Source organism: Patella vulgata, chromosome 3 (assembly GCF_932274485.2).
Source record: "Patella vulgata chromosome 3, xgPatVulg1.2, whole genome shotgun sequence".
NCBI classification, from domain to species: domain Eukaryota; kingdom Metazoa; phylum Mollusca; class Gastropoda; family Patellidae; genus Patella; species Patella vulgata.
In genome coordinates, this window is record NC_065881.2 from 73,098,868 (window position 1) to 73,161,877 (window position 63,010).

At 35.7% G+C, this 63,010-nt stretch overlaps 2 protein-coding genes across 8 annotated transcripts; one reads left to right on the forward strand and one right to left on the reverse strand.

The window, feature by feature from the left end:
- Positions 1-738: 738 nt before the first annotated feature.
- Positions 739-30,305, reverse strand: LOC126814657 (solute carrier family 49 member 4). The gene is made up of 14 exons (XM_050539961.2): positions 30,217-30,305; positions 19,200-19,438; positions 17,143-17,350; positions 16,192-16,282; positions 15,623-15,789; positions 15,187-15,241; positions 13,230-13,297; positions 11,439-11,489; positions 8,212-8,341; positions 6,605-6,713; positions 5,797-5,864; positions 3,557-3,675; positions 1,792-1,974; positions 739-904 (listed from the first exon to the last, which is right to left on the reverse strand). The coding sequence occupies exons 2-14, from the start codon at positions 19,353-19,355 to the stop codon at positions 753-755; spliced, it is 1,557 nt and encodes a 518-aa protein (XP_050395918.2). The 5' UTR covers positions 19,356-19,438; positions 30,217-30,305; the 3' UTR covers positions 739-752.
- A 45-nt stretch (positions 30,306-30,350) lies between these two features.
- On the forward strand, positions 30,351-60,558 carry LOC126814656 (solute carrier family 49 member 4). 7 transcript variants are annotated; one of them, XM_050539956.2, is made up of 14 exons: positions 30,351-30,483; positions 33,617-33,844; positions 36,377-36,584; positions 37,085-37,175; positions 37,961-38,124; positions 49,633-49,687; positions 50,584-50,636; positions 51,713-51,763; positions 52,668-52,797; positions 53,674-53,782; positions 54,338-54,405; positions 55,188-55,306; positions 56,427-56,609; positions 57,959-60,558. In XM_050539956.2, exons 2-14 carry the CDS (start codon positions 33,656-33,658, stop codon positions 58,108-58,110), a joined length of 1,572 nt encoding a protein of 523 aa, XP_050395913.2. In that variant the 5' UTR covers positions 30,351-30,483; positions 33,617-33,655; the 3' UTR covers positions 58,111-60,558. The 7 variants fall into 7 exon arrangements, with proteins under 7 accessions (XP_050395913.2, XP_050395912.2, XP_055955279.1 ...); XM_050539955.2 differs by lacking the exon at positions 37,961-38,124 and adding an exon at positions 40,532-40,695; XM_056099304.1 differs by lacking the exons at positions 37,961-38,124; positions 57,959-60,558 and adding exons at positions 40,532-40,695; positions 57,911-57,939.
- The last annotated feature ends 2,452 nt before the right edge of the window (positions 60,559-63,010 follow it).

Below are 63,010 nucleotides of genomic sequence, written 5' to 3' on the forward strand. Positions count from 1 at the left end.
GCTTTAACAATCACCAATCAACTGTCGTCAATAATCACAACTCACTGAGCAGAATGGGTTCGATAATCAACATCAGATTTAAAGAAAGGCAGGTAATCGTTTATTATTTCAATTTCTTTCAACAACATATAGATTTATTTTAATTTCTTTCAATTCATTTCAACAACATATAGGAAAAGGTACGAATCAATTTGAGGTACAAGTCACGTGTGTATTCTAATTCTCGTTCGGCAGCCATTTTTATAAATTTAGCGCAGCCTTTGGATTTAGGAGAAAGAACTCAATTTGAGGTACAAATCTTGTGCATATTCTAATTCTGGTTCTGCATATTCAATTTCTTTCAACTGATTTCAACAACATAGGAAAAGGTACGAATCAATTTGAGGTACGAAGTGAGGTACAGTTGTAAGAAGCCCGATTACCTGTTTGATTAACTAACGTCCGCTTCAAACGAAGTGACATCACAGAACAAGCCAAATTACCATACAGTTGTCCTTTTTTTTTTTAGTAAGAAGCCCAACAGTCATGCTGTTATTGTTAGAAGCCCAATTATAGTTGTGTATTTTATGATAAGAAGCCCAATTATAGTTGTGTATTTTATGATAAGAAGCCCAATTATAGTTGTATTTTTCATGATTAAAAGCCCAACTATATATAGTTGTGCTATTTTATGGCAAGAAGCCAGCTGTAGTTCTGTTCTTCATAGATATAGAAGCTAACTATAACTGTGAAACAAGCTATTGTTTTAGTGTTTATTGTATTGGATCCGGTACAATATATGTACTATCCACAACCGTTTGATTCTCATCTATTTCTAGTCTGTGATATGTCTCTTTTAACATTGCAAATAAAGGAAAACATGCAACTGTTACCCCTAGTAACGTCCAACTCATCCATCTGGTACCTATAACATAAACAAATTTCAAATATTAAAGGAATGGATAGATCAACAGATAATAGATGAATAGATCCGTGAATATGAGATAAATGACTTAACATTTTTCAATATAAGATAAATGACTTAACATCCTTGAATATAAGATAAATGACTGAATAGCTTCCAGGAATGACATAAATGAATGACCAGATTCTGGAATATAAGATAAGTGAATAAACAGATCCATGATGGCAACATAAGAACCCATGGTTTATCCACAACTAGGGAACAGATAGATGTGACTGAACAATCTGATATATCTAGGAGCAAGCAATCTAGTGACAGGCCAACATCGAGAATAAAATATCAAACTACCAGTCAAGTGGATGGATAAAGCGACAGACTAGCATTGAGAATAGGAGATGGAACTAACAGTCAAGTGAATGGATAAAGCAACAGACTAACATTGAGAATAGGAGATGGAACTAACAGTCAAGTGAATGGATAAAGCAACAGACTAGCATTGAGAATAGGAGATCGAACTAACAGATATATAGAAAAATAATTCCACTGGTAGAAACACAGATGGATAAAATTAAAAAATTAAAGAGCATTAAAGCCGCCAATCATCATTTGCATTTTCAGATGATATTGAAGAGCCATATCAATATATTTAACCCCAACACTTGCAGGTGGCACTGGCTTGTTAGGTAAAGGATGCCAAATGATGCGAAAACTTCGGTTTATCATATCTTTGTTAACACTTAAATTAACACTCAGTGGAACTGAACAATTTCCTTTAGAGATTTAATTTGTACAATATTGTAGGCTTACTTTGAAATGTATTCAAAATTCCTCAAATGACTATCCAAGACTTTAATCAATGAAAGGTGAAATACTGTACAAAATCCTACCTATATCTGGTACCATTAAAATAAATAGGAATATTAATCCACTTAGATTATTTAAGATGGTCACAACACCATTTGTTGTTCCCTCACCAATAGGATAGGCTAATTCACACGCTAATTCATATAATAATGGTATTGCAGCATTTAACATCATAATACTAATAATTACAGTGACATACATTACAACTGAAATATAAAAATTTACAAATATATAGATATCGGAAATTTCATATGTAATCATTGTAATTCAACAATATCTCACATTGTAACCATAACAATTCAATTACACCCTACTCTGCACATTGTAACCATAGTAATTCAACATGTCACATTGCACATGTAACCATAGTAATTCAATAACCAGTTAAATTGTACATGTAACCTATTAATTCATTAACAGGTCACCTTGTACGTGTAGGCATAGTAATTTAGTAACCATAGGCGTACGGGCTTGATGACAGTTTACAGACAGCGGCGCGGTCTTCCTCGAGAGGCGAAGAATCAGAGCTTACCTTGTGTGGATCCCCGCTCCCCCAAAGAAAATTTTGGAATATTTGATGGCTGCAAACACGTTTTCCTGCTATTTCAGCCCGTGAGCAAAGCAACTTCAAAGTGGTCTAATATAGGCTAATTAAGATGGCTGACTCGAATTCCAATCAAAAGATCAATTGTTTACAGTCCACGGAGACGGGACCATTGGGAGAAAATTTTAAAAATTTAACTACCGCAAACGCGTTTTCCGGCTATTCCAGTCTGTGAAAACGGCAACTTAATTTGGTCCAATATAGCATGCCTGGCTGACCCGAATTCCAAACAACCAATCAATCATCGTCACGGGGTATGGGGCCTCACCCTCCCGGAGAAATTTTTGAAAATTTAACCACCGCAAATGCGTTTTCTGCTATTCTAGCACATGTAAGCAACGCCAAAAGTATCCAATGGTTTTGTAACCGAAATCCCATTCTGAATTCCAACCGTCCAATCAGACTGTTGCAGCTGCATTCACATATAATAATCGATGCCCGAAAAATGTCGCACAGAGTAGAGTGGCTCCAGACAAAATGTTTTAATCCATAGTCAACTCAGTACAAATGCATTGTATTCAATTAAAATAAAAGTAAAATTAGTGTTTTATTAGGGCTCGATGACAGTTAGGGGAGCAAAACTAGAAATGCCTGAAAAAATTTCAGGTTTACAGACAGCGGCGCTGCCCTTGTATGGACCCCCCAAGAAAATTTTGGAATATTTGACGGCCGCAAACGCGTTTTACTGCTATTCCAGCCCATAAAATTAGTGTTTTATTAGATTTCGGGCACTTTATTTTGGCAAGTAGATGAAATAAATTTTTTTTTCACTTTACCCGTCTGCCCCAAAAGTCAGCTTGCCCGAAAGTTAGGGGGGCAGTGGCCCCCCTGGCTCGCACGGCTATGTTAGTAACAGGTCACCTTGTACATGTAACCATAGTAATCCAATTACAGGTCACCTTGTACATGTAACCATAGTAATTCAATAACAGGTCACATTGCAAATGTAACCATAGTAATTCAATAACAAGCTGTCTGGCACATGTAACCATGTAATTTAATAACGAGAGAGAGAAAGAGAAAGAGAGGCGGGGTTTAATGTCAGGTATTCTTTAGTAGTGGGAGAAAACTGGGGGAACAATTGAAATTCCACCAGTTCAGAATGGTGACCCTACTCCTTGTTAGTACAAGCTTAGGACCAAAACCATGTCACTTGACTAAATGATAAGACTTTACAGTTTTACCTGTAGATGTAGGTAGAATTTTATCAGCAGCTAAAGCAAACCAAGCTATAAATGCAGCTCCGATGGCATATAATATAAATACAAATAACTTTAATCTTTTCGAAAATATATCAGCAAATCTACAAAAAAAAAGAGAAAAAAAGAATTAAAGACTCATTGCATCATTTTAGTGACATAGGAATCCCTAGCAAACTACGATATTGTGAAAGATGGATAAGAGAGAGAGAGAAATGGGGTTTAACGTCCACTCAACAAAAACTAGGTCATTTCAGGACTAACATATGGTTCAATTTCATTTCAATAATTGAAATAATGGTCTTAGCAGTGGGAGGAAACCGGAGGACTCGGAGAAAGCCCACGAGGCTGGACAGGCGACCCTTCTTCTTGTCACGTACAACTGGGGATTCGAAACCACACCAGTTGACTCAATGACAGACCTTATGATACAACGCGCACGTGCTAACCATTCAGCTATCCAACCCCCCCTTGTGAAAGATGAATCTCTAATAAATGTAATGTGGTTTAACATCCTACTTTTCTGCACCTACTGGGATAATGAAGACAGGAATCTCTAGTAAGAATATCGATCCAAAATGGTTAAATTCCATTCAGTATTTACATAGATATGTTGAATTGAAATTTCATCAATCTATGCTGCTCGCTATGTAATAAGCCTGCCACCATTTTATTGTCTGAGAATAATTATTGATGCACCTATTTTAAATCCCAACAGATTATCTAGCATTTGTATTTATATTTTGCTTTCTTAATTAAATTTTAAGTACATGGATTAAGAAGTAAGAAATATAATATTTTAGTGAATGACTTATCGTTATATTAATGAGTTATACTTTTAAAATATGGGATTAGATTATTAGTTTAAACTTCAGGGCCTATTTTAACGTGCCTACAGACACGGACGTGCCTCGAAATGAAAAATCCATGCTTGGAGAATCTAAAATTCATGCTTTGAAAAGATGGTATAATGGTATGTTATGTATCCTTGTGAATCTGAAAAGATCGCATGAGGAAATTTAGCAAGTGTGTCATTAACAATCATTGTGATCATCAATCAATGCGTTTGGTTTCGATTCAATTTCGTGGATTGTATGTAAATGTCGAAAAATAAAGCAGTTGTTGACGCAAGTAGTCAGCTGCATGTTACAGTAAAGGTTCGTCTGCTTTTGGGCATTTCTTTGGACTGCCAATGATACCGATACGCAGCTATAAATACAAATGTCAATAGTATGCAAATTTTAATTTAGGCCTCAATTTTTGACCGTTTTAGATGTTGAGGATCAAAAGATCTTGGTTGAATTCGATTTTGGTGCATCTGCTTGGATTATGGCCTTACATACACAGAGCGTAACAAAGTTTGTGAGCTTTATATTGTGATGAATCATACCGATAATCAGCATTCCGCGACCTTCTGTTCTGGAGTTAAGCCCCCTGGAAAATCTTGTGGAAGCGACAGGGACTTGCGTTTTAACCGTGTTTTATTTTTTCACATTTGATGTGAAGCATTGGGGTCATGAGACGACAAACCCCATCGAGTTACCAAACTTTGCCAAAAATCTTGTGAACGCGATATAGGCTACAGTTTCATATTTGATGTGTAGCATTGGGACAATGAGAGGTTGAGCCCTATCGATTTTCCCTGTTCCCTATCCATATCTTACAGAATCTCGGCGTATCGTGTATGCCAACTGCTTGTTTTGTTTTAAAAGTGTAAGCGTGGTGATAATTCAGGAAGTTTTTATTTCACTTCTGGTGAGCCTTTGTTTTGGTCACAACTAATTTGGTCACGATTTCAGAAGGTTTATTCCAACACATTAGAGCTAATAATGGTGATGGAAGAAGCTAAATTGAGCTACCAAGTTCTGTGTGGAAAATCATGAGTCATGTTTGGGAAACCCAGTCAAAAAACTTTCATCTCCGGAAACCATGCTTCGTCAATAAAACCTTAAAATAGGCCCTGTTAAACTTTTAATGCATTTAAAATTTTTAAAAAAGTAAAGAGAGAGAGAGAGAAATGGGTTTAACATCCACTCGACAAAAACTAGGTCATTTCGGGACTAACACATGGTTGAAACCGAGAAAGAAAAATAAAAAAAACTAATGTGGTTAATATTTTAATTTGATAGAACGCATTATACCTAAATGCATTTTAAAAATAATGTAATTTTTGTTTTACAGAATTAGAATTGGATACCGAGGTTTTATAGGGTGCCAAGACTTACCTAGCTATTACAAGTGATGCTACACACGCTGCACAGGTTGCATAAAATCCTATCCAACCAGATTCATCCTAAAATATGATTTTCAAAAATATCAATTTGAAATCTGGCAGGAAGTAATTAATGTAATCTGAAGGGAGAGAGAGAGAAATGGGGTTTAATGTCCACTCGACACAAAATAGGTCAATTCGGGACTAATATATGGTTCAATTTTATTTCATTAATTCGTTTGTGCGTAGGAGGAAACCGGAGGACCAAGAGAAAAGCCACAAGGTTGGACATGCCACCCTATTTCGTGTCACATACAAGCGGGGAATCGAAACCCCACCACTTGACTCAATGACAGACCTTATGATCCAAAGTGCATGCATTAACCATTCAGTGCAATCTGAAGGAGGTCTACATATCTGTACATTGAAATTCATGATATCCTCTCTCCTAATGGTTAAATATATATATATATTTTTTCCAACAGTTCTGTCATGATTATTTATTATATGTTCATGTGTGCAATACTAGGGAGATTTTATCCAAGACAGCATTGTTTTCCAACAGAGGACTTCAATTTTTAGTCCCATCAAAATAACTAGGCTGCAGTTAACTTGTTAGCCCTGTAGACGTTGTGGACTTCATATTTTAGTCCACTGGCTGAAGAACTAGGCAGCAGCTAAACCTGCCAGCACTACTCATGAAAAGTGGGAACCGAGTTTAATAAAAACCTGAGATTCTACTGGGTCTATGTTAGGGAATTGAACCAGGGATATTCTAGTTGATGTCGATGATCGAAAGAAATTTATAAAGCTTTAATTACCTGTGATATACCTAGAGGTGAAAGGTTAACATTTAATACACTGGCCCAACAATTACATACACCTGTAGATATACCATATGCTATAGCTACGTACCAAAACTGACCACATCTATAAAATATATAAAATTTGAAATCTAGAAAGCAGCCATCCTAGATTCATCTAGTAAGCTACTAATTTCACTCTTATTCAAGCTCAAGGGAAGGGGAGGAATGGGGGTGGGGGGGAGAAAGAGAGAGAGAGAGAGAAATGAAATGAAATGAAATGGAGTTTAACGTCCCACTGTTCTGCTCCTAACCTGGGCTAATGAAGACGGGCATACGCCATACAGTGTGCTATGAGGGAAATTTTGCCCGGACAGCGGCACTACGGCCTACTCTTATATCGAATTCCCACTGCCAAGGGATCTTTTACGTGCACGCCAATGTGTACACAGGACCTCGGTTTTTCGTCCCATCCGAACGACTAGACAGCTTTCCTTGTCCTGCATCAATGACAAGGGAGAACCACGCTGGAAAATCTAGATGAACTTTCTCGGCCAATGCAGGGATTGAACACCCGACCTACAGGCTAGCGAGCTAGCGTCTTACCCACTTAGCCACGTGATCCCCCAAAGAGAGAGAGAGAGAGAGAGGTTTAACTTCCACTCAATATGAACAGTAGGTAATTTCGCTGGTTCAATTTTTATTTTAATTAATTAGCTTGAGTATAGAGGTTTTAGCCATGGGAGGAATCTGCAGGATAAACACATAAGGTAGGACAGACAACCCTATTCCTTGTCTTGTACAAGCAGGGAATCAAAACCACACTACTTGACTCAATGACAGACCTTATGATCTAAAGCGCATGCATTAGCCCATTCGGCCTCCCAACCACACAGAAGAAAGTGTGACTGTCACAGAAAGTGAAATTATATGAAATTGGCTTAAACCTCCTACATTTCTGCTCCATATCCAAGCTAATGAAGGCTGGCATATACCATGCAGTGGCCTATAAGGGAATTTTTCCCAGGCAGCAGTGCTATGGTTTACTTTTATTTCGAAATCCAACAGCCAAGGGTTATTTTACGTGTACTGGCTCTCTGTTTATCGTACCTTCTGAATGGCTAGATGTGGTTACGTGCCAAGATTTCTATCATGTACCACAGACAAGGGGAAACCACCCTTGAAAAAACCTGAAGAACCATCTCGGCGGTGGTAAGGAAGCCACCAACTTAATAATTAAGCCACAGCGGCTCCATAGACGCTAGCTCGCTAGCCTGGAGGTCAGGTGTTCGATCCCTGCATTGGCCGAGAAAGTTCATCCAGATTTTCCGGCGTGGTTCCCTATTGTCAGTGATGCAGGATGGAAGGCCTGACAAGGACAGCTGACTAGTCGTTCGGATGGGACAAAAAACTGAGGTCCCGTGTATACATTGGCGTGCACGTAAAAGATCCCTTGACAGAGTAGGCCGTAGTGGTGCTGTCCGTGCAAGTTTCCCTCATAGCACACTGTATGGTGTATGTCAGTCTTCATTAGCCCAGTTCGGAGCAGAACAGTAGGACGTTAAACCCCATTTCATTTCATTTCCATTAAAATTACATGAAATTAGAAATCAATAAATTCTTACTTGAATAAATCTTTGAGTCCTTTCCAGAAATCTTGTCTTTTGATAGTTGCTGAAGCACAGGGAGGAAGTGGTGGTTTCTTTGGAAAATATATCAACATCATCAGGAACACCAAAAGTGCAGCAGCACATTCTGAAGTAAAATCATAAAAAAGAAGAACCAGTCATCATTATCCTACACCCTTAAATTTGTTTCCATGGAAGCATAAAAATTATTAAATTCAAGAAATTTCTGACGAGCAAAATATGTGTACATACTATAATATGTGTACTCAGTTTAAACAGTTTATAAGATATATTCTAGAAACATAACCCCGATTTAAGGACAGATGTATGGTGGCCCATGGTTATCATAGAGAAATGTGTAAAAAATCAACCACAAATATTAAACTGTAAACATAAATTTGAATGAAAATAAAAATTCGCTAAAAATAACAAAAAAGAAATCGAAAATAACAAATAAATTAAATTAAATGAAATAAACAAATAATTTAAATTAAATTAGATTTAAATTAAAATCATTTTTGATAAAAACAAAGTAAAATAAATGTAAATCAAAAACTGAAATGAAAATAAAAATTAAATTAAAATTATTTTTTTTGAAAACTTAAATGAAAAAAAAAATTTTAAAGTTTTTTTTGTTTTTTTTTAAATCGAAAAGTGAAATGAAAACTAAAATGAACATGCCGAAACCAGAGTTATTTCCCCTTTCTTCGCAGTCACGTCAGTCAAAAACTTTTGGCATCATGAAATATGAATAGAATTGGAATGGATCGAAAAAATGAAATCTGGGCGCGCCTCAAAAAGAAGATGTCCAACAAAAGGACATTGCTTCCTCAAACGGCAAGGTACCACCAAGGGAAATACCAAGCGGGATCTCTCACCCGTATTCCAGCACCCGGATTCGAGATCAAGTTAGCACACATATTCCTAGCGCCAAGAAAAACCTAGATATAATTATCACGAAAACAATTGTTAGATATATATTAGAAAGTAAAATTTTAAAACATATTAATGCAAAGTATATATGTATTAGATCCCCTGACCCCACCCCACACCCTAAAATAAGCTATGTTGGCGTATCGAGTTATACTACCGCAAAGTTCCTAGCACCCGGTGGTATAACTCAAAAATCCACCATAGGAAGCTTATGAAATTTTGTATTCTTGTAGTTTATTCATACCTTGATTCCGCGAAACAAAAAACATTTTGCCACCAAAGCTGACTTGGTTCTCTTTAATGCAGCGCGGGTGTACCCTTTGTTTCTTGTACCCACGAACCTCGCCTCGAATCCGGGTGCTAGGAACTTTGCGGTGATATAACTCGATACGCCAACATAGAAAGTTAATGAAATTTGGGATGTTCGTTCATACCTTATCCATCTGTCGATTTGGTGAAATAAAGATTTCGAAGCCACCAAAGTTAGTTTAGACGTTATTGCGTGCATAGTGAGTCTACCCCAACCCGATTCCCCCATATGTTTAGTATGTTTACGGTAATATATCTCGAAATGCCAACATAGGACTATGTGTGCTAACTTGATCTTGATCGGTATTTCCCTTGGTGGTACCTTGCTGTTTGAGGAAGCAATGCCCTTTTTTGCGGTCCTTTTGTTGGACATCTTCTTTTTGAGGCGCACCCAGATTTCATTTTTTCGATTCATTCCAGTTCTATTCATATTTCATGATGCCAAAAGTTTTTGACTGACGTGACCGCGAAGAAAAGGGAAATAACTCTGGTTTCAACGCGTTCGATTACAGTTCCGATTGAATGATAACGATGGGCTGATGATAACGATGGGCCACGTAGAGATATGTGTATTTTAGTTTTCATTTCACTTTTCAATTTAAAAAAAAAGAAAAAAAAAACTTTTAAATTTTATTTTTCATTTAAGTTTTCAAACTTACTTTTTTTTAAAAAATATTTTTAATTTAATTTTTTTTTTTCATTTCAGTTTTTGATTTACATTTATTTTACTTTGTTTTTATCAAAAATGATTTTAATTTAAATCTAATTTAATTTAAATTATTTTTCTATTTCATTTAATTCAATTCGATTTCTTTTTTGTTATTTATTAGCAAATTTTTTTTTTCATTCAAATTTAGTTTTACAGTTTTTAATATTTGTGGTGGATTTTTTACACATTTATTATGATAACCATGGGCCACCATACAGATGCTCACTATTTCAGTATCTCTTCATTAGGCATAGGATAATTTATATATCACCAAAATGTTTGCCTTTGTTTTGGAGCTCAGATGCAAAACAAAATGTAAAAGAAAATCTTATTGTTGATTATGCATTTTCCACCCACGATGTGCATCTATTTTATCTGAACCCACTGGGCTAATAAAGACAGCCCTATTCCATTCAGTGTGCTATGGGGGGAATTTTGCCCAGACAGCAGTACTACATTCTATTCTTATATCGAATTCCAACTTTCAATGCATTTATTTACATGTACATCAACATGTAGGCCTACACAGGACCTCAGTTTTTTTTGTTCCATCCAAGTGACTAGATAGTGTCCTTGCCAGGCCCTCTTTCCTGCACTGTGGACAAGGGGAAACCATGCTAGAAAATCCAGAGAAACTTTCTTGATCAAGACCGGAATCAAACCCTGGATCTCTTGGATAGAGAACCAGCGCCTTTTGTAACTGAGCAACTGCATCTCCAGCTCCCACCAAATCAAAGAGGTCCAGTCATTTTAAATGACATATGACTCAATTTTTTGGAACCATAAATGGGTCTAAAAGCACATATTAATGTAATATGAGAGTATATTCAGTGATTTATATTAAAAAAACATTTTTAAAAATTATAATTTCTAATCAATTACGTTCTGTGAAATATGCGAACAGTCCAAACTGAATGACAATCGTTTACGCCTATATTAGCCTATTCTTCACGTTTATTTTATTGTTATTTTATCATTTGTAAATCAGTCATTACTATTTACTGCCGCATTGTAATTTAGGGTATGTTTTTCTTTGTTAATTGGTTTTGCGCCCGAAACGATATGGTACACGAGTCATGTGCCATATTTTAAAACGTTCATTGTGTCTTAAATATTGGATATTGGGATCCCACATTTTCACGGCAACATGTAACAACATCAATATGGATTGAAATGGACCAATATCAAATTCTAATTTGTGTTTTTAATTTCTAATATTATGGAAATATTGAGTTAGAGACTTAGCTTCTTTAAATAATACATATCAACCTACCGACATACATGAGAAACATAATATGTTTTCTTTCTGCAGTTATCCTTCTAGCTATAAATAAAAATACTCATAATATAATTCACACAGATACTTTGTTCACATGAATTATAATAGTACATGTAAACGAAGGGGGACTGCACCACACACAAAAAAATATACAAGACAAATCTAAGGACAAGACACAATATACAACCATCATAAAGAACAAACATATACATCAGATCAATTGAATGGATCTCGGGGCTAGCTGTAATGTCCACTGCGTTGTACAGTCCTGGGCCTGTGGTGATACAGACTTCACTCAAAAGTAAGAGTATATATTGGCCAGGATCCTAGTACGATGTCATCGCAGCCATCTTGGAAATGTGATGTCATATCAGAAATCGAAGTTTGTCAATAAATGCACAATTGTCTAAGGAATAAGCATGTCAACTTTCATGTCAATCAAAATATAACTGGCAAGGCCTTAGACTTTTTTAAAGAACAACAGGAGGAGATGAGGAATACTTGTTGCACAGTTCCTGGTCCACAAATATAATTGCCTCTAACAGCATTTTGAAGGGTGGCTTTCCAGTTTACAAGGTCGGGAACAACAACTAGATATAAAATTGATGGACAACTGAAGGACTTGTATACAAATATTGGTACCTTGTAACAGAGTACTATAATATCACTACTAATAAAACTCAACAAACCAACAGTGAGGCTCATGTCCTCCGCCATATTCCCAAAATAGACGACACATATTAATTAATTGCACATTTATCGAGCAATCAAACTGATTATCTATACTTAGTCTAAGCAGAAAATGTTCAAGACCGAACTCAGTCAAAGTTTTGAAGTACCTACTAGTGAAACTCTACACTAAGTTATCTCAAGGCATCGACCAATGACCAATCCAACTAATGAATATCTACATCAAGTTTAATCATTCTACCGTGTTATGTTCCAAAGTCTTGACCAATCAAATTAGTTATTGCTACTTAGCCTGAGCAGAAAATTCTCATCGTCGAATATAGTCAAGGTATTGATATAATACTCAAAGAGTTTTATTGCTCTCACCCAATTAGAACCAAAGTTATTGTGTTCCAAAGTCTCAACCAATCGAATTGCTTATCTCCGCTTAGCCTTAGTGGAAAATGAGCATGATCGAGTACTTTCAAGGCATTCGCCTAATAGACACTTACACTAAGCTTGAACATTCAACGTCAATTAGAAGGCGAGTTATTGTATTTAAAAATTTCAACCAATCAGATTTAAGTCTCTAGGTAGCATAAGCAGAAAATGTGAACCATCGATCTTAGTCAAGGTACTGATGTAATGAAACTATACACCAAGTCTCACCACTCACACACAATTAGAATCAAAGTTGTCGAGCTCCAAAATCTCAATCAATCAAATTGTTTACCACTCTGCTTACCCTGAGCATAGAATGCCCATTATCAAAATTAATCAAGATATTGATGTAATGAAACTGTACACCAAGTTTCATCACTTTCACTTAATTAGAACCAAAGTTATCGTGTCCCAAAGCATCAACCATTCAAACTGCTTACCTCTGCTTGGATTAAGCAGAAAATGCTGATCTTTGAACGGCTTCAAGGCATGCACCTTATAAGCACCTATATCTAAGTTTGAACATTCTATCTTAATCAGAAGGAGAGTTATTGTGTCCCAAACAGTGTAACAGGCAGGCAGACAGATGGACGGACCCATTTTAAGAGTCTCCTGCTTTCTTCGAAAGGCAGGGAACAATTAGCTTTTCAACAAATATTAATTACTAGTACTAACAGGAATTGGTTGAAGAATTTATATCATTTGATAGCCACTGTTCAGGATGAAAAACTTTATCCGAAATACTGAAAAAGATAATAATTTAATTCTGAAAATGTTTAAATGGCCATAAAGGTTATCATTGCACGATGGGATTCTCTCTTAGCTAACTATGAGTTATGGCATTAGAAAGTGATTAAGGGCAAAAGCCCATGAAATAACTGGAAGGGAGGGTGGGATAGAGAGAGAGAGGGAGAGAGCATTAAGTGTTCACTCAAGCCAAACAGGGTCATTTTGGGACTAATGTATGGCAAAATTTTATTTCAATAATTTGCATCCACATTTGGGTCTTCAGCAGTGGCAGGAGGCGCGCAGCACCTGGACAAAAACGCATGTGGTGTGGCAGGTGGATCATCTAAACGTATATGTTATTGAAATACATCAATATGTATATTAAAAAAGTGGAAAAGTTTTAAATTGATCAATAAAGGTGAGGCGCACCACACCTATTAGTAAGTGCAGGAGGACCGCACGATACATAAAATTCACAAGACAAAACCACAATATACACAGATATTGAAAACAATAAACGTATATATATATATATATATATATATCAAATCATGTGAATGGATCCAGGGGGCTATCAGTAAGCATCCCTTGCGCTACAGGGGTCAATCAAATCAAAATAAGCAACAACCAACAAACAATATATCTACCAATTATGTTTATAATCCATTGATTATCGTTTAAAATCTAGATAATTAAACATTCCAGGATAATGTACAGAATTTTTCTATTTTTCTCAGGTTCTCTTATCTCGTGACAATTAATTCTTATTATCAACAGTTGGTAAACTGATTGTTATAAATGGTTCCGTGAAAACATGATACATGACACCAGAAATTAAATTCGAAGACAAACCATGAGAGAATTTTTATCAATTTGATTAGGGAAAATCCAATTTTAATTAACTTCTCAGGAGCCCTTAAGGGGAGGCACTGCTCGACAAATATGAATTTTAAAATAACTGGTTTCTAATAATGCTATCAACTTGAAATTTTCAGGAATTGTTCACATCGACAAAATAGGCTAATCGGCAGTTTTGGGGGAATCTGCTTTACTGGTTACCATGGAAACAAAAAAAATCATTTTTACTGCTTAAAAAAAATCGTTCTCTGAAAGTATCAAAGGTAGAAGCCTGGAATTTTTTTTAAAATGTTTCTAGGACATTTCTCTGTGCAATTATCAATATGGTGTTGTTATTGTGTCCTTACATGTCATTCTATTCAACAAAACAAAAATTATGAAAAATGTTGTTTTCAATGAGAGATTTCAAATGCCAATTTACTACACTAAAAATTCATTTAGAGTACTGAAAATCCTTATTTGCATGGAACTAACATTACTTAAGTATGTGTGTAAGTTTCAGACATATCTGTTGTAAACTTTTCAAGAACGATTTTTTGTAAGGTTGTCGACTGTTGATATTTTACTTTTTGAGAAATTAAGACATAAAGAGGTAAAACAGCAAAATTTGAATTGCAAGAGTGTTCAAAAGTGCATTTTTTCTATCATAAACCACTTTATATGTATTTTCTTTAATTACAAGTGAAATAAAAATGAATGAACATCACAAATATGCAAATATAAAAAATCGATAATTTGAGTCAAAATTGACATTTGTCGACCCTTGCCTCCCCTTAATATCTTAAATTCGAGGGAGTACAGCTATATAAACCTGGAACCGTCAACCAAGCATGGCGTCATTGCAGCCATCTTGGAATTATGAAACCATGAAAAATTGAAGTCTGCCGAAAACAGGAAGAAGATCACCAAGTGTAGGCCTATGCAACCAGTTCCTGGTTAAAAACTTTATATCTTTAAATCAAACATACAAAGAATTAAATAGAATCTTCAAAGGAAAATATTTAAGGCAATATAAACATTCTGAACAAAATTCCAATACACTTACTTGATATGACTAGTATTATGAGTATTTGTTGAATGAGATGGTACAAGTAATGGCCCTATTAAATAGATTGTTATGTAATACATTTATTAATATTACATGTATTTGTTTTAACATAACAATATGTTTAAAATACATGTTTAATACCGTCTGGTTTTTATTTCCAATTACTTCAAGCATGCTAATTCAGTAGCTAGTAAGACCAGCAGGCTATGAAGAACAAAATCAGACAGTTCCAACAAGTGGTCTTAATAAAAGGATTTCGTTGTATTTGTTTTTCCAGAATAAACATACAAGCTTAATTGGGATCAAAATCGTGCAACTAGACTCAATGACAGACCTTATGATCTATGCAAACCACTCAACCACCCAAACCCACAGTTACAACAAATCCCTATTGCACTTATTTTAATTATCAAACTTGAATATTACTACTCACCAATCAAAAAGGCCCCTGCTACACCTAGAATATTAGGAATCAGAAATGCTATTGACGTAGCTGTTGTTCTTTCTTTAGGAGGAAACCAGATAGCGGATATTACTGGTGGAGCTGTCATGGCAACAGGTCCACCTAAACCATTTAAAAATTGCCCAGCATGTATAAGCCTGCAATACAGAAGTATGATGAAATTACAATTTCTTCGATGAAAAAGAAAACAAAATCTTTCTCCATAACTGGTGGATGCTTTCACAATAGAAGCAATTCGTCTACACAGTTAATTATCAAATAGAACCATGCAACCACAAAAATAACAAGGGCAATAACTATCCTTACATGGTTTCGGAGGCAAGGCCCATAACTTTGTTGTCTAGGTAAAATTTCCCTGATAGCACACTTCATTTTGTATGCGTCTTCATTAGCTTGGATGGAGAAGAAAAGCAGGATATTAAACCCCATTTCATTTCTGATCAAATATAGACACATCCAAACTTAATCATGGACAACTTTTTATTCTCTGAACTAGTACGTATTTTAAGTCAAATATGTAAAAAAAAAAAAACACTCACCATGTAGAAAGAGGAGGAGTTGACGTAAAACATCGGAGACCTGCTCCTAAAGCAACTAAAAAAGAACTTGATGTACAAGCAATACGAAGACCTAGAAAACAAAAGGAAAAAAATGGACAATGACAATACAAAAGATAAAAAAATTATTTCACAACTAAATTTAAATCTTTTTTGATAGGCATTTAGTAATTGAACATGGCTTAGTATTAAACTCAGTAATTGTGTATCCATAAAATTGTACCTTATGTTAAATTTAAATCTAATTCTGAGTAGAGAGAAAGGGAGTAATGGGGTTTAATGTCTACTCGACATAAATTAGTGGTCTTTAGAAGTGGGAGGAAACCAGACAACCGGCCTTGGTCGAAAAAGTTCATTCAGATTTTCCGACGTGGTTTCCCCTTGTCAGTGGTGCATGATCGACAGAGGGCCTGACAAGAACAGCTGTCTAGTCATTCGGGTGTGATGAAAAACCAAGACTCCCTGTATACATTGGCATGCACGTAAAAGATCCCTTGGCAGTCACAATTCGATATAAGAGTGGGCCAAGTTCCGCTGCCCGAGCAAAATTTCCCTCATAGCACACTGTATGCACACTGTATGACAGGCATATGCCCATCTTCATTAGCCCAGTCAGAGCAGAACAGTACAACGTTAAACCCCATTTCATTTCATTTCGGACAAACCAGAGAAAACCAACAAGGCTGGGCATGCGACCCTGTTAAACTACACTTATAGTTTAACTTAAACCCAAGTTTATTTTATCTGCTAGTTAATTTACACACCTGCTAATTAAAGACTTTTCTTTCTACCTGTACTTACTTTCTACACATACTAAACATTAGTTTAGAATAATGATCACTTGTAGGATTTAAAGGTAAAAAGTTTTATTGGCAAAAGGCCTCAATTCATACATAAACAATAGGATCTAAGGAAGATAACTCTGTTGATTACCTTTGACTCCAATCATCCATGAGAAGAATATACCACTAATAAGATAGGCTATCGGACCCCAGTTTGATAGCAAGGCAATATCACCATCATTCCAATCAAATGCATCTTTAGCAGAATCAGAAACTGGCCCCCACGCATTCCAGATTAAATTTTGGCAAGCACCAAAGCATGAAAATATCAGCAGAACATACCATCTCCTCTTATAAACCTAAAATAATAATAATGTAATTAATTTGATAATGTGCAAAAACTCCAATTGCAATGAGTATTTGCAACTTTGAATTACCGTATCTAAATAATTCCATCAAACTTTGAAAAAGAATCTTGAAAACCCTGACCTTTAGAGTATCTACATGTTGGTGACCTGGGCAATTTTCTCTACCATAAAACCAAATTTATTACAGGACTAGCATTTTATTTCAATAATTTGATTGCACGCAAGGCTATTTAGCAGTAGGTTGAAACTTGTGGATCCAGAGGAAACCTACGAGGTTGGGCAGGTAACCAATAAACTTAGGATCGAAACCACACAATCTTAGCAACATTATCATGATTTATAAATTTGTTTTTCAGTTCCTGTTTCTGTTGCTATGACAATGATGTCTTAAAGGGACAGTTGCACTCTTGCTGGCTTGGCAGCTCCAGAAAATAAAAAATAGCCTTATTCTAAGTACTAGATGTGTTAGTGTCCTACCTGTTGTGTAAATTATTTTTAAGTCACATTTGAAAAGCTTTACGTCAGGCTTTTCAAATCATTTAGTTGAATTTTTCCAATTTTTTAAATTAGGTGTGTTAAGATGAAATTTGTATCATCAATTAATTGGAATATTGTAAAATAATACAATTTGTTGACCAGAATAAAGATTAGGACATATTATTCAGTTACAACAAGAGTGGTATTGAGCCTTTAAGTGAATGTATTCATCTGGACGAGTCCTTAACAGCAGGCCTTCACGTCTAAAAAGAAATTGTGGGAATTCGAACAAATTAAAAATCGCTCTCCTGAAATTAAGGACAGGAGGAGATGATACGTGTAATCAAATGTATTAATGAATAAAACACTGTATCACTACATGTATCAGGTTTCTTTTATACAATGTAATGCATTTGTATTATATATAAAAAAGAAAAATAGATTCATCTCAATATTTTCTGTACCGCCTTTAAGTTCATGACAATAATAATCCCAAATAATTACCTGCCTTCGTTTATACTATAGAAATAAAAGCAAAATGTCCATGATAAGAATACACATACTTCATGATGTCTAATAATCATTTAACTTCCCTACCTTCCCAATCTTAATATTGTTGATAGTTGTGGTTGTTTTATCTTCATGATGTCTAATAATCATTTAACTTCCCTACCTTCCCAATCTTAATATTGTGGATAGTTGTGGTTGTTTTATCTTGTGTATTATTTGGTTGAGTATTGATAAGAAGAGTACAGGCCCCCTGTTCACAAAGCATTCTCAGACTTAAGTTAAGAATTTACTCAAAATTTTTCGTCTTATTTTTACTTAAACATAGCCCCTTATAAAACTCTTGTTATTTTAATATATCAAATACATCAATAAGAAACTATGTGCAAATTTTTGTTTTTCTGAATCAAAGATATTTCTCTTAAACAGTGATTGAAAGTTGAGTAAATTCTTAACTTCAGCCTGAGAATGCTTTGTGAACTTGGAGCCAGAGGTTTAAGACTCTTCCTTAATATTGTGTGTAATTGTGGTTGTTTTAATCGTGTGTATTGTTTGGTTGAGTATTGATAAGAAGAGTACAGGTTTAGGACTTTTCCTTAATATTGTGTGTAATTGTGGTTGTTTTAATCGTGTGTATTGTTTGGTTGAGTATTGATAAGAAGAGTACAGGTTTAGGACTTTTCCTTAATATTGTGTGTAATTGTGGTTGTTTTAATCGTGTGTATTGTTTGGTTGAGTATTGATAAGAAGAGTACAGGTTTAGGACTTTTCCTTAATATTGTGGGTAATTGTGGTTGTTTTAATCGTATGTATTGTTTGGTTGAGTATTGATAAGAGTACAGGATTAACAGTTTACCTGAATATTGTGGGTAATTGTGGTTCTTTTATCTTCTGGATCATCTGGTTGATTATTGATAGAAGAGTATGTGTAAGGTGGAGGAGGGTCTGATGGCACACTGACTATTTCGCCTTTAAGTAGTGGAGAGTTCTCTGCATATTGGTTGGAACTCATTTTAGTGATTTACTTTTCTTCAAAGATATTCAAGTCCTTTTTCTTCTTTTTCGGGTTTCATGCCATCATCTTTTAGTCCTAATCTAAGATTAAAATCAAAACAATTAATTCAAACATATACAATTAAACCACAAGTCAGGGAGCCTACGGTTGCTAAGTGGGCAAGACACTGACTCGATCGCTAGCCTGGCCCCTGCATTGGCCGAGAAAGTTCACTGGGATTTTCGGACGTGGTTTTCTCTTGTCAGTGGTGCAGGACGGAGGGCCTGACAAGTACAGCTATCCAATCTAGATGTTGGGATGGGACATAAAAACTGAGGTCCTGTGTATTGGTGTGCATGTAAATGATCCCCTGGCAGTTGGAATTCAATATAAGAGTAGGCCATAGTGCTGCTGCCCAGACAAAATTTTCCTCATGACACTCTGTATGGCATATGCCCGTCTTCATTAGCCCAGTAGGGTCTCTCACAGAATCAAAGTTAAGGCAGGTTGCTACACTGTATATTAATTAATTTTTATATACAATTGGTATATAGTTCTATATGTTTGATTCAATCATCCAGTCCAACCTTGCCTCTGATATGAACCGGACCAATATCAATATCAGTTTATAACACACTGCATGGGAACAGAAACTCATGCAAGCCAAGTGGCACTTGAGCATTGATCAAATTTTGTGTGTTTGGTTGTTTATCTTAATGAAAAAATAATTTGGACTAGGCCTCCCACATAACAATATGATGTTAATTTTACATTACATTTACGTAAAAATGGTCAGTCAGTTTACCATCATTTTGCTCATCTTTTTAACGATAATTTTACGTCAGGAAATGACGTTAATCTAACGTAAACTTTACGTCATTTTTACGTTATATTTACGTCATTTTCTGACGTAAATCTAACGTAAACTTTACGTCATTTTCTGACGTAAATCTAACGTAAAATTTGCGTAAAGTTTACGTCATTTTCGTTAGATTTACGTCAGAAAATGACGTAAACTTTACGTTAGATTTACGTCAGAAAATGATGTAAATATAACATAAAAATGACGTAAACTTTACGCTAGATTAACGTCATTTCCTGACGTTAAATTGTCGTTAAAAGGATGAGCAAAATGATGGATATCTAACCGACCATTATAACGTAAATCTAACATTAAATTAACATCATTTACGGATGCAATTCTAATGTCAAATTTTGATGAGCATTAAAACCTTCAAAATTATTCATTATTCGCCGCAGTAAATGGGAAGTACATTCAACCAATAATCAAATTTTCCTGACCCGTGGGTGAGGCTAAAAGTTGAGTGGTCCAACGTGTGCGCTTTAGATCATAAGGTCTGTCATTGAGTCAAGTGGTTTCTTTCCACACCCAACTTGAACATGGGTTTTCTCTGGGTCCTCCTACTACTAAAGATTCCTGGTGCGGATGAATTATTCAACTTGAATTGAATCACTTAGTCCCAAAGGACAGTTTATGTCTATTGGATGTTTTACCCCACTGCTCTCTATCTACCCATAACCAGTCAGAATTCTAAATGTATTGCACAGAAAAGTTAAAAATCTAGCAGAATTATATGACAAAATATACTACAAGTATGTATACATATACTTTATTTAAAAGACAAAAATATAATGTTATAAAATACAAAATACACATTTAAATATTAACAGTTTTTATCCACAGCTGTTTCAGAAATGAAGACGGGCATATGCCACACAGTGTGCAGAGCTATGGCGTACTCTTATATAAAATTCCAACTGCCAAGGGATCTTTCACACACACACACTTGAGTATACACTGTACCTTGGTTTTTTTTGTCCCTTCCGTATGACTAGTCAGCCATCCATGTCAGGTCCTCTGTCCGGCATCACTGACAAGGGAAAATGTTCAAGAAAAAGGTCTACATTAGCGCTATGAAAGTGTTGATATGCATATAAGAAAGAAAAAACTGGGATATTGACCAAATTGGGCCAAAACCTATAGCCTCTATCTTATTTGCTCAAGGTATTGATGGAATAGGAGTTAACTTTGGAATGAGTGAAATGAAATGGGGTTTAATGTCCTATTCCGACAGGGCTAATGACATGGAAATATGCTATACAGTGTCCTATTATGGAATTTTATCCAGACAGCGGCGCTAAAGCCTACTCTTATATCGAATTCAAACTGCCAAGGGATCTTTCACGTGCGAACCAATGTGTGCACAGGACCTCGGTCATTCGTACCTTCCAAACGACTAGACAGCTGTCCCTCCTTGTCAGGCCCTCTGTCCTGCACCTCTGACAAGGGGAGGAAACCAAGTCTGGAAATCACGAAGAATTTTCTCGGCCGACACTGGAATGGAATGTTGTGGAATACTGAATATTGATAGGTTTCGTCCTCTCATGATTCCAGTGTGTAACACAAATTTGAAAAAGATCAATTAAGAATAAAGACAGCATCTATTGCATTTGAAAAAAGGAGAATTAACCAAGGAAGGCAAAGTCCTGAAAAGCTGTATATTGATAATGCTTGTCCTCTCACAATCGGAATGATTCACATTTCACACCCAGTGTACGGACAAACAGGGCCAAAATTGATATGTGGGTGTATAAACAAAGATATATACTACACCAATATTACATGTGTTGCAGAATTGGTTTAACACATTTCAAATATAATTGTAACACGGATATTTGCAATGGTTGATCCATGACAAAAGATTTGAAATATTTTGAAGAGACGCAAAAGGTTACGCCATACAGTGTGCTATGAGGGAAATTTTGCCCAGGCAGCAGTGCTATGGCCTACTCTTGTATCGAATTCCAACTGCCAATGTGTACACTGGACCTTGTTTTTTTTTTCCCATCCAAACGACTAGACAGCTGTCCTCGTCAGGCCCTCCGTCCTGCATCACTGACAATGAGAAACCACACCGGAAAATCAGGATGAACTTTCTCGGCCAATGCAGGGATCGAACACCCGACCTCAAGGCTAGCGAGTCAGTGTCTTACCCACTTAGCCACATGATCCCCCCTTGGCCTACATGTATGTATATGTAGAGATGAATTTTGAGCTACCTTTATATATATCTTTCTATTTTTAAAACCTGCGACAAGTATATTTATATCAAGGATGTAACCCTCTATCAGTTAACCCGTCACAGATTGGTTGCATTGGTTCAAAATATTCGTTTCATATCATACCTGACCTTCAAATCCAGGAATTGTAGCCACAACGGGGATCACGTTGGTTAAGTCCGTAAGACACTGGCTATCTAGTCTGGAGGTCGGGTGTTCGATCCTTGCATTGGCCGAGAAAGTTACTCCAGATTTTCCAGCGTGGTTCTCCCTTGTCAGTGATGCAGGACAGAGGGCTAGACAAGACAGCTATCTAGTCATTAAAATGGGACAAAAAAATGAGGTCCCATGTACACATTGGCGTGCACGTACAAGAGCCCTTGAAATTAGAATTCGATATAAGAGAAGGCCGTAGTGCCACTGTCCGGGCAAAATTTCCCACATAGCACACTGTATGGCGTATGCCCATCTTCATTAGCCCAGTTCAGAGCAAAACAGTAGGACGTTAAACTTTCATTTCACTAGCCACAGCTCTGTTTTCTTTCACCAAAGGGGGGTGGGGTGGATGGCTGAATGGTTAGCGTGCGCGCGCTGTATCATAAAGTCTGTCATTGAGTTGACTGGCGCGGTTTCGAATCCCCGGTTGTACGTGGCAAGGAGTAGGGTCGCCTGTCCAACCTCGTGGGTTTTCTCCGGGTCATCCGGTTTCCTCCCCCTGCTAAAGACCCCTACGCGCAAGCGAATTATGTAAATGAAAAATTAAACCATGTTAGTCCCGAAATGACCTAGTTTGTGTCCAGTGGACAGTAAACCCCATTTCTCTCTCTCTCTCTTTCACCAAAGGGGGGGATCAAGTGGCTAAGTGGGTAAGACGCTGGCTCGCTAGCCTGGAGGTCGGGTGTTTGATCCCTGTATTGGCCGAGAAAGTTCATCCTGATTTTCCGGCGTGGTTTCCCTTGTCAGTGATGCAGGACAGAGGGACTGACAAGGACAGCTGTCTAGTCGTTATGGGACAAAAAAACGGGGTCCCGTGTAGACATTGGCGTGCACGTAAAAGATCCCTTGGCAGTTGGAATTCGATATAAGAGTAGGCCGTAGCCCCGCTGCCCAGGCAAAATTTCCCTCATAGCACACTGTATGGCATATGCTCGTCTTCATTAGCCCAGGTTAGGAGCAGAACAGTAGGACGTTAAACCCCATTTCATTTCATTTCTTTCACCAAAGACCACATAAATACTTCATTTAGCACTTGTCATTTGAAACAGTTATAGCATAAGTCGATGTTGAGTATAAGTCAAATTGCCAAATTTTACATTTTTCCGACCTACATCCATAATTAAGTAGAGGCGGTATATAAGACTAATGTTTATCCTAGTCTAATACCGTGCCGGTGTACCCCGAAGAAAAGTTGGGCCATATAAATAATGAGGGTCTGGGACAGTTGTCAATAACACTTGCATTTATAAACAAACATGAATAGTGATGACGAATTAGGATTCAATAAAAAAAAAAACATAGATATGGCCCATGAAGAGAGAAATTTTACAATAAAAAAAATTAAGAGTGTTGGATATTGAACTGACAATGCAATCAAATGGATTTTCGGAAATGGCATTCTTATATAAATTTCATGGGCGTCAACATCTTGTTTTAGGACTAGTTACCTCCCTTAGACTTTGTTTATGATAATGTAAAAGACCGGATAATCTAGCCTATGACCGATTATTCTCAAATGTTGACAACGCAACCACACTAATATTCGTAGAATATAGAATATTTTTTTCTAGATGATAGAGACTAATAATATGCCAATATTGAAATGTGTGCATAAATATGGTATATACTTAACTACACCAATATTATACCTATGTCATAGAATTTGTTACACACATTACAAATATAATCTTAATAGAGATCTTTGCTATGGTTGATCTATCAGTAAAAATTGGAAGATTTGTAAGGAACGCAAAAGGTTATTGTTTACTGGCTGCAGCAGGGAGCAATAACAGGAACACAGATGATTTTCAACTCACTGATACAACTCAGTTTAAATTTTAAGCCAAAGAGCTGTTATATAATACTGTGACAGGATATCTGCTCTAAACTAACTAGTCATCAAAGAATTGACTGTCAAAAGTTCAGACAGAAAGTATTTTAGGCCTACAATGCTTGTAAAGCTTTGGCCTACATTCTGATGATATTTGTGCTACCATAGATACATATATATTTATATCATTACATTATGTGACAAGTAGTAGTGTTTGGCAAGTAGTAGTGTTGTCTAACTTTCATTATAAAGCCCATATAAATCTTTTTAGAACTTCTTTGTCATTACTGCCACCACGGGTGCTCAAATATACATGTAGGATCTGTAAAAAAAAAAATAAATAAATAAAAAGCAACTTTATACTCCCCAAAAAAAACGATATTGGGTTAAACGGCCTACTGTTCAGCTCCAACTGGGCTGACAGCCAACCTACTGTGGATCTGTAATGAAATGGGGTTCAACATCATACTGTGCTGCTCAAACTGGGCTAAAGAAGTTGGACAAATGCTTGAAAGTGTGCTATGATGAAAATTTTGACTGGACCGTGTGTACAAAAGAGCTTGGTTTTTTGTCCTATCCGAACAACTGTACATTAGCCCTTACCAGCCCCTCTGTCTTGCACCAGTTAAAAGAGGAACCATGCCAGAAAATCCTGATGAACTTTCTTGGCCACCACAAGAATAAATAAGCAGGGGAGTAGGACTGAAACCTTTATGTACAAGTATGTACGGGCAAACTTGTTATTTAATGTTATATCATATAAATAGGCCTATGTATATAAGCTTAAAGTCTTGATTATCCATTTTTCAATTAAATTAAATCATTAACATTAACCGCCAGTGTTTGAATCTGTGAACATCTCGAGCACCCGATGGCATTGAGACTTGATTATAGACTTAGCAAGTTAATACATTAAAATGTCTTATAAAAAAATTTAACATTTACAGTCTCAAGAAATACCTACTTAACCTACGTACAATATATAGATTTAGCTCTTGCATTATGCATTATTAAATTTGCAAAAATATCAGTACAATAACAACAAAAAAACCCAACCTGAAACACCCATAAAAATGTTTAGAAAATACTACATGTACTTATATTATAATTAGCACAGCCTGAATTTTAACAGTCTACATCATTAATAAATTCGTTATGTGTTTGATAATTTTTGGATCCAGATTTTTTAAAAACAATTTTGGAACCAGTATTACTTTCGATAACTTAAAGCAATGTTGATTTTGTTTATGAATAGTATGGTTTACGGACAATGTAACTGCATCGTGTTAAAAACAAATACTGACTGTCTGATATACAAAGTTGCGTGCAAACTTTTTCCACGGCCAGATTATTTTTTTATGAACATTAGATCTATCGGTATACTGTCAACGGAAGTTCGCATAAAAAGTGCACTTACCTTCAACTTTACTTTGCTGAATCCAAAATCGTGTGTGTATGTGTGGAATAGCTTTATTTAACTTTAAATCACGGCATCATTTCTTCTTTGGGAAATATAATAAGCTATGCCGCCATTTTAAATCCCAGAATTCCGTACGTTCCGGTCAAACGAACAAACAAAAAATATTTAATAAATAATTGAAGCAATTTTGATAAATAACAACAATAACCGTAACCTATAAAAAAAATATTGTAATGTGAATAGAAATAATATGATATAAACCGATTTAAACACAATCATCAACCGTGAACAGATCGTGACCTTGACCTTGCCCGAGACGATAAAAATATATTTGTACATCTACATGTATTTAGGTCTAAAAATTGCGACTGTTCGTTTGAAAGGCCTGTAATATTTCTGATAATGAATCTATTCATATTATTTGTTTGTATACGCTCTACCATATTTTATATGAGGTTACATGATTACGTTATATTAAAAGAATAATCAAATCGGGTAATTTTAATTTATATTTACTGGTGAAAGGATCATTAATTTTATATTTACTGATGCAAGGTACTATATTTAATAAATTTAATTATAAAAACACTTCATGCATAGTCGGCCTAGGTGTGGACTACTCCTAACATTTGGACAGTGATAACCTTTTAGTAGAGAACAACTTTGCTTTATGAAACAGTTTCCGACAATCAATCATTATTTGTTTTGTCAAATTTTTGGGTATCAAAATTGAGAGAGAGAGAAATGGGGTTTAACGTTCACTTGACTCGATGATACAACAAAAAACACAATTACTATTTTAATTAAAGCGACATTTCGTTGAGGGTTCTCTCAACGTTTTCAAGTAAATGATGCTCAATAGTCAATGGGTGCACTCGTCCGCTTGCCAGCCTATCTTTTATAGTCCCATTGGTGCAGAAAAGTAGGAAAATTAAATAAAATTAAATGAGATTAAACATCCTACTGTTTTGCTCTGAGTGAGCTAATGAAGACAGGCATACACTATATACAGTGTACTATGACGGAAACTTTGCACGGATAGCGGCACTATGGCCTACTCTGATATTGAATTACAACTGTCGGAGTGTCTTTTACGTGTATGCCAATATGTACACGAGGACTTGATTTTTCGTATGACCCGAACAACTATACCTTATCCCTTGCCAGATCCTCCGCCCTGCCACAGTCCATAGAAAATTTCCGTCATAGCACTCTGCATTGCGTATGACTATCTTCAATAGTCCGATTGGTTTAGAAAAGTATAAAAATGAATTTTAAATGGGGTTTGAACATCCTACTATTTTGTTCCAAGTGGGCTAATGAAGAAGGGCATATGCTATAATGGTTAAAATGTTGTGATTTCGGGTTAAAATGCCGTGATGTTGGGTTATCGCCTTACGAAGGGTGATATCAGTCACCATATCTACTGGGTTTCTTTAATACTCATATTTATAGTATTTTATAGAGTCAGACTAGTGGACTAGTGAATGCACGGATTAGTGCACCCACAGACTAGTGAACCCGCAGACTAGTAATTGGTAATGATGGAAAAGTGTGTAAAGACATGTTTTACAGGTTGGCGTGCACTTAGAACTATTGGTAATGACTATATGTGGAAATGCTGCTCTCCAGGCAAAATGTCTTTCCTAGCACTTCTTCATTAGTAAGTGCGGTAATGCTGTTGTCCAGGCAAAATTTCTGTCATAGCACATCTTCATTACTAATTTTGATAAAGCCATGGTGGCTAAGTGCGTAAGATGCTGGCTCGGTAATCCGGAGGGCACGTGTTCGATCCCTGCATTGGTGGAGAAAGTTCATCAGGATTTTCCGACATGGTTTCCCCTTTTCAGAGGTGCAGGAACAAGGACAGTAGTCTAGTCACTCAGATGGGACAAAAAACCGAGGTACCATGTATACATTGGCTTGCACGAAAAGATCCCTTGGCAGTTGGATTCGATATTAGTAGGCAAAATTTCCCTCATAGCACATTGTATGGTATGTACCTGTCTTCATTAGCCCAGTCGGAGCAGAACAGTAGGACAATAAACCGATTTCATCAGGACAAACCTACATGAGGAAAAACCTACATTTCACAAACTTAGTAATTAGTAACGGGGGGTTGGATGGCTGAATGGTTAGCGTGCGGGCGCTGTATCATAAAGTCTGTCATTGAGTTGACTGGCGTGGTTTCGAATCCCCGGTTGTACGTGACAAGGAGTAGGGTCGCCTGTCCAACCTCCGGTTTTCTCCCACTGCTAAAGACCCCTACGCGCAAGCGAATTATGTAAATAAAAATTAAACCATATGTTAGTCCCGAAATGACCTAGTTTGTGTCGAGTAGACGTTAAACCCCATTTCTCTCTCTCTCTCTCTCTAGTAATTAGTAACACACTGGCTAGCAAATGAGGGGTTCTGCTCCTAAACTGAGCTAATGAAGATGAGCATACGCCATACAGTATGCTATGAAGGAAATTTTGCCCAGGCAGCGGCGCTATGGCCTACTCTTATATCAAGTTCCAACTACCAAGGGATCTTTCATGTGCACTCCTGTGTGTACACGTGACCTCAGTTTTTCATCCCTGACGAGACAGCTGTTCTTGTCAGGCCCTCCGTCCTGTATCACTGACAAGGGGAAAACACGCAGAAAAATCTGGATGAACTTTCTCAGCCAATGCAGGGATCGAACACCCGACCTCCAGGCTAGCGAGTCAGCGTCTTACCCACTTAGCCAACGTGATCCCCATGTTGGTCGAGAAAGTTCCCTTTGTTAGTAGTGGTGTAGGACAGAGGACCTCAAAAAAACAGTGTCTAGTCCATCACGTGGGTGTGCACGTAAAAGAACCCTTGACATTTGGAATTTGAAATGAGAGTAGATCATTCATTCATTCGTTTTCTCTTTGTGTGTCACCTAGAGACCGCAACTATTAAAGGAGCTAGATCTCTAATCTTGGGCACTTAGAAATGGATACAAAATGTAATGAAATGAAATGGGGTTTAACGTCCAACTGTTCTGCTCCGAACTGGGCTAATGAAGATGGCCATACACCATACAGTGTGTTATGAGGGAAATTTTGCCCCGACAGTGGCACTACGGCCTACTCTTATATCGAATTCCAACTGTCAAGGGATCTTTTACATGCATGCCAATGTGTACACAGGACCTCGTTTTTTTTTTTTATCCCATCTGAACAACTAGACAGCTGTCCTTGTCAGGCTCTCCGTCCTGCATCACTGACAAGGGGAAACCACGCCGGAAATCTGGATGAACTTTCTCGGCCAATGCAGGGATCGAACACCCGACCTCCAGGCTAGCGAGCCAGGGTCTTACCCATTTTAATGACTAGACAGCTGTCTTGTCAGGCCCTTAATTGTTAGTATCATGACATTAAACTGACATTTGTTTTACGTTTTACAACTAATATCAGGTTTATGTTAGAAAACTAACGTTAGATTTATGTTAGAAAACTAAAGTTAGATTTATGTTATAAAATTAACATTAGATTTACGTTAGAAAACTAACGTTAAATTAACGGTTAAAATTATGACATAAAACTAACATTACATTAACGTTAGAAAACTAACATTATATTAACGTTAGAAAACTAACGTTAGATTTACGTCAGAAAACTAACGTTAGATTTACGTCAGAAAACTAACGTTAGATTTACGTCAGAAAACTAACCATAAACTAACGGTTAGAAACCTGATGTAAAATTTACGTTAGATTAACGTTAGAATTATAACCAATAATACATATATAATTATTATGTCTGAATTCCGACTATATATCAATTGTTAGAATGTGCACACACTTGTAATGTTATTTAATCAAGAAGTATTCAAAGGGAAAAAAATTGGTTAGTAATCCGTCATAAAGTTTACGTTACATTTACGTCATTTTCTGACGTAAAAGTAACCATAACCATTATGACGTAAAAGTAACGTAAATTTAACCAAAGAATTTTACCATTATTGGACGCTAACCATAATCTAACCATAATGACGTAAACTTTACGTAAATCTAACCATCAATGTTAACTGGGCTACTTGTGTACATATCTTGTATTGGTTTATGCTCTCATTTTTTAATTCGAAATATTTGTTATGTTGAACACACACTTTTATATATATATATATATTTTAGTGGACTAAAATAAACTGTGATGCACGTGAATCATAGTCCTAGCCTACTTTCCGCAGGGTATTCCTTCCGCAGTTTCAAATTAACAATCTGTACCTAAGAATTTGTATTAATCCTAATAAAATAACTTTCTAGTGGCCCATTCATTTCCTTATTATGGGTCTAACGTTAGGCTATAACAATAGATTACCTATTTCACATGAAAACGATGAAGTACAATTAAAAAAAGCAACATCCAACCCCAGCAATTAATTTCCACTGTTTACTCTCAGTTCTTGTTTTCTTGATCACATGATCTATCATGTGACATTTCCAGTCATGTGATGTCAACAAATTGATGACCAGTCTTGTCAGCTGTCTGAGTGTTATATTTCTTTGTGTGTTTTACCGACTATTTTTATGTTAGATAATAAGTAGATCTGATTTATACATTTTATTCGGCTTAGTTCATTCGAGGGTGAGTACATAGCCTACTGTATTCAAAAGAAAACTGATTGAATATCATGATTCATGTGTAAGTCTCCATTATTATTCTAATAATATAAGGCCTAAATATGGAGAAAACTTTAATTGCCAAAATTTAAGGCAAATAAAATGATAGTTGAAATTAAAACCTAGTAAAAAACCAATACTTGACTACAAAGTAATGAACCAGTTCTATCAGAGATGGCAAACCATTACAATCAATTTGGATAACTTAATTGCCCTTCAACTAGGCAGCATACCTCTGAGTCTGATAGTGTCTCTCACTTATGGAATAAAAAGAGGTTATATAATAGGCCTATCAGCCGGTTTGTGCAAACTCAGTGATATTGAATTAATAAAAGTATTTTGCCATATTTTCTTAATAATAAAGGTAATTTGTGGTGGCATTTGGTAGTTTGGGGTTAGTATAGGTGGCATTACGTAATTCTGCTTGCCTCAATAATATGATTAGGCTGTATATTCAACATTTAGTTTTACACTAGACCCACTGTTAACATTTATGTTCCCGGTGATTAATTTAATTTAACAATTATAACATAAGGTTCTGTGACAAGCTATAATATATCTCGCCATCATAAACCATTTCCAAATAGGTCAAAAATAAATTTTTCCACAAGTTATTGTCAATATTTCTGCAAATGGCAGCGAGAATCTATAATCTACCCATTCATCACACTTTTTTGGAACACAATAACTACTCTGCTTCTAATTGAACTAGAATGTTGAATCTCGGTAAGGTAGCATTTTCTGCTTATATGGTGTAGTAAGGATAGATTCAAGAAATTTCACTGGTTGAGAACTTGAGACTGGGAGAAAGTTATATCTGTACACATTTAATTAGACTTTACAGATTATGGCAAAATAGCCACCATAAAATGGAATGAAGCCCATGCAGTAAACAGTAGCGATATTAATAATAATAATTGATTTATATAACGCCAACAATTCAACTCAGCGAGCTGCTCTCGGGCGCTTTACATAAGTACAACTAATATAAAATTACAACAATCACAACACATTAATCCATAAAAAAAGACATAAACAAAAAACAGAGAACAATATTATATTATTATCAAAATATCCTCAATAAGAAGCTAGTACACTCAGAAATTGATTTTTCTTGAGTTAAAGTTGAAGCACCAGTAATCAAAAACCATATCAAATAAATAACAACTGTTTTTCTTTTACTTATGACATTAAGATATTAAAATATTGGGTTTGGGGTTATCTCACTAAGGGTTCAATCCCGGTGTTGGACTAGTAAGTTTCTCAGAATTTTCCAGTTAGGTTTCCCCATAATGACAGAGAGAGAGAGAGAGAGAGAAATGGGGTTTAATGTCCACTCGACACAAACTAGGTCATTTCGGGACTAACATATGGTTTAATTTTATTTCAATAATTCGCTTGCGCATACATGTAGGGGGTCTAACCATTCAGCCATCCAATCAATTAAAAAACAAAACAAAACTTTCGAATCCCCGGTTGTACGTGACAAGGAGTAGGGTTGCCTTCCAACCTCGTGGGTTTTCTGCGGGTCCTCTAGTTTCCTCCCACTGCTAAAGACCCCTACGCACAAGTGAATTATTGAAATAAAATTAAACCATATGTTAGTCCCGAAATGACCTAGTCTCTCTCTCTCTCTCTCTCTCTCTCTCTCAAAACAAAACTTACCTCTTAGATTTGATCAAATGGAAACTCTAATCTAGGAGTAGGCCTATATCTATACTAATGAAGATATGACTTCAGTTTAATCAGATTTACTCCATAGGCTGTGTGTAACAGTGTAAATTAAAATTACAGCACATATTATCAACCTTGACAAGGTCCATTTTAAGGTCACTGTCATTGATAACGGACACTGTAATAACTGCTGGACATTGACACTGCAGTCTCGATTCATGTGCTACAATACGATTTGTATCACAATTTTTAACCAAATCAATATTTACCAAGGAAACAACAGGATAAATGAATACTTGGTATTTTTAGTCCTGCCAATGTCGAAGAAATAAAACTGCATGCTGTCCTGTCAAAATTCAGCCCTCACATTGCACCAGTAACCATTGAAATTTCTTTAAGTGGCATTTAGTAATTGAACAGTAACACACTAACTTTATTTATGGAATAACAAGTACTGGTTTATTAACATGCAACGTTTCGACGATGATACAATCATCTTTATCAAGTATCATCGTCGAAACGTTGCATGTTAATAAACCAGTAATTGTTATTCCATAAACCATTGAAATGAAAGTTACCCTGTTATAGTCAGTCAGAACCGCACTACACGAAAACAAAACCAATAAGACAAACCTGTGGACAAGACACAAGCTACACAGACATTGCAAGCAATAAACAACCTATATTAAATCAAGTGAATGTTAGTCTCAAAATGAGAGATGTATTGTTTTGATGAAACTTTAAACCCATTACATTTCATTCCATTCCTATAATTTTTTAAAATTTAAACTTTTACTCCCAACCTGACCCAACCAATTTAAAATAACAAAATAAGAATGACTTTTAATTTAGTTAGGAGGTACAGTGGTTCAGTGAGTAAGACATTTGGTCTCTCACCTGGAGGTCTACCTGTTGGCCAAGATAGTTCGTCTGGATTTTCCAACGGGCTTCCCTCTTGTCAGTAGAGCAGGGCAGATGACCTGGCAAAGAACAACGTATATTCATTAGGACTGACAAAAATATGACGTCCCATTAACACATTGGGGTTCACATAAAAGAACCCTTGGCAGTTAGAATTTAAAATAAGAGTCATCACTCATTAGGCCAAATTTCCCTAAAAGCACACTGCATGGTGTATGTCCGTCTTCATTAGCCTAGTTGGAGTAGAACAGTAGGACGTTAAACCCTATTTCATTTCATTTTCACTGCTTTTAGAACCATTTTCGCATATTTCAAGCTTCCAAAATATAGAGCCATACACCCTTTAAGCCCATTGAATTTCATTCCATTCGTGTTAAATTTTGAATATTTAAACTTTTACTTGCAACCTGACCCAACAAATTGAAAATAACAAAATAAGAGTAACTGACTTTTATTCTAGTTGGATGTCTATTTTGATTTATTTTTAGATTTTTATTTTTCAGATGTCAAGGGCATATAACTGATAGCACAATTAATTAAAAATGGCCCAAAAACCAAAGCCCCGAGAAGAGAAATCACCACTGTTATCATCAGATAACGAAGATGTGACATCACACCATCAGTATTCATCTATAAATAAAGATGAGCGAGATGAACAAATAAAAAATGTTTTAAGTGAAGAAAGTATAAATGATACTGATGTTATTATCGAAAGAACTCATGAAATAAAGGTAAAAGTATTTTGTATTAAAATCTTTTTTATTTAAAAATTATATATATTTATAATTCAATCATTGTTCTCTATAACACATGGTTCAGTTTTATTTCTGTAATTCATTTGTGCGTAGGGTCTTTTGCAATGGGAGGAAACCGGAGGACCCAGAGAAAACCCACGAGGTTGGACAGGTGACCCTACTGAGGGAGATTGGATGGCTGAATGGTTAGACCCCCTACATGTATGCGCAAGCGAATTATTGAAATAAAGTTGAACCATATGTTAGTCCTGAAATGACCTAGTTTTTGTCGAGTGGATGTTAAACCCCATTTCTCTCTCTCCTCTTGATATTCTAATGATGTAACATCTAACATCCAAACAGTCAGCACAGAAGTTGAGTGGATGACAGCATTTTAGATTTTAAATTATCTACATTGCTAACACTTTAAACATCTATATCCAGTCCATTTATTTCACACAAAATCTTTTATCGACTGACGCCTTTTATCTCGCTTTTTTTTATGCATAATAATTACAATGCAATATACAATTTATAATTTAATGTGGTTCAATATACATGTAATAATTATACTGTACGCTAGACTTATTTATTTATTTATATTTACAATCGTTATATACATAAGTCACTATGAAATAATATATACAATCGGTAATATACTACAATATAATATTTATATTCCTATATGTATGAAACAATATTTTGGGGCATAGACAGTTAAATATACATTTTATGCTGGATTTATTTATTTATATTTACAAACTGTATTATAATATATACAATCAGAAATATATTACAATGTCAAAAGTTTATTATTCTTATGATCAGTTAATTTTAGAGGGATTGAACTAACTGTATTATAATATATACAATCATATATATTATATTATATTATATAATATATACAATGTCAAAAGTTTATTATTCTTATGATCAGTTAATTTTAGAGGGATTGAACTAACTTTACATTATATTAGTTGTTGTAACTCTAACCGTACAATGGTGGGGAGGGCCTTGCGGTTTGCCTCAATATACATGTATCACCCAGTAGATCTAAGTTGTCATCGGCCTAGCATCTGGCACAAAGAGTTATATCATGATAGGGAGAGTAAGAGTCTACATGTATATAGCCAGGACTGTTGCGTAATTGCACGGTGAATATTGACCATTTGTCAAATGAAATATGGAAATTGTGGAGAGCGATTTAACGCATGCATCGGAAATCACAAGGTCTGTCATTGAATCAAGTGGTGTGGTTTTAATTCCCCACTTGAACTTGACAAGGAGTAGAGTCGCCTGTTCAACCTCGTGGGTTATCACATGCACATGAAATCACAAGGTCTGTCATTGAGTCAAGTGGTGTAGTTTCAATTGCCCACTTGAACATGACAAGGAGTAGGTCGCCTAAATTGAACAATATGTTAGTCCCGGAATGACTAGTTTGTGTTAGTGGTGGAGGATGGAACGGTGTCTAGTCGTTCTGATTGTACGACAAAATCAAGGTCAAATGTACACGCTGGTGTGAATGTAAAACAAATTTTGGCAGTTTGAATTCTATGAGGAGTAGGCAAAATCCCCCTCCGTACAACACCTCATATGCCAGTCTTCATAACCTCTAGCGAGCCAGGGGAGCCACGGTGGCTAAGTGAGTAAGCCGTTAACTCGCTATTCATGAGGATTTTCTGGCATGTTTTCTCCTTGTCAGTGGTGCAGGAAGGAGGGATTGACAAGTATGGCTGTCTAGTCGTTTGAATTGGACAAAAACACAAGGTCGAATGCACATAACAGATCCCTTGGTAGTTGGAATCCTATGTAAGAGCAGGCCGTAGTGCCGCTGTCTGGGCAAAATAACCCTCTTAGCACACTGTATTGTGTATTTCCATCTTCATTAGCCCAGTTGGAGCAGAACAGTAGGATGTTCAATCCCATTTCACTTGTCCTTAGACTCCTTGCTTTTAAATTTTAGTATTTTCTGTTCTGGGCAATGTCGTTTATAGTTTAAAATCCATTTCCTATACCATTTTTTTTTTTAGGGGGGGGGGGTGGATGGCCGGATGGGTAGCACGTTTACGCTGTATCAAAACGTCTGTCATTGAGTCAAATGGCGAGGTTTCGATTCCCCAGTTGTACATGACAAGGAGTAGGGTCTCCTGTCCAACCTCATGGGTTTTCTCCGGGCCCTCCGGTTTCCTTCCACTGCTAAAGACCCCTACACACAAGCGAATTATTGAAATAAAATTGAACCATGTGTTAGTCCCAAAATGACCTAGTTTGTGTCAGTGGATGTCAAACCCCATCTCTCTCTCTCTCTCTACCAATTTTTTTAGGACTTTGAATTTTGTCTAATGGTTTGGATTGTTCATACTTGGTTTTATTTTAATTATATTAAATGTGTTTTCATTTTTGACGTTGTAAATTCAGATGTCCTTAAACTTAAACTGTTGGCTTTTGAATTTGAGTATGTTAGGAATACCTATTGGTTATGTATCTTTATAGAGAAATATTTTTACGTTTATTTTAAAAATCTAGGTTTACAAAAGAAGATGGTACGTCTTGCTACTGTTTTCCTGTTTTGCAGCAGCCCAGGGTGGAATCTGGAATACTTGGGGACCAATTTCTGATTCCTCAAAAGATGCATTTGGTTGGAATGATGGTGATATTGCCTTGCTATCCAACTGGGGTCCGATATCCTATCTTATTAGTGGTATATTCTTCTCATGGATGATTGATGTTAAAGGTAATCAACAGAGTTATCTTCCCTTATATCCCATTTTTCACTCAAACAGTTGAAAATATCCAGCCAATGAAAATGTAAATATGAACCTAAAATGATATAGATCATTTTAAGAGGAAAATTAACTACTTAGGCAATACCTTACAGGTGTAATAGGCCTGTAGCAATATACCAATATTTATAAATTGTAATACAGAACAAATGCATTAGGAATTAGGTTGGGTGGGGGATGCTTGCCAAATTTGCAAATAGTCTAACTCACATGGCCTGTCATTGAGTCAAATTGCATGGTTTGGTCCATCCAACACTTGGGGTATTAATTATATATAGCGTGTAATTCATATTTGATAACCTTAACGTTTTTTGGGGTATTCCAGTTTCCTACAGATACCTAAACGAAATTACTAAAATAAAGACATCATATGTTAGTCCCTAAATGACCTAGTTTGTGGTGAATGGGCATTTAAACTACCCCATTTCTCTCTTCTCTATTTGTATGACAGGTTTACGAGTTGCTGCTGTGACAAGTTGTTTTCTGGTAACAGCTGGAGCTGGAGTTCGTTGTATTACATCCACACCACCCGGGTCCACATGGTATGTATTAAATAATTGCTAAAAATAAAATTGTAAATACATTTTTGAAACCGCCCAAAGCTACTGCTTTGTACCCAAGACTGCCTGAGTCACAGAACTAGTATATAGTTCACATCTATTCACCAGTCTTCTGTGGTTTGAGGCACTAGAGGCAGCAGTAGTTTCTGGCTGTTTTTGGTAGTCCAGGTGCTAAATGATTTAACATGTACCGTACATATATCAGTGCTACATATTATATGATACAATGACCACTTGGCCAAGACTAGTCGTACTAATTGATATACCCCTCGGAACCCCCCAAAAAGACAAGCCAGACCACTATGACCACTCTGAAAGACCACTCAGATCATTTGTTAGAAATAATAAAATGTTGTTTTAATAAATTGATGGTTGTGTTTGTTTTAATACAATATTATCAAGCAAAATAATGGTCTTAGTCTGAGCATGGACCGTGTATACGGTCCATGGTCTGGTGGGTAGTCTTCTGTCAACTGGGTCTTTTTGTTGGACGGGGTGGTCTTTGGTCCCAGTTGTCTGGATATCAGCTCTTTGTCCATTGTGAAACTTGGCAATATAAAAAGCTAATGTAAAAACACAAAAAAAAACTTGGTTGCTCTTAATAGCTTTTAGTTTCAATATTTTTTTAAGATTTGAAATTTTAAACAAAAGATCGTTTATGATACTTACATTCCTATCGGTATTTATCAGGACTGTAAAGAACTGTATAATGAATTGGTCTGGGCTTAATCGGGGCTACTGGGTATTTATTAATATCTAATTTTCAGGTTAATTCATTTTGGCCAATTTCTGGTTGGTTTGGGTGGGCCGGTTGCCATGGGAGGACCTCCAGCTCTATCTGCCGTCTGGTTTGAACCTTCAGAGAGAACAACAGCTACAGCTATAGCATTTCTTATCCCTAATTTGGGCATAGCTAGTGGATTTATAATAGGTTGGTAACACAACAACACAAAACTCCAGCAAACCAGCATGAAAAAAAAAACATCCTGCACCAATGCTTGTGTTGTTACCCATTTCAGCCATCTTAGCATTTCTTATCCCTAATTTGGGCATAGCTAGTGGATTTATAATAGGTTGGTAACACAAGAACACAGGGGTCTCCGATCCCTCCCAGTGCCAAAGACCCCTAAGTGCAAGTGAATTATTGAAAAAAAATTGAACCATATACTTGTCCTGAAATTACATTAGTCTAAGGGCCTGTTTATATGAAAAGGGCTAACCCTCGTTGACGAGCCAGCTCGCATAAACGGGCCCCCCGATAGTGACGTCATTCTATTAAAATACAGTTTGATTGACATAAAGTATTTATAAAGAAAGCGGGCTGGCCCTTTTAACCAAGTTTCCCGTTCTTCAGACCGAGAAGCTCAGTTAGAAGAGCCAGCCCGCCGTTCATATAAATAAATTTCGGGCTTAAAAGCGGGTTGACGCGTGCACAGAGTTCATTTAAAGTAATTAGAAGCTGTAAAATTAAATCAGATATACCAGGTCTGACCGATGTCACGACCAGTTCTTTCTGATATTAGACTTTCCCCCCCCCCCACACACACACACACCTACTTCGCCTGTGTAGTTGTAAGTAAATGCTGATATTGCGAATTCATTTTAAAAGGGTGTGGCTATGATTTGGTGGGTAGAGCGTCCGACCGACAAGAGCTAGAGGTGAACATTCCCTTTGGTTTGAGTCTCCCTTAAACCAAATAGGTTGCGTTTGAAGCCACAGTCAAATTTTGTATCGGTAAGCACTGACCGCGACATTGGACCCCACCCCACCGCCATAAGTTTAGAACAATATACAATAATAAAATGTTACGTTTAATGACACTCTTTTTAAATTTTACATTTCAAAAATGCGAATCCACTTTGAAAGGGGTTGGGGTGGTGGCTCAATGGATAGAACATACGACTGCCAGCTGCTTTGTGGCAGTGGTTAAGTGGTAGAACATCCAACTGTCAACTGCTCGGTGAACATGTCCCATTGATTGAGTCTTCAGGGAAAAACAGTTTGTTTGGTGCAGCCAAGTATAGTATCTGACTGTGGCATTGTATCCCACCCCACCCCTCCTCAACACGTACAAAAATAAAATTGTTTTACAAAGGTTTAATGGCAATCTTTTATAGATCTACATTTCACAAAAAAATCATTCACAAATGATCAGGAAGATTGTCCTTTATGTATTGTTTTAGAACATCCCGAACAGCTTCACCTTTACCAGTGTTACACGAATACATTGTATCGACTCTATTGTCTTGTCTAGCTTCCATTACCAACATCTGTTTTTTAAACAAGTTCGTTATCTACACTAATACGATTAACTTCACAATAATTATGCAAAACGAAGCAACTGTAAATAATTAAAGGGACGTTCTCTAGCTTCAAATTGATTGGTTTAGTTAATATTGCCCACCTTGCTTTAAGTCGACCAAATGCACACTCGATTGGATTCCTGGCAGTGCATAACATATTATTAAATATTACTTCTTCGTTGGAGGAACACGTGGAATATTCCTTGATACGGTATAAAGGGTAATAGCAAGTTTCTTTTCTTTAACACTCAAAGCTGTGTAGTTTGGTGATAGCGTGTTCGGTGCAATAAAAGGTCGTAATTCATTAGCACGTTTTTGGAAATCTTGTTTTGACATACAGAAATTCTTATGCCATTCTGAATCTTCAAGTCTGCCTAATTTCATGTTACACCACCACTGATCGGTTCTGCCACGTTTCTGCCATATAGCCCTTTTTCGTACTCTTCCAGTTACTCGTCTTCTTCGCAATGTTTTTGTTGAAACATCATGGTCGTACATGAAGTATATGCTTGGATGACGTTAAGAAACACCCCAGTACAGCATGTAACTGTGATATCAACCATCCTAACAAGGATGCCATTTTGTCAAAGAACGTAAAATTGTTTTTAACCCGGCTAGAACGTTCGCCCCTGCCATATAAAGGTTGACAGGGTTGGCTCTGGATCATATAAACTGTTAAACGGGTTAGCCCGTCTTTCTACCAGGGGCTGGCCTGTCTGCATATAAACAATAAAAAGGGATAACCCAGAATATTTAGCCGAGACGGGGTGAAATAGGCGGGATTAATGTGAATAGTTAAATGAGCTGGCTCGGGCACCAGGGCTAGCTCGTATTTCAGGGCCAGCCCTTTCCATATAACTAGGCCTTAAGTCTAAGTCAAGTGTATGTTTAACCCCATTTCTCTCTCTCGCTCTCGACTTCTGGTGACTGTCATTTTTCTCTAGATCAGTGTTTTGGGTGATATTTTTATTTGTGTCAGGCACAACTAGTCATTATTTCCAGGTCTGTCTTCAAGCTTGCTGTATCATTTGTAGGTTAATTCATCTGGGTCAAATTTTGTGTGGATTTTCTGGACCAGTGGGTATGGGGGGTGGACCAGCACTTTCAGCTGTTTGGTTTCCAGCCAATGAACGAACTACAAGTACAGCTGTTTGCAATGCTATCAATGGTCTTGGTGTAGCATTCTCATTCATAATCGGTTAGTGTACCTAGCTAACAAAAATTACAGTTTTTGAGTTGTGGCATGCTTTATTTGCTATGCATTTATTTGCATGTTTTACTATGATCCTTGCATGTTTTACGGAAATGCTTAAGGTTTTACTGTAATCATAGTATGTTTTACTGTAATCATAGTATGTTTAACTATAATAATCTTGCATGTTTTTAGCTGTAATCCTGCAACTTTTTAGTTGTAATCCCTGTATGTTTTACTGTATTCCCTGCATGTTTTTACTGTAATCCCTACATGTTTTAACTGTAATCCTTTCATATTTACTATAATCTTTGTATGCTTACTATAATCCTAATCTTGGCATGTTTTATTTAATGCTTGCATGTTTTTACTTTGTGTTGGCTCCAGCTCTATCTACTGTCTGGTTTGAACCTTCAGAGAGAACAACAGCTACACCTATAGCATTTCTTATCCCTAATTTGGGCATAGCGAATGGATTATAATAGGTTGGTAACACAACAACACAAAACTCCAGCAAACCAGCATGGCTAATGAGAAAAAACATCCTGCGCCAATGCTTGTGTTGTTACCCATTTCAGCCATCTTTAATCAAGCTTTAATATAATAAACAACACCTTTTCAGGCCACACCAATTTGATTTTCTGATTTTTGGTGTTCGGAACACATGTAAAAAATGTCCTTTTGGTGTTCGGAACACATGTAAAAATGTCCTTCTTATTTCTTCGGGAAAAAGACTTATTTAAAAACCCAAAGTACTTTATTGCACTGTTCAAAAGCTTTTAGTTCCAATTTGTTAAGTTTTGAAATGTTAAACAAAAAACAGAAAATCAAATTTATATGTTTGCTGACCTTTTGTTTTTCAGATTCTGAAACTATCTTATGACATACATAAACTTTGAATTTTTACTTAGGATTCTCCCAGTTAGAGACAAAGGGTTTTAGAGAATTATGAAGGAAATATGATGCACATGGCCATGTCTACTTGTTCAATATTCTCACTAATCATGAGATTGGGGTTCAATCCGGGTATTGGTATAGAAAGTTCCCTGTCTTTTCCGGTGCTGAACCTCATTTCAGTTCTTGGATATAAAGACACCTGTCGAAAATTTCGACTTTGTCAAACACCTGGTGGTTTAACATGTGCGCATGAAATCATAAGGTCTGTCATTGAGTGAAGTGACTTGGTTTTGATTCCCAGTTTGTATAGGGTCCTCCGATCCCTCCCAGTGCCAAAGACCCTTAAGCGCAAGTGAATTATTGAAAGAAAATTGAACCATATACTGTGGTAATGCCCAATGCGGCATGAATAAATACAGATGGGAGAAAGGTCTTAAGGAAGACACCAGAAAGTAATTACACTTGTTTACTTGGCAGACATGTGCTTTTATTAAATACCTTGAGTTACATCCCTTAGATGGGGCTCTTTATAGGTTACATCTGAATACTGAGGCCCTTGAAGCGTGGGCGGTAAGCAGATACTACATCCCACATGGTTAAGATTTACAACAAAATTAAATAAATGTATCTACTGAACATAAAACAATTTGTTTGTCTATAGTCACTCCAAATAAGCTTAAAGATCAAGTCTATTTGGTTTTAAAGAAAGTCTTCCAGATCTGCAAATGTATCCATCAGTTGACTGGCTTGGCTCTGGAACTATTGAAGTTTCAGTTTGACCTGACTGGGGTATTGGAACAATATGATGTCTATTCCGACGAAGAGTTTTCTCATCATGTGTTTTGATATAGTAACTTCTTGGAGTCCCTGCAGATTGGACTATAGTGCCATCTCGTACAAAATTACTGTCATCTCGAATGAGTACCTTATCTCCTCCTGTCAGAGGTGAGAGTTCACGAGCTCGATGACGAGAGTCAAAATTTAGCTTCTGATGTATGCGAGATTTTTCTGTGGATTGATTCACATAACTGGATGGAGGTAATTTGGGCTGAAGTTTATATCGATGAACTGGTAGAGTAGTTCTCAAGTTCCTTCCCATCAATAACTGAGCAGGACTGTACTCATTTTCGAGTGGTGTAGCTCTATATGACAGTAACGATTGGTAAGGATCTGATGATTTTATCAGCATCTGCTTGATTGTCTTTACAGCACGTTCCGCTTCCCCGTTGCTCTGAGGGAATCTGGGACTGCTAGTGATGTGGGTGAAACAATAATCTTCTGAAAATGTCTGGAAAAGGTGAGAAGAGTATTGTGGGCCATTGTCCGAAATGACAATATCTGGAATCCTGTGTCTTGCAAAAATTGATTTGAGATGATTGATCACACTCGAAGATGTTACACTAGTGAGTTTAGCAATTTCAATATACTTGGAATAGTAATCTATGACTATCAAATACTGGTTTGATTGGAATTCAAAAAGGTCTGTGCCAACTTTTGACCACGGTCGAATAGGGTTGTCCGGAAGAAGTAAAGGTTCTGTGGAGTTTGGTCTGTAACGTGAACATTTCCTACAGTTGAGCACAGCATGTTCTATTTGTGAACTAATACCAGGCCACCAAACAGATTCCTTTGCCCTGGCTCTGCATTTGGTAATCCCCTGATGGGAATTGTGTAGTAGCTCTAACATTTCCAATTGCATGGATGCTGGAATTACCAGTCTTTGACCCATTAGTAACAAATCATCTACTACAGAGAGTTCGGTTTGGTAAGGCCAGTATCCTCGTAAATTAGTAGGTAATGACTTGTATGTCGGCCAGCCATGTGAGCAATAAGACATAACTGTTTTGGTCAATGGATCTTCTTGAAGCTTTTGTCGAATCTCATCTAGTCAACGATCAGTGGCAGGTAAGGTTGCAAGTACGGAGTGAACATAAATGTTGGTATCATTCAAAAGATGCTTCTCATTAGTTGTTAGGCTGTGATCAACTGGTGATCTTGATAACGCATCAGCTGAAAGGAGATCCTTTCCAGGAACATGAGATATAGAAAATGAATATGCCATTAAACGCATGCGGAAACGTTGTATTCTTGGTGGGAGTTGATCAAGTGGCTTGCTCCCAAGTAACGGCAAAAGTGGTTTGTGGTCCGTTTAAACGTGGAACTGTTTCCCAAGGAGAAAATCACGAAACCTCTCACATACCCAAGTAATGGCTAGCGTTCAGTTTCTGACATGGACCTCGAACAATAGGCTATTGGTTTGAATTGTCCCTTGGGGTCCTTCTGAAGCAATACCGCACCTAATCCAAACGATGAGGCATCTGCTGAGACAACGGTCTCTGCCCGTGGATCATAATGTCCAAGAACAGGAGCAGAACATAACTGATTCTTAATGGAATGGAATGCTTGTTGTTGAGCATCTTCCCAAATCCATGTCCTATCTTAAGAAGAAGTTCTCTCAATGGCTGTGTCTTCTCGGCTAAATTGGGAACGAACTTTGCAAGTTGGTTTACCATACCCAGGAATCTGCGGACTTCAGAAATATTTTTCGGAGGCAGCATACCTGTAATGGCGGTAATCTTTTGGGGATCTGGATTAAGTCCTGAACTGTCAATTACATGACCAAGGAATGTTATCGTCTTTTGGGCAAACTGGCACTTCTCTGAGTTCAAGGTAACACCAGCATTCTGCAGTCTCTGTAAGACAGCAGCCACTTTTCTGTCGTGATCAGCAGTGTCCGTGCCATATTTAAGAATATCGTCCATCTGACAGACAGCGCCATCTAAGCCATCCAGTATCCTTTGCATTCGCTTCTGCAAGTGTTCCGGTGCTGAAGATATACGAAATGGTAGGCGGTTAAAACAGTAGCGCCCAAATGGTGTAATAAAGCAGGTCAATAATGCAGACTCATGTGAGAGTGGTATTTGGTGAAACCCACTGTTGGCATCAAGTTTGGTGAAAATCCTCGCACCACTTAACTGACTTAGGGTATGGTCTACAGCTGGCAAAGGGTGGTTCTCACGAAGAACATTCTCATTTAACTTCGTAAGGTCGACACAAATTCTAACCTGATCATTGGATTTTGGAACTACTACCATACCAGCACACCATGTAGTTGGAACATCTACCTTTGATATAACACCATTTTCTTCCATGGACTTCAGTTCTTGCTTGACAAGATTCATCAAAGGTAGCAGAACACGTCTAGGTGTAGATAAGGCATAAGGTTGAGCACTGGGTTTCAGCTTGATTGTATAGTCGCCTTCCATTTTATCAAGACCTCTGAACAATTTTGGATAATGATCTAACCATTTGTCAGCTATATCATCAATTCGCTGAATAAGGCTAAGTGCTTCTATTGCTGGTCGGCCTAAAAGGGCCCTGGTTATCCCCTTAACTACATAGCTATCTTGAACAGTTGATTTGTCACCTTTCATTGTCTTCATATTAGCACTAAATTTGCCAACTACAGACAGGACAGAGTTACCAGGCACAATTAATGTTTTATCATTATTTCGGAGCTTGGGGAAATTGTTAGTGTTGTATACTTCCAGTGGAATAACTGTAACATCGGCTCCCGAGTCAATTTTGAAATCTTCGATGACTCTAAGGCTATTATGACCAATGCTCCCCAGAAATGCGTTAGTCTGATGTTCACTTGACTGAATTTCTGACAAATTTTTGGGCCTGGGATAACTGCGACAAACATTATTCCAGTGTCCTAGTTTTCCACACTTTCTACATTTGGAATATGTTGCAGGGCATTGACTTCTAGGATGTGAGGTTTGACCACAGTACATACATGAATTTTGATTCTCAGGCTGAGGTTTTGATGGAGGTAGCTGTTGAAAATGAGGCTCCTTTTTCATCTTCTTGAAAGGCTTGTGAGTTTTAAATTTTGGTGCATGAAGCTCCTCAACTTTGTTTGGGGGTCGATCATTTGAAGACGAATTGGCGTGAATAACAAGCTGTTGTTTGTGTATGATTTCATCTTGCCTAGTCCGATCTACAGCTTTCTTGAGAGTCAGCTCTGGGTCATGCTGAAGTTTTTCTGAAAGATTCTTATTGTGGATGCCCACAGCTATTCTATCACGAAACATTTCATCATGTAAAGCACCATAATTACAGTTTTCAGCAAGCGAGTACAGGTCAGTAATAAAGCTGTCAACAGGCTCTCCTTGACGTTGAGAACGCTGATTGAACTTTGCACGCTCGAATAAGACATTCGTCTGATGGCAAAATACAAGTCAAAGTTTTCCTTTACAATGTCATAATCCTTCTCCTCCCTTTGGTTAAGAGAAAAAGTTGGCAGAATATCATCGGCTTCTGTGCCCATGAGATAGATCAGTTGATTTACTTGCGTTTCGCCTTCTTTGTTGTTCAGCTTGGATGTGATACGGAAGCGCTCGAATCTGCAAATCCATATCTAGGCCATCCTTCCGGGTTTGAGAAATCAAATGGGTCTGGTGGTGTAATTTGAAAGTTTGCCATGGAAAAGTAAAGCAAATTACCTACATCCCACTTCTGACACCATGTGGCAATGCCCAATGCGGCATGGATAAATACAGATGGGAGAAAGATCTTAAAGATACATTATGGGAGATTTTAATAGAGAGTTGGCCATTCTTGCTATGACAGTTCAAAAATAGATGATGAAAGAAGAATATGTTGAAAATCTCAGTCAAATTACTTTATTCTGAACAAAGTTATCACTATTGTAATTTTTGACTAGAAATAGGAGTCAACTCTCCCTTCACCGTCTCCGAGAATATACAATCGTTTGATTGACAGGCGTTAACTCCACCTACATAATCTCGATTATCAAGTAACGTTTTCAATGGCTGTGGTTTGAGACAGGGTTGCAATTCAATTCGTATCACATTTATTTTTACTAGCCTACAAATTAAAAATAAGACTTTTCATAAGACGTGAAAGTTTGAAAGGAATGGACCAAAACAATGAGGCATAATTATACCCGACTTCTTGTTAGCCTGTGTGTACTCTTTCTTGTACTGTAACTGGTAGGCCTACGTAACTTGGCAGACGTGTGCTTTTATTAAATCCCTAGAGTTACATCCCTTAGATGGGGCTCTTTATAGGTTACATCTGAATACTGAGGCCCTAGAAGGGTGGACGGTAAGCTGATACTACATATACTAGTCCTGAAATTACATTAGTCTAAGTCTAAGTCAAGTGGATGTTTAACCCCATTTCTCTCTCTCTCGCCTTCTCTTGACTGTCATTTTTCTCTAGATCAGTGTTTTTGGTGATATTATTATTTGTGTATGACATTTTGTCAGGCAAAACTAGTCATTATTTCCAGGTCTGTCTTCAACGCTTGCTTTATCATTTGTAGGTTAATTCATCTGGGTCAAATTTTGTGTGGATTTTCTGGACCAGGTATGGGGGGGTGGACCAGCACTTTCAGCTGTATGGTTTCCAGCCAATGAACGAACTACAAGTACAGCTGTTTGCAATGTTATCAATGGTCTTGGTGTAGCATTCTCATTCATAATTGGTTAGTGTACCTAGCTGACAAATATTACAGTTTTTGGGTTGTGGTATACTTTATTTGCTACTAGAAGAATGCCCGGCTTCGTTTGGGGGTCATAACCCCGAAACGGAAGTGGTAGACTAACGCCACCTGGCCTATGTTACTCCCCGGTCCGAGCTACCCCTATACCCCAAATTTCAGACTCTTGGCAGACCTAGTGTAGCTGCCAACCCCGAACAGACAGACAAACTTCACAAATATTAGTATAGATGCATTGATTTGCATGTTTTACTATGATCCTTGCTTAAGGTTTTACTGTAATCCTTGCTTAAGGTTTTACTGTAATCATAGTATGTTTTACTGTAATCATAGTATATTTTACTGTAATCATAGTATGTTTTACTGTAATCATAGTATGTTTTACTGTAATCATAGTATGTTTTACTGTAATCATAGTATGTTTAACTGTAACCATTAAGGTTTTACTGTAACCATTAAGGTTTTACTGTAACTCTTGCATGTTTTTAGCTGTAATCCCTGCATGTTTTATTGTAATCCCTGCATGTTTTACTGTAATCCCTGCAAGTTTTTAGCCGTAATCCTTGCAGGTTTTACTGTTATCCCTAAATGTTTTAACTGTAATCCTTTCATATTTACTATAATCCTTGCATGTTTTATTGTAATCTATGCATGTAATCCCAGCATGCTTTACTGTAATCCTTGCATATTTCTTTCTGTGATCCTAATCTTTGTATGCTTACTATAATCCTAATCTTGGCATGTTTTGTTTAATGCTTGCATGTTTTTACTTTAATATATGTTTTGGCTTTTTTTCCCCCCTGTGTTGTTTCTCTTCAGTGTGATGTTTTACATTCAGCTCATTCTAATTTCAAGACACATTGATATCTTGTCTTAGAACGAATTTCAAATACTTTTATGATTCGATTTTTCCTGTTTTAGAAGGAATTTTATAATAAAATTTTAGTGTTAAATACTGTTATGATTTGTTTTTTTCCCTGTTTTAGAAGAAATTTTAAATAAAATTTTAATTTTAAATATATGATTTGTTTTTCCCTGTTTTAGAAGAAATTTCAAAATAAAATTTTAAAGTTATTATGTTTCATTTTTATACGCCCACATTGTCGTCGCCCCCATCCGTCCGTCTGGCGGTCCGGCGTCTACAATTGATTGTGGACGCTCTAGAGGCGAAAGTTAATATCCGATTGACTTTAAATTTATACACAGTGTTTAAGGTCATGAGACGAAGAATCCTATTGATTTTCAGCGATTTCCGATAATTACTGCCAGAGTTATGGCCCTTGATCGCTTCAAAAAATCTCGTGGACGCTCTAGAGGCCAAAGTTAATATCCGATTGACTTTAAATTTATACACAGTGTTTAAGGTCATGAGACAAAGAAGCCTATTGATTTTCAGCGATTTCTGATAATTACTTCCAGATTTATGGCCCTTGATCACTTCAAAAAATCTTATGGACGCTCTAGAGGTCAAAGTTAATATCCGATTGACTTTAAATTTATACACAGTGTTTAAGGTCATGAGATGAAGAAGCCTATTGATTTTCAGCGATTACCGATAATTACTGCCAGAGTTATGGCCCTTGATCACTTTGAAAAATCTTGTGGACGCTCTAGAAGCTAAAGTTAATATCCGATTGAGTTAAAATTTATGCACAGTGTTTAAGGTCATGAGACGAAGAAGTTTATTCATTTTTAGCTATTTTTTCGATAATTACTGCCAGAGTTATGGCCCTTGATCACTTCAAAAAATCTTGTAAATGCTCTAGAGGCTAAAGTTAATATCTGATTGACTTTAAATGCAAACACAGTGTTTAAGGTCATTAGACGAAGAAGCCTATTGATTTTCAGCGATATCCGATAATTACTGCCAGAGTTATGGCCCTTGATCACTTTGAAAAATCTTGTGGACGCTCTAGAGGCTAAAGTTAATATCTGATTGAGTTTAGATTTATACACAGTGTTTAAGGTCATGAGACGTAGAAGTTTATTCATTTTCAGCGATTTGTGATAATTACTGCCAGAGTTATGGCCCTTGATCACTTCAAAAAATCTTGTAAATGCTCTAGAGGCTAAAGTTAATATCCGATTGACTTTAAATTGATACAGAGTGTTTGAGGTCATGAGACGTAGAATCATATTGATTTTCAGCGATTTCCGATAATTACTGCCAAAGTTATGGCCCTTGATCACTTTTAAAAACCTTGTGACCCTCTAGAAGCTAAAGTTATCATCCGATTGACTTCAGATTCATACACAGAGTGTAAGGTCTTGAGACAAACAAGTATATTGATTTTCAATGAATTTTTATGACTTGAACAGCTAAATCCATGATGTTAAAAGTTTCCTATACTAAACGTTAGCATGGGTCAAAACTTTATAAAACCCAAACAAATTCTAATGGTTTTCTGATAATTACTTAATGAGTTGTTACTCTTAATCAGATTCTAATCGCCCGGACGATTTAGCTGCTGTGGGCGTATGTTTCGTTGCCCGGCAACCTATCTTTGCTGTTTTAGGTCCACTACTGGTGCCTTCACCAAATATAACAGAAACAAATTCGACTTTTATAAAGTAAGTCAGTATTGATAATTTGTTATCTAGTACTTGAGAACTTGGGTTATTTTAGGATGCTGGGTATATCTTAAGGACCTAGTAGGTATATCTTAAGGATGCTGGGTATATCTTAAGGACTTGGTGGGTATATCTTAAGGATGCTGGGTATATCTTAAGGACCTGGTGGGTATATCTTAAGGACCTGGTGGGTATATCTTGAGGAAAAATATTGATCCTGTAGATTTCCATCTCTCTTATTCTAGCTAAAAACAAATCCAACACATAATGTAATTTACATCTGCAGCACCATTTTTGGAGAAACAGGATATCAGAACCGACAAAAGCTTGCATAACATTTTATCTTGGGTGGAATCTTAAAACATAACTTTGAGTTGGAATTTATATGCACTATCAAATGAATTAAATTATTATTATTATTTTAAAATAGTATAGTTAAAAGTTTCAGCCTACATGTATGATTTTACATAAAAACCTTGCCTCTTGAAAAATATATCTCCACCTACCAGTACCTGTTAACACACAGGATATTTGAATACATTATGGGAGATTTTTGTAAAGAGTTGGCCATTCTTGCTATAACAGTTCAAAAATAGATGATGAAAGAAGTATATATCTTGAAAATTTCATTGTAATATTCTATACTTCATAAGATTAATTCCCAGAAGACAGATGATTAAAAATTACTTACACTTAAAAAAACCAAAAACAAGACAATCTTTAAAACTACTATTCTGGAAATCCATTAAAAAAGTTGAATTTACATGTTTATCTGACTTGTGCCACAATTAGTCAGAAGACGTGCATGAACTACTTTTAAAGCTTTGTAAAATTTACCAAGACATTTCATTGAGATTTTAAAATGGTCTATTGTTTTGTTTTTTTATTTTTTTCAGTTCAACAAAATTAGATTATTTCCAGTCTGCTAATTTCTCTAATTCAAGTACATGTAAGTTAACAGATTCCCTTAATAACATTGAGAGAATATGCTTCAAAACCTCAACTTACTATATTAGTAGCTGTTTTAAACTAAATACTAATGGTATAATTTCGACAAATCTGGACGATAAATCTCATCAATGTTAAGTGAAAGGAAAATAAAATAAAACGCAAGTATGAATAATATGCATAAGAACTGAATGAGGCTTAATATAATGCTCTTCTGCACCATCCACACATCGTGAAGTATGTTATCAGGGAAATTTTGCCCGGGATTTCCAACAATAGAAATTTTATCAAGTTAAAAGTATTTCTGCCTATTCCATCTGTTTTGAATCTCAATCTGCCTATTGGTATACATGGAACCTAGCCTGAATGCTTTCCTTACTAGAGAATCCCTAGGAAAATTGTCAGCCAAATGTGAGCAAACCCATCACTGAAAGAATAACCCTGTTTTACAAATGTAACTTGTAATACCCCCGTCAGACCGGGGTAGCATCCTTACTGCACTGTTACGGTGACGGAAAATGATCTCAGTGCGCGCAAAGAACGCCATAAGCATTGTAAAAGCGTGGTGGAAATGCCAGATATCGTTCTGTGGTCTCCAAAACAAATGCCAAGGTCTGCAATCTGACCCGGAAAGCTGTGAGAACGAAGCTTCTTTTCAAGTTTGTAATTTTTGGGGACATTTTCTCGTGTTGTGTTCATGTTTGCCAGCAACCTTATGCATTTTCTGGTCGCCGTACGGTTGCAGCAGTGCAGTAAGGGCGCCATCTCGGTCTGACTGGGGCATTACATGCTTAAGGGTTAATCTTGTGTTTTGATTGGTCAATTAGACACTGTCGATTGGACAGTAACACCCCTCTGTTTTAGTAATTTCTTTTAAAATGCTAAAATAGCATGTTACAATGTCAATAAACACTTCCTGTTTCACATTTAGAGGGGTGTTATTGTGCAATAGACTTGGCCTGAGATTTTACATTAGAACCAGCGATGCTAATGATCTCAGGACATGTCTATTGCACAATAACATCCCTCTAAACAGGAAGTGTTTATATCTCCTAATCCTTAATCTGTTTATTTTAGCTATGAGAATAAGTCAAGAAAGAAAAGATATAATGTTTTTAATGTATATAGGTGAGTTACTGGTACCTTGGGGACAATTTCTGTCCATATAACTCCTCAAGTTATGTCTTTTTATGAATCAAATTTTGTTGCCATTCCCAAATCCACAATCATTATTATAACCAGATATTTCTCATATTTGTAAAGACATAATACCTATTTATTAAATCCTAGAGTTTTATGTTCTTTCGTATACAAATTTTTGACTTTATTACAGAATTCTGTAATTGTGGGGGTGGGTTAAACATTATTGGTGTTCCTGAATTACTATATAGAACAGGGGTGGCCAACCTTTTACATACCATTCGTTAATTTGTGAATTCAGATGCGCCGTAACTCTTCTATCCCCATCTACTTCAATAAACAAAACTCGATCTTTCCTAATTTCATTCATTGAGCTTATTTTAAACTGACAGATAGCATTGACTTAAAACGGGTGGTTGGATGGCCGAATGGTTAGCACATGCGCGCTGTATCATAAAATCTGTCATTGAGTCATTGGCATTGTTTCGCTTGCATGGTTGTATGTGACAAGGAGTAGGGTCCAACCTCCAGGGTTTTTCTCCAGGTCCTCCGGTTTCCTCCTACTGCTAAAGACCCCTACGCGCAAGCGAATTATAGAAATAAAATTGAACCATGTTAGTCCCGAAAAGACCTAGTTTGAGTCGAGTGGAGTTAAACTCTCTCTCTCTTTCTCTCTCTCTCTCTCTCTTTATTATTGTCACAGGGATGCAGTGCAGAGTGAACCACTAATCATTCAATGTGCCACAATTGGTGTATGTGCCAGATGTTGGCCATCCCTGATAAAACGAGGCAGGTGTATTATTTAGTATATATATTACTGAATTTGAAGGTACACCATTTGTATTGTGTTGTGTGTTTATTTAATAGATAATTGGGTTCTTTTTTTTAACAGAATTTGGTGGTACATTATTGGTGTTCCTGATGATGTTGATTTATTTTCCGAAGAAACCACCACTTCCTCCCTGTGCTTCAGCAACTATCAAAAGACAAGATTTCTGGAAAGGACTCAAAGATTTATTCAAGTAAATGATGTTCATGTCCAGTGTGTCTGGAGCTGGGTGCATATATTATTTTCTTCCTGTGCTGTCTCTAATTGCATTCCATTGGGTTCCCATTCTAACAGGATCATCCTGCCACCCACCACTTCCGGTGTCTCTAATTGCATTTCACCTCGTTCCCTTTCTAACAGGATCATCCTGCCACCCCCACCCCAACCTCCACTTTCTCTAATTGCATTCCACCAGGTTCCCTTTCTACCAGGATCATCCTACCACCCACCACCTCCACTATCTCTAATTACATTCCACCGGGTTCCCTTTCTACCAGGATCATCCTGCCACCCCCCCACCTCCACTATCTCTAATTGCATTCCACCGGGTTCCCTTTCTACCAGGATCATCCTGCCACCCACCACCTCCACTATCTCTAATTGCATTCCACCGGGTTCCCTTTCTACCAGGATCATCCTGCCACCCACCACCTCCACTATCTCTAATTGCATTTCACCAAGTTCCTTTCTAACAGGATCATCCTTGTCCCCCCCCCCCCCACATACACACACACATTAAAATGTGGAAATATTTATATAATTGTAATTGAAATCATATTCATCTTATATATAGTAATTAAAACACTTCTTAATGAATGAAAGTGGAGGTGGTGGGTGAGGATAATGGTCTAAAATTTTCACTGTATATAATAATTTAATGTGTTCAATCCTGGATTTGTATGTGATACTAAACCCCATTTATCTCTTTCCATAAATTAAACAGGTTTTGCTCTTATATAAAGTATATAAAGGGTTAAAGAAATGTTTACTCCTGTGTACAATATATATAAAGGGTTAAAGAGGTTTTAAACTGTAAGTAATAATGACATCTCTGTTTTTATTAATTAAGATGTAAACAGTTCTGGTATATAGCTACAGCGTATGGTACATCTCTGGGTGTTATTAATGTGTGGACTGGTATAATAGATGTTAACCTTTCACCTCTAGGTGTATCACAGGTAAATATTACTTAACAGAATACAAGTTTTATGGGAAACAATCACTGGTTTTATTATATAAACACCATTTTTCAGCAAGTATCCTCTTATCAAATGTGACATTTGGTTATTTGTTTATGTTTTTGAAACTAACATTTGATCATTCCGTTATTGGTTTATGTTTTAGATTATATTGGTTATTTATTTATTTTATTGATTCTAGTATTTGTTCATTTGTTTATTTTACAGAATATAACATTTGATTATTTGTTTATGTTATAGAATGTAACATTTGATTATTTTGTTATTTGTTTATGTTATAAAATATAACATTTGATTATTTCTTTATGTTATAGAAATTAGAATGTAACATTTGATTAGTTTTTTTATGATTTTGTTATTTGTTTATGTTATAGAATGTAACATTTGATTATTTCTTTATGATTTTGTTATTTGTTTATGTTATAGAATGTAACATTTGATTATTTCTTTATGATTTTGTTATTTGTTTATGTTATAGAATGTAACATATGGTTATTTATTTATGCTACATTTGGTTATTTGTTTATGTTATAGAATGAAGCTGGTTGGATCGGGTTTTATTCAACATGTGCAGCATGCGTAGCAGCATTAGTTGTAGCTAGGTATGTCCAGTAACATTCATTATCACAACTATTTGTATGTCAAGTAACATTCATTAACTTAACTATAATTGTTGCTAGGTACCTCCAGTAACATTCATTATTTTAGTAAATATTTTTTTATAAGTGAGGATGTTGTTATTGCTATTTGCATGCAGTCAGTAGTTTTGAATTCACTTTGATATTTGGATTAAGTGCTGATGTTGAATGCACTGTTGAAAAAATGTATTACATTTTTGAAAATCTGCATTGTTTTTGCTTTGTAAATTTCTTGCATCCTCGATGTAATGTAGTATAAATATCAATAAAAACATTGAAAATGTAAAAAAAATAAATATCAATAATCGGACAAAATAACAAAACTTTGTACTGAAATTGTCTGTGACGGTAAAAATGTGCCTTTTTTTACACTTGTTTCTCCATGGGGGGGGGGGGGGGGGGTTGGATGGCCAAATGGTTAGCATGTGAGTGCTGAATCATAAAGTCTGTTATTGAGTCAACTGGAGTGGTTTTGATTACCCGGTTGTATGTGACAAGGAGTAGGGTCGTCTGTCCAACCTCTGTCCAAACTCGTGGGTTTTCTCCGGTTTAATCCCACTGCTACAGACCCCTACGCGCAAGCGAATTATGGAAATAAAATTGAACCATATGTTAGTCCCGAAATGACCTAGTTTGTGTCAAGTGGACGTTAAAGTCTCTCTCTCTCTCTCTCTCTCTCTTGTGTCTCCATGGTAAATTGTATTGTTTACAGGTATCCCTTTCATATTTTGTTGTATATTTTATAGGTTTGCTGATGTATTTAGTAAAAGGTTAAAGTTGTTTATATTTATATTATACACTGTTGGTACTGTGTTCATTATCTGGTTTGCTTTAGCCAGTGCTCAAATACTACCTACATCCACTGGTAAGCTATAAAGAAATATAAATAAAAGTCTAACTACCTACTGTTCTACACAAACCCAATCTGATTAAAACACAGATCCTATTTCGTTTCGTTTTTATAGTTCAAAATTTTGTTTTACTTGCCTTTACTACAATAGGATCAGGAAGAGTTGTTATCATTGACGTGTTCTGGATGTTGTGAGGAATTAGCCAATGAATCGGTCTGTTATGGCAAGCTTTAGGCTTGTTTTGCACGAAACTGTGGGTAATCCACTAGTAACATCAATGCTGATTGGTTAATCAAATGTCTGATGTCATAGGGTCAAAAGCCGCTCGTATGACCTCTGACACAACCTATCGCAACAACCGGTCAGATCTTCATGTAGTGTAGGCCATCGAAAGTATAAAAACGAAATGAAAGATAGATTTGTATTTTAATCAGATTAAAACAAACCATGCTGCTAATGAAAAAAGCAAAGGGATATAACCAAAACAGTTGTCCACAATTCTTATCATTCTAAGTAGGTCCATGTATACCATTGGCAGTTAGAAATCAAAATAAGAGTTGTGTCTAGTTGTTTGTATGGGACAAAAAAACAAGGTCCTGTGTATAGTGTATACCGTTGTCAGAATCTCTGATAATTAAAATTTATAGATTAAAATTTGGTGATATTTGATTAGGTAATTGATTTTAATTTTATGTAATTTGGGGAGAGGATGGCGGAGTTGTTTTAATTAATTTTATTAAAAATTTGTGATAATTGATTTGGACATTGAATTTGATATGATTTTGTGTGGAATAATTATTAAAAAAAATTTTTTTTAATTTGTGATAATTGAATAAAATAAAACCAAGTACGACCCAAAAAAAAAAAAAAAAGGTATAGGCAAAATAGTGTAATCAGCAAATGGACTGTTCACCGTGTACAGAATACACGACAAACAGTGGTAACTGGTGTCCGGAAGAGTAAGCTTACCCTGCCTGGCACCATAGCTGCATCCAAACTATTAGACGAAATCTCGGTAAAATAGCGTGATTGGCCAATAGTACATTCAACTATATATGATTTTTGTTTCAAGTGTTTTATATATAACTGTGATAATTTAATTCAAAATTGAATTTGATATGTTTTTTCTTTCAGCTGTTTTTTACCTTACTGTGATAATGGGTGTTATGGCATTAAATGCCTCAGTGCCGTTATTATTTGAATTAGCATGTGAATTAGCCTATCCTATTGGTGAAGGAACAACAAATGGTGTGATGACCATTTTAAATAATCTGGGTGGACTCATTTTCCTGTTCATTTTAATGATACCAAATATAGGTAAAAATAAATACTAACTGTGTTTTTCATTGTTGGACACAACAAGATAGACATATATTTCATAACATCACAACAAGATAGACATATTTCATAATATCACAACAAGATAGACACAATTCATAACATCACACCAAGATAGACACATTTCACGTTCATTTTAATGATACCAAATATAGGTAAAAATAAATACTAATTGTGTTTTTCATTGTTGGACACAACAAGATAGACATATATTTCATAACATCACAACAAGATAGACATATTTCATAATATCACAACAAGATAGACACATTTCATAACATCACACCGAGATAGACACATTTCATAACATCACAACAAGATAGACACATTTCATACAAAAACACAAGATAGACATATATTTCATAAAAACACAAGAAGACAGACATATTTAATAAAACACAACAAGATAGACACATTTCATAACATCACAACAAGATAGACACATTTCATACAAAAACACAAGATAGACATATATTTCATAAAAACACAAGAAGACAGACATATTTAATAAAACACAACAAGATAGACATATTTCATAACATCACAACAAGATAGACACATTTCATACAAAAACACAAGATAGACATATTTCATAACATCACAACAAGATAGACACATTTCATAACATCACAACAAGATAGACACATTTCATACAAAAACACAACAAGACAACACGACAAAATAGACATATTTCATAACATCACAACAAGATAGACACATTTCATACAAAAACACAAAATAGACATATTTCATAATTAAAACACGAGATATATAGACATATTTCATAACATCATAACAAGATAGACATAATATATGTCATTAAAATACAACAAGTTTATTTATATGGTCAAAATTGGTCTAAAATTCAGAAACTAATCTATCAGAAAATATAAATATTGGTATGTTGATGTTTGTGTCCGTTCCTCTTCACAAATTTTTATGAAAATTGACAAATATAATAGGTGTTGATTGAGCATGCCTAGTGAGTAAGACAGGTCACAGGTTTTCTCCCAGTGTTGACCAAGAGGGTTTCTCAGGATTTTCCAGCATGATTTCCCCTAGTCTGTGTTGCAGTGTCTAGTTATTCGAATGGGATGAAACACTTAAAAGACCCCTTGACAGTTGAAATCCAAATAATAGTAGGCTGTAGTGCCGCTGCTTGGGCACTATATCCCTCATATTCCCCTGTTCATTATTCCAATCTGTGCAGAAAAGTAGGACGTTAAACCCCATTTCATTTTTCATTTCTTTAGTTAGCCAATATCGTCCTACTATGACAGGTACAATGTGGATGAACTAGAGGTTAATATTTAATTTTACTGTTACAGGGACAATGTGGATGAACTGGACATTAATTGGAGCAACAGTTGTATGTTTTCCACTTTATGGAATGTTAAAAGAAACTTATAACAGACTAGATATAGATGAAGATAAAACATTGAATTCAAATGTTACAGTAATAACTAAATCACATGCATAACAAAATAATCGCCTATTAAAAATTGTATAACAACTTGAAAATATGTACATTACAGAAATAAATTTATGGCAGATAAAACATGCAAAAGAGCTTTGGAAAAAAAAGTGATTTACAGTGATCAAAAGACAATATAATTTTAAAAAAAAGAAAAAACAAAGCATGATTAATGCCAGTGTATAGGCTGTATGAAGATAATGATAATTGAATATAATTACTGTGTGTATAAGGATAGCTCAATTATTACAGTAACCACTTGCATAATAAAATGACTGTCTGGTAATTATAATTTGTATTTATGTTTTATAATAATGTCCAGGTTGAAGTAAACAACCAATCGTCCTTTTATTGTTAATAATTTCTATGAACATCAATTATGATGTGTTTAAAGATACATTATGGGAGATTAGATAAAGAGCTGGCAGTTCTCACTATAATAGTTAAAAACTAGATAATGTAAAGGGAACTTGCTGAAAATTTCAGTCAAATTGATCCACTCTGAACTGAGATTTTAGCGATTGAATTTTTGGTCTAGCCTTGATCATCATTACCAAAGTCGGTAAGATAAAAAAACATAGTCTCGATTATCCATTTTTTGATTTAATTATCAATGAGCATTAAGCAGCAGATAGGATTCTAATCCAGAAAATATCACAGGCTAGCGATGACATCGAGAGTTGATTATGGTCTGGATAAGTTAATTAATCTCAAATTAATAATTTAGATACCATTTCAGGCCATAAAGAAGGATGTGCCATTGGCAGATTTAGCTAATAGCATTTAGTAATTGAACGGGAAATACACAGGACAATTCTATGGAATGCAATTCCTGTTTATTACTGAGCGATCTTTCGACTAGGGTACTCCAGTCTTTGTTTAGGAATGATAACAAGAAAAGCCTATACAAAATGCTTCTCTGTTTCAAACAGTGATTCTATTTCATACAATTATATTATAATCCATAGTTCTGCAATATTTCAAACTTATTATATTTTCTGGCTGTCAAAATTTTTCTCTGTATCAAACAGTGATTCTATTTTATAAAATTGTGTCCCGTTGACAATATTTCAGACTTATTATATTTTCTGACTGTTATTTATATATGTTTTCTGTCTCCTCATGGATAATACTGTTGTGAATCTAGTAAAACCTACATATCTATATTATTTGTTTATTTGTATATACATGTATTGGTAATGATTTATCAACCTTAAACAGTGTCTTAAACTGTCTTGACATAATAATATTGTTGACTAATGTGTTATATGTTATTTGACAGTTAAAGAGCAATACATGCGTCTCCTGTGCTGCAACGCATCTTAATAATAGTCAGCTGATCTGAGCTATTGGTGTTCATATACCACCGAATATGGTTATTTATAGATGCACTAAAACCAAAGTCAACAATTCCTCATTATATAGGCGAAATATTGTTAAAATTGTTTTAAATTATACAGTATAATATTAAGGCAAAATATTGTGAAAATTGTTTTGAATTATACATATGGGTAAACATTGGTAAATCATTTTAAATTATACAGTATATTACAAGGGTAAAACATTGGTAAAAATCTTTTTAAATTATATATTATGGTATATTATGTTTTGTTTCATTCAAGTCAGTTAAGCCAGGAATACTCATTGAAAGACTTATTTCTTATTTAATTAATGGAACTTTTATTAACTTGTTGTTGTTATTGTCTTTTGAAAATTTCCCCTTGATTTTTTGTTGCTCTATGTGTAACCTATATATAAATGGAAAACTAACAAAATTGTGTTATAAAATAAATTTATATTTATATATATCTTTGTCTCATTGAAACATTTTATAAATTTATATATTCTTTAATTTACTATTTTTTAAAATAAATGTAAATAATTTTTTTTTTTTCATTATTATTATCAAAAACATCTATATTTGGTATCTATATTATATAGTAAAATTGGTGATCATAGTAAATACTGAACCGAATTGAACTATTTTTGGATATTACTTGGTTCAGTTTTATATATTTTAATGGCCGATACTCATTATAAAAAAAAATATTTTAAACCAAATTTAACCAAATGGGTGCCATACAAAATTCATACCCACTGGCATTTTATCTTGGTTCATCTAAATGATTAAATGCCTCGTGCTTTCAAAAAGTTGGGAGGGGGGGGGGGGGCCTTTTCTATTTTCATATATGAAACAATTGTTTTCTATTTATTGAATGTATAAATGATGTAAATATTTTTAAAAATACCTTTAGTTTTTATTAATGGATGTAAATTAGAACAAATGTTTATTAATGGATGAAAATTAGATAATATTCTTAAAAATAAATGGAACATGTTTTTTATTAATGGATTATTAGAAGAATTGTTTTATAAATAGATGTAAATTGTTTTATTCATGGATGTAAATTAGAACATTTTTTTATTAATGGTTGTAATTTAGAATATATTTTTTATTAATGCATGTAAATTAGAACATATTTTTTATTAATGCATGTAAATTAGAACATATTTTTAAAAATTAATGGATGTAAATTAGAATATATTTTTAAAAATTAATGCATGTAAATTAGAACATATTTTATATTAATGGATGTAAATAATATAATATTTTAAAAAAATAATGGATGTTAATTAGAAGAAATTTTTATTAATGGTTGTAAATTATTAAATTGTTTTAAAAATTAATGGATGTAAATTAGAACATACTTCTATTAATGAATGGACATGTTTGTATATGTATCTTTGTTTCTTGGTTAACCAGGGAAAATTTATAAGTTTCTAATTCAAACTATAGATGTCTAATTTCATACTGTTCTTAAAAATGACTTGCAATACAAATAAACCTGAAAAGCAATAATCTTTAATTTAAGGGGAATTAAAATTTTGACTGATGACTATACAAACTTTATTAAACAAATTCTGAGCATTTGTTTGGGTTTTTCTAAACAAAAAAAAACCGAAATCTGTTAACTAAAATTCAATAAATATTAGAACTTGAATCCAGTGATTCAATACCTGTTATTATAATTATATACATTATTTTTTACAAAATAAATTTTAAGAAAAAATAAATCAATATTTTTGCTAATCTAGAATCAGTGTGTTGTCATTATACCCCACATTAAAATGTTGTTGTATATTGCCTGTCGTACACAAACAGTGTCTTACATGTATCTACAGATTAAATGTAGAAAGATTCTACCATCCTCAGTATCCCCAAGGGTTTGTGGAGTATAACTGAACGATACCACTGGGGATACTGATGGTGATATTCTACATCCGAATCGTATTCCGATGATTATTCCGAGTATGATTTTTCCCAAAATACTTCTCTTGGATTTGGTTCAGGAAGTCCTGCAATTTCAGAAATAAAATTTATCATAAACTAAAATAGAATTATGTCTTAGATTATTATTACGACATTTTGTTTGATATAATATTTTTCTGAGGGACGAACCAAATCTAGGAATCCGCGATATAAAGAAGGCTATCCTGCTCCTTTCCTAATATTATCGTTGGAGAAACCACGACCCTATTGGTGATGGAATGAAGCACAGAGGTATATATATATTCACCTAATATACACGTGAATAAACGAATTTACAGACAGAAAGGTTTATTCTCTTACCTTGAATCCATGGTAGTAGTTTCAATAATAACAGACGTCTTCCTAATTCTGAAACTTGTAAAGTTGTTATAGTACAATTGAACTAACGTCATCAGTTTCATTATCTCATCGTTTTAATTTGTGGCGTCATAATAGCCAAACTTTTAGCCGAATACCTTGTACCAGGATCTTTTATTCAATGCCAACTTTGATCTTTTTATTTACACTTTATTAGACATATCGGTCATAATCCGTATTTAAATTTGTCACGATGTATTCAGAGTGTCATAAAGCCCTTGTTCTTTTCTTAAACTCAGATCACATTCGCCAACCAAATTCTGACGACTTTACCCTTCCAGGAGCACCTTATACCACTTGCCATTGGGCTTATTGTTTATATCTAGTGAAACATTCGCGTTGCTAAAGGCTGGGAAAGGTGGAAAATCAACACATATTGTCACCAGGAACGTTTAGAGGTAATGATATTTAATGTGATTAGAGTTGGAGTATTAGGATGTTTTGGATTTGTGTGAGTTTGGGTAAATTGTGCAGTTGGTAGTAGTCGGTGAACATGCGTACGAATTGTCAAAGGCGAGAGTGCTGTAATAGACACCCACAATATTAATAACCCACCAGACTTGTCCCGTTATTATTGGTAAAACTAGCGCTGTAATTGATTTTTATACGCCCACATCTTAATGTGGACGTACCCTTCCGCCCGCCGTTTCGCCCACTCTATCTTGTCAGCACAATAAGAGCCTACAATTTTAATTTGATTTTCTGCCACTTTCAGGAATTATGACAAGATGTGGGCCCCTGTTTCTTTTCGGCGAAATCAGATTGAGGTTGACTTCGATTTGTCGTTTGTCAGTTTATAGTCATTTTTGTTGATTTGTTTGGTTTAGACGGTTTAAATTAACCAGGTTTTGGTTAATATTCATTATTTAGAGGCGAAAAGATAACGAAGTTTTAGTTTATGGTGATATGTGAGGCGAATAGTTACATGTTATTAGTAGCCTTCGTGTATCTCAAATTGGCCGAATGCTCCAAAAAGATGTGCGGATGATCGCAGGTATGTTATCTATGCAATACGTAAGTTAGATTGGGCGGAGCTATGGGAACGTAGCTAAAAACGTTGAGATATACTGATGTGCTTGATTTTAGCACGATGGGGTGTCTTTAATTAGTTTCACATGGCAGAATTAATCAGGCGCGGATCCGGGGGGTGGGGGAGGGGGGCACCCGGCGCACGCCCCCCCCCCCTTTTTTCCGGTGGCGAACGATTTTTTGCCCCAT

Bases quoted from the DNA above. Each gene is read 5' to 3' on its own strand.
- LOC126814657 (XM_050539961.2), bottom strand. From the start codon at position 19,355: ATGAGTTCCAACCAATATGCAGAGAACTCTCCACTACTTAAAGGCGAA. The intron at 5,865-6,604 runs GTAATTAAAGCT...ATCATATTTTAG, and splicing joins CACCTCTAGGTATATCACAG to GATGAATCTGGTTGGATAGG. The intron at 1,975-3,556 runs GTAAAACTGTAA...TTTATATTTCAG, and splicing joins AATTCTACCTACATCTACAG to TTGTAATGTATGTCACTGTA.
- LOC126814656 (XM_050539956.2), top strand. From the start codon at position 33,656: ATGGCCCAAAAACCAAAGCCCCGAGAAGAGAAATCACCACTGTTATCA. The intron at 54,406-55,187 runs GTATGTCCAGTA...TATATTTTATAG, and splicing joins GCAGCATTAGTTGTAGCTAG to GTTTGCTGATGTATTTAGTA. The intron at 56,610-57,958 runs GTAAAAATAAAT...TTACTGTTACAG, and splicing joins TTTAATGATACCAAATATAG to GGACAATGTGGATGAACTGG.